General features: G+C 48.4%; 1 protein-coding gene and 2 long non-coding RNA genes across 3 annotated transcripts; all 3 read right to left on the reverse strand.

The window, feature by feature from the left end:
• Positions 1-39631: 39631 nt before the first annotated feature.
• Positions 39632-42701, reverse strand: LOC109736600 (putative serine/threonine-protein kinase-like protein CCR3). Its single transcript, XM_020295814.4, has one exon. It carries the CDS (start codon positions 42471-42473, stop codon positions 39918-39920), a length of 2556 nt encoding a protein of 851 aa, XP_020151403.1. The 5' UTR covers positions 42474-42701; the 3' UTR covers positions 39632-39917.
• Positions 42702-44364: 1663 nt separating this feature from the next.
• Positions 44365-48723, reverse strand: LOC141041555 (uncharacterized). Its single transcript, XR_012201908.1, has 3 exons — positions 47324-48723; positions 45990-46064; positions 44365-44670 (listed from the first exon to the last, which is right to left on the reverse strand). It is a non-coding gene; the product is annotated as an uncharacterized lncRNA (long non-coding RNA).
• Positions 48724-52134: 3411 nt separating this feature from the next.
• Positions 52135-55504, reverse strand: LOC141041554 (uncharacterized). Its single transcript, XR_012201907.1, has 3 exons — positions 55079-55504; positions 53748-53819; positions 52135-52422 (listed from the first exon to the last, which is right to left on the reverse strand). It is a non-coding gene; the product is annotated as an uncharacterized lncRNA (long non-coding RNA).
• Positions 55505-72089: the final 16585 nt, after the last annotated feature.

Consider the following 72089-nt stretch of genomic DNA (forward strand, 5'->3'; position numbering starts at 1 on the left):
AGTGCATCCGTTGCATGGCAATCCCTACTCCTTGCATTAACATCAATCGATGGGCATCTCCATAGCTCATTGATTAGCCTCGTTGATGTGAGACTTTCTCCTTTTTGTCTTCTCCACATAACCCCCATCATTATATTCTATTCCACCCATAGTGCTATATCCATGGCTCATGCTCATGTATTGCGTGAAGGTTGGAAAAGTTTGAGATTACTAAAGTATGAAACAATTGCTTGGCTTGTCATCGGGGTTGTGCATGATGAGAGCATTTTTGTGTGACGAAAATGGAGCATGACTAAACTATATGATTTTGTAGGGATGAACTTTCTTTGGCCATGTTATTTTGAGAAGACATAATTGCTTAGTTAGTATGCTTGAAGTATTATTATTTTTATGTCAATATTGAACTTTTATCTTGAATCTTTCGGATCTGAATATTCATACCACAATTAAGAAGAATTGCATTGAAATTATGCCAAGTAGCATTCCACATCAAAAATTCTGTTTTTATCATTTACCTACTCGAGGACGAGCAGGAATTAAGCTTGGGGATGCTTGATACGTCTCCAACGTATCTATAATTTTTGATTGTTCCATGATATATTATCTTCTGTTTTGGACATTATTGGGCTTTATTATACACTTTTATATTATTTTTGGGACTAACCTATTAACCGGAGGCCCAACCCAGAATTGCCGTTTTTTGCCTATTTCAGAGTTTCGCAGAAAAAGAATATCAAACAGAGTCCAAACGGAATGAAACCTTTGGGAACGTGATTTTCGGAACGAACGTGATCCACAGGACTTGGACCCTACATCAAGACATCAAACAGGAGGCCACGAGGTAGGGGGCGCGCCTACCCCCCCCCCCCAGGCGCGCCCTCCACCCTCGTGGGCCCCCTGTTGCTCCACCGACGTACTCCTTCCTCCTATATATACCTACGTACCCCCAAATTACTAGATATAGAGCCAAAAACCTAATTCCACCGCCGCAACCTTCTGTACCCGTGAGATCCCATCTTGGGGCCTGTTCCGGAGCTCCGCCGGAGGGGGCATCGATCATGGAGGGCTTCTACATCAACACCATAGCCTCTCCGATGATGTGTGAGTAGTTTACCTCAGACCTTCGGGTCCATAGTTATTAGCTAGATGGCTTCTTCTCTCTTTTTGGATCTCAATACAATGTTCTCCCCCTCTCTTGTGGAGATCTATTCGATGTAATCTTCTTTTGCGATGTGTTTGTTGAGACCGATGAATTGTGGGTTTATGATCAAGTTTATCTATGAACAATATTTGAATCTCCTCTGAATTCTTTTATGTATGATTGGTTATCTTTGCAAGTCTCTTCGAATTATCAGTTTGGTTTGGCCTACTAGATTGATCTTTCTTGCAATGGGAGAAGTGCTTAGCTTTGGGTTCAATCTTGTGGTGTCCTTTCCCAGTGACAGTAGGGGCAGCAAGGCACGTATTGTATTGTTGCCATCGAGGATAACAAGATGGGGTTTATATCATATTGCATGAGTTTATCCCTCTACATCATGTCATCTTGCTTAAAGCATTACTCTGTTTTTATGAACTTAATACTCTAGATGCATGCTGGATAGCGGTCGATGTGTGGAGTAATAGTAGTAGATGCACGCAGGAGTCGGTCTACTTGTCTCGGACGTGATCCCTATATACATGATCATACCTAGATATTCTCATAACTATGCTCAATTCGGTCAATTGCTCAACAGTAATTTGTTCACCCACCGTAAATACTTATGCTCTTGAGAGAAGCCACTAGTGAAACCTATGGCCCCCGGGTCTATTTTCCATCATATTAATCTCCCGACAACAAGCTATTTCTGGCGTCGTTTTTATTTTGTTTTCTTTATCATAAAAATACCAAAAATATTATCTTATCATATCTATCAGATCTCACTCTCGTAAGTGACCGTGTAGGGATTGACAACCCCTTATCGCGTTGGTTGCGAGGATTTATTTGTTTGTGTAGGTGCGAGGGACTCGTGCGTGGCCTCCTACTGGATTGATACCTTGGTTCTCAAAAATTGAGGGAAATACTTACGCTACTTTGCTGCATCACCCTTTCCTCTTCAAGGGAAAACCAACGCAGTGCTCAAGAGGTAGCATCAGCTCCCTCTTGCAGGGGGCTAGGTCGAGGTACTCCGGTGTGCAGAAATTGCTCTTTGGCCTCCTTATGGCCTCGAGGAAGCTGCGTCATTACTTCCAAGCCCACGAGATCACTGGCGTCACCCGTCTCCCGCTACAACGGATACTGCACAACCCAGATGCAACCGGAAGGATTGTGGAATAGGCCTTGGAGTTGTCGAGCTTTGGGTTGAAGTTTGAAAGTACCTCAACAATCCAGAGCAGAATCTTGGCAGAGTTCATTGCGGAATGGACCTCAACACATGACGAAGAAATCCAAGAGACCATCCTCCCCGGCAAGGAAGAGGACCGCGACTGGATCATGTACTTTGACGGGGCTTTCTCGCTGCAAGGCGCCGGTGCTGGTGTGCTGCTTGTTGCACCCACCGGAGAGCACCTCAAGTACATGATCCAGATGCACTTTCCCAGGGAGATGTCCACAAACAACACTGTTGAGTACGAGGGACTGCTTGCCGGTCTCAGGATCGCGGCAGACCTCGGGGTGAAGAAGCTCATCGTCAGGGGTGACTCGCGGCTTGTCGTCAGACAAGTCAACAAGGATTACCAGAGCCCATTGATGGAGGCCTACGTAGATGAAGTGAGGAAGCTGGAGGAGCGCTTTGATGGTATCCAAGCGGAGCACGTTCCCCGAGCGGAGAACGACATCGCCGATTACCTGTCGAAGCGTACTGCATTCAAGCTACCTGTGGAACCAGGTACCTTTCTGCTCCGGTTAACTCAGTCATCCGTCGAACCATCAACGGGGCGGAACAAGCGGAGGAAGTCTGGTCCCGGCAAGTACTTTCCCGCCGAGCCCCCTGGGGCTGCCGGCAAGGATGCTGCCGTGAACGCTGAGCTTGCCAAAGAGCAACTGCCTCCGGCAGGGCGTCAAGCCCTGGCTGTGGAGACAGGCGCTCCCATGGCAGAGGAAATGCCTTTGGTCCTTGCTGTCAAGCCCCAGGCTCCGGCGTGGGCACAGCATACTGTCCGATTCCTCCAAACAGGGGAACTTCCCGAGGAGCAGGAAGAAGCGGAAAATGTAGCCCGTCGGTCCGCCCTATACCAGTTCATCGATGACGTCCTGTACAGGAGAAGGCCGAACGGTGTGAAATTGAAGTGCATCCCCCAGGAGGAAGGACTGGAGCTGTTGGCAGAGATACATGGAGGCATATGTGGCTCCCACATAGGGTCGAGGGCCATTGCCGGAAAGGCGTTCTGACAAGGTTTCTTCTGGCCCACCGCCCTCCAGGATGCGACGACACTAGTAACCAGGTGTGAAGCGTGTCAGTTCCATTCAAAGAAGCTTCATCAACCAGCTCAAGCCCTTCAAACGATCCCTCTCTCCTGGCCATTCTCGATCTGGGGGCTCGACATACTGGGCCGTTTCCCCCGTGCTGTCGGGGGCTTTGAGTACTTGTACGTTGCAATCGACAAGTTCACAAAGTGGCCAGAGGTGGAACCAGTGAGGAAGGTGACAGCACAGTCAACCGTCAAGTTCTTCAAGGGACTAGTCTATCGTTTTGGTGTGCCAAACAGAGTCATCACCGACAACGGCACGCAGTTCACAAGCCACACCTTCATGCAGTACATTCAAGACCTCGGCAGCAATGTCTGTTTTGCTTCCGTGGCACACCCCGGAGCAATGGCCAAGCAGAGAGGGCGAATGCTGAAGTGTTGCGAGGCCTGAGAACGAAGACCTTTGACAGGATGCACAAGATCGGAAGGCGCTGGATTGATGAATTGTCGGCGGTTCTTTGGTCGATCAGAACAACGCCAAATCGAGCCACCGGCCAGACACCCTTCGCCCTAGTATATGGGGCGGAGGCAGTTCTCCCCACGGAACTCATATACGGGTCCCCTCGAGTGCTCGCTTATGATGAGCTTGAGCAAGAGCAGTTGCGTCAAGATGACGCGATGCTCCTTGAGTAAGATCGTCTTCGGGCGGCTGTGAGAGCAGCGCGCTACCAGCAAGCCTTGCGCCGCTACCATAGCCGCAAGGTTCATGCCCGAAGCTTTGAGGAAGGCGACCTTGTTCTTCGGCGCGTTCAGTCAGCCAAGAATTCCAACAAGTTGACGCCGAAGTGGGAAGGCCCTTATCGGATAATACGAGTCACCAGGCCTGGCGCAGTACGCCTGGAGACCGAAGACGTTGTTCCAGTGAGCAACTCCTAGAACATCGAGCATCTTCGTAAGTTTTATCCATAAGGCACGGCTTGCCGGGCCTCCCGGCAAGCCACCTTTTGTACAAGCTTTGCCGGCAAGGCATGTAACCCTTTGTACAAAGCCAGGCGTAGACCCTGAGCATAAATAAATGAAGCGCTGGCGCCCTAAGTTATAGCATGCATGCTAGGTCGAGTCTCTTCCTTGGTTAGGGTTGATAGTGCTTAGCGGCGACTAACCCCTAGCCTAGAGGTCGAGTGTGCGTCTCTCTGTTCTTTTCTGTCCTCTTTTGGTTCGCAGGGCACATAAGCACTTCTGCTGAGCTACTTGGAAGAAAGGGAACGGACCGGCGCCCCAACCCCGGCAAACCAGGGTTGCCGGGGGCTGCAAGTACAAGGATCCAACCGCGGCAAGACAAGGTTGCCGGGGGCTGCAGATCCAGATAAGTCTTCCATCCTCTGTCATGCATTTCGGAACGGAATTGGGACATGTGAAACCTCGTTTTATCTCTGCTACCTCTTGAGCACTGCGTTGGTTTTTCCTTGAAGAGGAAAGGGTGATGCAGCAAAGTAGCGTAAGTATTTCCCTCAGTTTTTGAGAACCAAGGTATCAATCCAGTAGGAGGCCACGCACTAGTCCCTCGCACCTACACAAACAAATAAATCCTTGCAACCAACGCGATAAGGGGTTGTCAATCCCTACACGGTCACTTACGAGAGTGAGATCTAATAGATATGATAAGATAATATTTTTGGTATTTTTATGATAAAGATGCAAAGTAAATAGAAGCAAAATAAAAGGCAATGAAAATAACTAAGTGTTGGAAGATTAATATGATGGAAAATAGACCCGGGGGCCATAGGTTTCACTAGTGGCTTCTCTCAAGAGCATAAGTATTACGGTGGGTGAACAAATTACTGTTGTGCAATTGACAGAATTGAGCATAGTTATGAGAATATCTAGGTATGATGATGTATATAGGCATCACGTCCGAGACAGGTAGACCGACTCCTGCCTGCATCTACTACTATTACTCCACGCATCAACCGCTATCCAGCATGCATCTAGAGTATTAAGTTCATAAGAACAGAGTAGCGCTTTAAGCAAGATGACACGATGTAGAGGGATAAACTCATGCAATATGATATAAACCCCATCTTGTTATCCTCGATGGCAACAATACAATATGTGCCTTGCTGCCCCTACTGTCACTGGGAAAGGACACCGCAAGATTGAACCCAAAGCTAAGCACTTCTCCCATTGCAAGAAAGATCAATCTAGTAGGCCAAACAAAACTGATAATTCGAAGAGACTTGCAAAGATAACCAATCATACATAAAAGAATTCAGAGAAGATTCAAATATTGTTCATAGATAAACTTGATCATAAACCCACAATTCATCGGTCTCAACAAACACACCGCAAAAGAAGATTACATCGAATAGATCTCCACGAGAGAGGGGGAGAACATTGTATTGAGATCCAAAAAGAGAGAAGAAGCCATCTAGCTAATAACTATGGACCCGAAGGTCTGAGGTAAACTACTCACACATCATCGGAGAGGCTATGGTGTTGATGTAGAAGCCCTCTGTGATCGATGCCCTTTCCGGTGGAGCTCCAGAACAGGCCCCAAGATGGGATCTCACGGGTACAGAAGGTTGCGGCGGTGGAATTAGGTTTTTGGCTCCGTATCTGGTAGTTTGGGGGTACGTAGGTATATATAGGAGGAAGGAGTACGTCGGCGGAACAACATGGGGCCCACGAGGGTGGCGGGCGCGCCCCCTACCTCGTGCCCTCCTGGTTGATGTCTTGACGTAGGGTCCAGGTCCTCTGGATCACGTTCGTTCCGAAAATCACGTTCCCGAAGGTTTCATTCCGTTTGGACTCCGTTTAATATTCTTTTTCTGCGAAACTCTGAAATAGGCAAAAAACAGCAATTCTGGGCTGGGCCTCCGGTTAATAGGTTAGTCCCAAAAATAATATAAAAGTGTATAATAAAGCCCAATAATGTCCAAAACAGAATATAATATAGCATGGAACAATCAAAAATTATAGATACGTTGGAGACGTATCAATCTCCAGGCTACCGTGCTCCCCTCTTTTTCTGTACCTAAGGATTGTCTCCTGGGTCCGGACTTGGTTGTAGCCGCGGTAGCAAGGAGATAGAGCGAGGAGCCTAAGCCCACTTCATTCCTGCCTCCGCCAAGGGCGCGAGCATGGTCGAAGTGAGGGGGACGGCTGGGCCCGTTGCCGGGCGAAAAACGTTTATCTTAAAAAGTAACAAGGATTCACTCCTTGTCGCGGGGTCCACCCACGAGCGAAAAACCCGGAAAACATCCCTTTTTCATTAAAAAACATCCCGCACAGGTACAGTCCGTACGGAATAAAAAACATGAGCAAGGGGATTACAAGTTCTAAATTTAACGAAGGCCCGAAGGCTTACAAACTAAAAAAGAGATAAGATGCCCGTAATCCCTTTCTTGTCCCTTTCCTCAGGAGGCAGGTCAAGGAGGCGAAAGGGCAAAAGGGGCACCTAGGCGAGCTACGAGCAGCAGAAAGCACCAAGAGAACACCTCGGTGGCTACCCAAGGGTAGGCCGGTGATGACGGTGCTGGGAAAGGAGCTGGAAGACGAGGCGGCAGGACGCCGGACACGCGACGAAGGCGTCGGTGTCCGCGTACTCCGAGTTGACGGCCTTGCCGCTCGCCCTCTTCCTCTTCCGCAGCCTCCCGACGCCAGCTACCCAAGGAGACGGCCCCGAGAAGTTCAAGGAGCTGGCCCCTCCCCCGGTAAAACTCCGTTGAATGAGCGGCCAGGTGCAGATGCTGCTGCTGCCGCACCCGCCCAAGCGCGGGGCGTCCGACGCCTAGTAGGACTCGTCCCCGTCATCTGCCCCGCTGTCCTCCTCGTCACTTTCACTCGAGGAAGAGCTTCCATCGTCGGAGTCTCTGTCGAAGGAGCTCTCCACGCAGCACTTCAGGCGAGTCCCAAACTCTCCGAAGACCTTGACGGAGAGCAGGCCGTCCTCCATTAATTTGAAGTAGAGGACGAGCCCCGCCGTCAGGCTGTGGATGCGAGCGAACGTCTTCCATCCACGGCGAAGGTACATGACCCGAGGAGCCGGGAAGTCGACGTCGACCCGCGTGCCCCCATTCCCGCAGCCCCTCATGTGCAACCTGAGGGTCTGAGCCGGGTCACGCTCCATGTCCCGAGCGAACGGGGTGGAAAGGCGAAGACGGCGACGCGGAGGCCGGCACAGCCTGATGAAGAACTCGCGGGGCTGGTCTTCAACATGGCCCTCCATCGGGAAAGGCATCATTGGCGGGGGCGAGGACGGCGCGCCACCCCGTCCTCCTGTTCCCCGAGCACCACAACCTCTGCCACGGCCTCGCCCCCTCCCCCTTCCCCTCGCGGCCAGCTCCACCACCGTGGGCTCAGGAGGAGGAGGGACGCGCTGTCGAGCGGCAACCCTCGCCGCCACCATAGAGGGACCGGGATTCCCCTTCTCCATGGAGGGTGAAAGGAAGGAGCAGAAGCAGGAGGAGATAGATGACAAAAGAGTGCGGGATGCCATCCCCCCTTCCCTCTCCTTATAAAGGAACAGGACCGGGGCTCGGCCGCCCCGCTTGGCCAATCCAGCCACCGAAGGCGCAGGGAATCGAGACCGACCCGCTGCCCCAACCAGCGACGGCCCGATTTCCCGCCTCCACCGCTCGCCGCCCCAAGTGCATGGAGGACGCGTGGCGGACGTGCAGAACCGAGGGGACGGGTGAGCGACCTCTCCCCACCCCGTGATCGTGGGGTGTGGACGCCTTGAAGACCGCGACCCGGCCCCGCGCAGTAAATGAGCCGCGCCTCCACGCCTCCCTCTTTTTATGGGGAAAGCGCGAGCTGCCTCTTTACCACGATGTGACGCATCCATGCGGAAACCGCCCCACGCATGCCGCCCATGTCACGCGCACCCCTCCACGTCGCGCGTTCAACGCGGGTCGTGGGGAAGCGCGGCGGACGGAAAATTACCGCGGTAAAAACCGCCCCTCCTGCCCGCGCACCGTTTTGGGCCTAGCCCAACAACGTGTCGCGCTTATGTGTGGCCCAGGCCCGGGGGCTCCTGTTGGTGTACAAAAAAAGGGGCGCACCTTTGTACCCCTTTACTTGTGCACGGGCAGTCGGAGCCGCACCCATGGCCGCACCAAGCAGGACAGGGGAGGTGAACCGAGGTAAAACCGAAGCCCAAGACAGCCAAGGCAACGCCCAGGCCAAGAAGCACAATGAGCAGGGAGCCGAAGCACAACGCCTGCCTACATGGTGCCGCATGCATCGCTGGCCAGGGCGTGTGTCGAAGCGAGGAGGAGCGGCGACGGACGGGACGGGCCTCGTTCCCGTCCCCGATAAAGCTAGGGGACACCTCAGCGGCGCATTAAATGCGTATTGTCCCGTAATACGAGCGATAAGCTCACAGTACTGTACGCCTTTCCACCTCCTGTGTGCCACTGTGGCAGCCCCTTTTCGACTATAAAAGGAGGCCCATGGCGTACTGGAGAGGGATTCGACTCTTTTGAACCACGCAGCCACCGTAGCTAGTTCAAGAGCTCAAGAACACTCAATACATCCACCAAAGCAGGACTAGGGTTTTACGCATTCTCGCGGCCCGAACCTGGGTAAACGATCCTTGTGCTGATTGCTAATCCTGCTCTTCTCACAACCCTGCGCCCCGGCAACTGTAGTAGGGATTCTTGTGATTCCATAGGTGTCGTTTCCCACCGACACATATGGAATATGATGCACACTTCATATGAATATGGAGGTCGAAGTGGCTGTACGCAAACACACATTCCCCAAAAAGTAGTCTTCATATTTTCTTACACATGGGTCCCACTTGTCATTGACTATGTTAGTTCTTCCCAAAAATTAGACTTTAGTTCAATTTCTTCCTACTATTGTTGGGCGAAAGATGAGTCAGAATATGATTTCTATATTGATAGACTACATTTACAGTTAAACTAAGAACTAATAAGTAGCTAATAATTTTGGCCACGACCACCGCCACCGCTAGAATGCAGCAACGCGGGCCGCGATGGCTCGGGAATGTGCCCCGGCGGCGGCGGCCTAGGCCACCCATTCTTTCGCGGTGGCTGCGCATGGGCCCAAATCTGCTGCTGCATATGCGCGTCCATCTACGCAGCCTCCTCTAGGGCCATGTTTATCTGGTCCCATAAGGGGTCCGGAGGATCCGCCCGGTTCTTCGCCTCCATGTCATCTTCAAAACTGAAGACGGGGGAGCTCTTGCCACTGCGCCATGGAGCCAGAGAGGTGGATTGGATGCGGACGAGAGGGAATTGTGCAATAATATCGGAGAAGGCATTGGATAAGGGAGAGTGAGGAGGGTGCCAACCTTTTATAGTGCGCCGCGGGTACCATTAAGATGGCAATTGAGGAGGCGCCCGATGACGAGCGGTCAAATGGCACGTCTCTAGTGAGAAATGTTGTGGCGGCTTGCTCCCACACTTCCTAGCTGCTTACACGACTCCTCACGGTCTTCTCACATGCAAGCCAGGAGTTGATGCCGCGTGGCGGCCATCCGACCGACCGTCATGAGAATCCGAGGGAGCGAGCATGGCATTAATGGCTGAGTGCCCATCGTGGGTGGTGTGTGGGAGGTCGGGCTGCTTCAAATCCTACGCACAACGCAAGGAGGAAGAGGCTAAAACTTTCCTCCTACACTGGTGCTCTGGTTAGGAGCGAGCTTCGCACTGGCCCTCCACAACCTCCAAATATAGGGGTTGCAACATAAGTTTTGGCGTCTAGGAGGCATATAACAACTGCTAGAGTGCCATTTCAAGCCAAAATCGACATATTGGCAGTTATTATGGGTATTGGAATCATATGCCGACTTCGGTAAAGCCGCTCTAAGGTGGCGCGGAAACAAGAGCGTTCATCAAAAGAAATGCAAATGTGGGTGCTTCTCCACCGAAAATCACTCATCTTTTTCTTAAAAAGAAGAGATGGCCCTCGATCTCTCCATCGGGTGATGCACAGAGTCATATATTGTTTAGTGACAGTGCCGAACAAATTAACTTACCAAGAAGAAAACATTCATATTATTCTAGAGCAATGCATGCATTTTTTTTTTTGTTTCCGACGTAAAACCAATGAAAGGACCTCCAAAATCCAGACCAAAGACAGCTCAATAAAAGCATAATTAAAAGCGTAGATTAAAGAAAAATAAAAGCATAACAAGAGCATAGAAGAACACACCTTGGTACTTAATTAACAAGGGCTAGACACTAATCGCGTACACATAACATAAGCTCGTAAATGATGCCCACACGTCCTCCACTGCGAAGTTGCTAATCTCAACAACCCAATCCTGTCTGCAATCAGAAAAATGCCTGGATTTCTCGTTGGCCTCCCTTTCTTGACCGCGCAATGCTTTCGGCTGAAAGCTTTTGGCCGCCTCGAGTCGGCTGCACTGGCCTAGCGCTACATGTACACACGCGCTGGCCTACTTACCAAATGTGCTTTGTGAAAAGAACATCGCAAGGAGATCAAAGGCAGATTATTGTGCTGGCTGTACCCAACAATGGTGTCAATATATATGCAGGTCTCGTGTTCTCACACGCACCTCGAGAATAAATAAAAGCCGCTGCCGCCCAGAAGGGCCTGGACAAGGACGCAAGAGCTTGGTGATAGGGAAAACCTAAGCTGAATTAATCAGACCATCGCACTACCGATCACTCCTTTGTTGACTAATCATATATGTACCCCCGCACGGACCCATCGCTCGAAAACAATAGAGAAAGATCGACTAGAAAAGTTTTAGATTTGTACATGTTTGATTAGCTCGTCTCGTTTGAATTGAGGTTTCCTTTTTCTGCGGGGTATTTTTAGTTGTGAGGTCGCTTTACTTTTCTTAATCATGGCGGCTTTCCATGTACACTCGTATGATTGCTCGTTGAATGCATTATTTCTTGACTACATAATTCTCTAAGGGCATCGATAAACATGTCAATGACATCACTAACACGTCTCACCATGTAGGATAACTGTTGAGGTGCAACCAACAGCAGGAAATGAGAATGAACAAAAGTAAATATTTTTGTTGTTTTGAAGTTACATTCACGAGTAACGAAATTTGGTGGCACTGGTCTGAATGGACGGATCCGGTGAAAACATGGGTGAAAATGTGCAACCCCTACAATGACGCCGACATATATGGTTTGTTTCTATGCCTCCACGACGATATTCATAGGTGGATGGATGCAAGGCACCCCTTTGGCATATGGCTCTTCGGCCAGCGGCCTAAGGATCCTGCACTCCTCAATTTCATGGCCTGTCGTCGCAAGTTTTCTGTCAAGCAAGCATTAACCAAGAGCATGTGGGTTGTTCAGATTAGGACCTCCGACGGCCTTATGGCCGTCCACATCTCTGAATTTGCCACCCTATGGGCGAAACCATTAGAGCTAGAAGCTCAATGATAATGAGGTGAACAAGATAACTTGAAAATTAACCTCAGCTGGAGAGTACATGACTTCCTACACGATGCATCACACTATATGAAAAACTTGAAAATGACGACGGTGCAATATTCTTTCGGATGGTTCATTGTGGAAAATAGAGTTTGGACAGCAGATTAGTTACAGAGAAGAGGGTGGCCAAACTCCGACATTGTGCCTGCTAGGTATGAGGGCGTTGAAGATAGAGGCACACCTTGTGTTCCAATGTTGCTTCACGATCCGGATATGAGGTTTGATCAAGGATTGGCTTGGACTGCATTAACTGGACATAGTCGCTTGGGCGGAGGATAACTCGGTTAAGGAATGGTGGGAAAGCAAATCAGAAATGTGAATCATCAAAAAAAAAACTATGGGCATCGTCACGTGGATCATATGGAATGAAAGAAATGTGAAGGTTTTTCAGGGCACGTTCACCATGCCTATATGTATCCTTTCCAAGAAAAAGAATGAGGCGGTCAATTGTGTGATCGCCGGGGCAAAGCATTTTGGATTTTTAGTTTAAAAGAAGAAAATCTAGATTAATTAAGTCTCTCGGTGACTTTCTCCGCTCTTGTTTTGAGTAACAGTACCATTGTCTATGTTGGTTTTTCTGTCGACTCTAAATACAAAAGTAATATGGACGGACCGAAAAACTAACTGCACAATCTTTTATACTCCCTCTAGAGAACAGATGTTTGGCTCTCGGCCTCCATGGAGGCCTTTATTTGAAAACAAATCAAAATTCAAACTTTTTGGTTTCAAAAAAATCTGAAAAAATTTGTAGAACTAAACAAAGATGTTATGTGTATGTGTGTAAAAGTTCAGGATGAAAAACGTTGAAATGCGACCTATACAAAAAAGACAAATTCATGACCTGGGAGGATGAATAGTATCATGTGTTAAAAAGCTCCAGATTTGTCTTTTTTGCACAACCCTGATTTCAATGTATTTTACCCTGAAAATTTACACACATATGTGTTGTGCCTTCATGTATATTTGTGGTTTTTCAGATTTTTTTGAAACCTAGAAAATATGAAATTTGAAAAAATTCGAATTTTTCAAAACCGAGCTAGAGCTCGGCCTCCAAAGACAATATTCGCTCTAGATTGGAATATAAGTCTGCCACAGAAACTTAGGCCATCAATTTAGCTAGTGAAACGCACATAATATGCCACACAAATATATGTTCAAAAACTACATTCAACGACGAACATAATTTTTTATAGCATATTAATAAAATTTTGGGCAATCAAATCGAAGGCTTAAAAATCCCACTTATATTCCCTCGGTGGGAGAAGTTTCTCCATGGTGAGTATTGAATTTCTGCTCCGGCCAATTCATCCAAAAGTATGAACTATGGGAGAGGCCGGACATTACACTCCAACGCCTCCTCTCCCGTCTATGCTCCTTTGGAGTTATGACATGGTCAGCGGGAGTCGGGGCAGACTGTAGTTATTTATTGCGTTTACTACGTTTTGAACCCTGAAACCTTTTAATTATAAGTTGTATGCATCTAACCAGTTCACCTAGCAGTCTGAACTGATGGAGAGAGACACATGTAGGCCGCAGAAAGAAAATAATATTGTGTTGACCAGGTCTTTGAACTTGAGACCTCCTGGCTTATATACCATATTGAATCCATGCTCCAGCCAATTCATTCAAAAGTTCAAACTGTGAGAGAGGGTTGAAGGGAGAATATTTGTAGCACGCAGGAGCGGTGGCACGCAACCCTCTTTTTCTTTTGGCATTCGATTTTCAATCTTTCATATCTTTTGAACTAAAAGTTTAAATTGAGTTTCGTTTGCATATGTGTGTTTCTAGTGATCGATAAGATCTTTCAAATGAGATCCATTTTGAATATGTTTTTGACAAGTTTTTTAAACTTCATTAAGTTTCAACTTCTGCAACTTGGTACGAACAACCAAGAAAATCACAAGTTTCAGAACCTATGACTGACAAGAACGTAAGTTTCAGCAACTAAATTTTAGAACTTGTTGTGCTCTCGTGCAGGATCCAATGACTTTGCAGATCGTGAGTGAGGGGATCCTGGACTAAGGGGTCCTCGGGCGTCCGGCTTATTAGCCATGGGCCGGACTGATGGGCTGTGAAGATACGAAGACCGAAGACTGCACCCGTGTCCGGATGGGACTCTCCTTGGCGTGGAAGGCAAGCTTGGCAACCAAATATGTAGATTCCCTTCTTTGTAACCAATCTTGTGTAACCCTAGATCCTCCCGGTATCTATATAAACCGGAGGACTTAGTCCGGAGAGGATATACACATTACCATAGTCATACAAGCTAGGCCTCTAGGGTTTTAGCCATTACGATCTCGTGGTAGATCAACTCTTGTAATACTCATATTCATCAAGATCAATCAAGTAGGAAGTAGGGTATTACCTCCATAGAGAGGGCGCGAACCTGGGTAAAATATCGTGTCCCCTGTCTCCTGTTACCATCGACCTGAGACGCGCAGTTCGGGACCCCCTACCCGATCCGCCAGTTTTGACACCGACATTGGTGCTTTCATTGAGAGTTCCACTGTGCCATCCCTTAAAGGTTCGATGACCCCTTCAATCATCAGCGACATGTTGTCCAAGGCGAGACCTTCCTCCCTGGATAGATCTTCATGTTCGGCGGCTTCGCACTGCGGGCCAACTCGCTTGGCCATCTAGAGCAGATCGATAGCTACGCCCCTGGCCACCAGGTCAGATGTGGGAGCTTGAACTATGCTGCGGACATCCGTGGAGATTTGATCTTCGCCGGATTCGAGACCGCGGCAACCACTCCTGGTCACCCCGATGAACATGACCTAAATCTGTCATCGGATCGCATCTAGGAGACAGCTCCTGTAACCGCTCTGGCCTTAGATCCGGAGCAGACTACGCCATCCAAGGACGGGAAGCTCAACCCCACCACGGAGGCCACTGATTCCCCGGCGTTGGAGCAGCACATGGACTTAACCTCACACGATATCTGTGTCACCGGAACTCCGGACTCGTCTCTGGTTATAAGTTCCGAACCATGTGAGCCCGCGGACGCCGAACTCGATCGTTTATCGATCTTTGAGTTCAGTGCCGCAGACATCTTCCAACACTCGCCCTTCGGCGATGTGCTAAACTCATTAAAGAACCTGTCCTTGGCGGAGGACTCACAGCCGAATTGTATCCGGTTTGAACTGGAGGCTAATGATGGAGAATCTCGTTTCCCACCCACCGCCCACTTCATAGCCACTGTCGAAGACTTAACCGACATGCTTGATTAAGACTCCGAAGACATCGATAGCATGGACGACGATGCCGATGAGGAGCAGGGCCAAAACCCACCGCTTACCGGACGCTGGACAGCCACTTCTTCGTATGATATATACATGGTGGATACACCTAAAGAAACTAACAACGATGACAAAGAGGATCCAGTTGAGGACAAACCTCCTGAGACACAGCCCAGACACCGGCGCCAGTGGCGCCGCTCTAAGTCACATCGTGCAAAAGACCGCAACACCGGCACCGGAGAAAATAATACTCCGGACGATGCCGAAGACAATGAAGACCCCGTTGGGGCAATCTCCGACAGGATGAACGGGAAGACGGGCACGTTAGCCCTGATGAACAGGCCATACACAAAGACTCGGAGGACAGTAATTATCTTCCGCTCTCCGAGGAAGAGGAGAGCCTCGGCAACGAGGATTTCATCGTGCCTGAGGAACCTCTCGAGCAGGAGCGTTTTAAGCGCCGGCTAATAGCCACCGCAAGGAGCCTGAAAAAGAAGCAGCTGTAGCTTCAAGCTGACCAAGATCTGCTCAATGATAGATGGACCGAAGTCCTGGCCACCGAGGAATATGGCCTTAGTGGCCCAGCCAAAAATTACCCGAAGCGCAAATTGCTACCTCAGTTCATTGACGAGGTGCTGGAGCCCGTACCATCATTTCACAACGCGGCCGTCCAACCGCCACGCGGTCGGGATAAAGCGGCAACTCAAGCCGAACACCAGACCGCCCCACCTCGTCGTAAGGGCAGGAATAAAACAGCTCGGGATTATACATACGACCTTTGGCAGGGCCTGGACAGTAGAGTAGGACATACAAGATCGATCTACGGATCACGAGGACGTGCCTCAACACGCGACGACGGCTACCTATTCGGACGTGACAAACCTAGCCACGCCCGGGCCGAAAACCGCAAACGGACCCCATCGGAGGTACGTCGCAGTGTGGCCCAATATAGAGGCGCCGCACACCCTCTTTGCTTCACAGACGAAGTAATGGAGCACGAGTTCCCAGACGGGTTTAAGCCCATGAATATCGAATCATACGACGGAACAATGGATCCCGCGGTATGGATCAAGGACTTCCTCCTCCACATCCACATGGCCCGCGGCGACGACCTCCATGCCATCAAATACCTGCCATTAAAACTCAAAGGACCAGCTCAATACTGGTTAAACAGTCTGCCGGAAAACTCTATTGGCAGCTGGGAAGACTTGGAAGACGCCTTCCGTGACAACTTCCAAGGAACATATGTCCGGCCACCAGATGCCGATGACTTAAGTCACATTGTCCAGCAGCCTAGAGAGTCAGACAGGAAGCTCTGGACTAGGTTCTTAGTTAAAAAGAACCAAATCGTCGACTGTCCGGACGCGGAAGCCCTAGCGGCCTTCAAACACAGCGTCCGGGACGAGTGGCTTGCCCGCCACCTCGGTCAAGAAAAACCAAAATCCATGTCAGCCCTTACCGCTCTGATGACCCGTTTTGCACGGGAGAAGACAGCTGGCTCGCTCGTAGAAGCAACAACGCCAGCGATCCGGGCACTTCCGAAGTCCGAGACGGCAATGGCAAGCCACGACGCAGCAAACACAAACATCACAATGATAATGAAAGAACGCGCGACACAGCGGTCAACGCCGGATTCAGCGGTCCCAAACCCGGTCAACAGAAAAGCCATTCAAGGCGAACAGAGACGGGCCGTCTAATTTAGACAAGATATTGGATCGACCCTGTCAGATTCATGGCCACCCCAACAAACCAGCTAATCATACCAACAGAAGTGGTTGGGTCTTCAAGCAGGCCGGCAAGCTCAACGCCGAACACAAGGGGAGGAGGCCGCCCGGTGATAGTGACGACGAAGAAACTCACCAACCAAATACCGGGGGTCAGAAGAAATTTCCCCCCGAAGTAAAAACAGTGAACATGGTATACGCGACACACAACTCTATAAGGGAGCAGGAGAAGCACTCCCTCCGGACTGAAGATTACACTGCGACAACTTCAGTCCAAAATGGTCTTATTAAACCGCATACCTTGTTGACCATTAAGCCACCGGTCTTCATTAAAAAGGACCGACCAATTCCGGAGCGGAAATAGCAATTCGGCTTCCGCCGCCCACCTCATATACCTGCGAAATTTGTATTATGCATACATAACTACGCACTTAAGATACCATGGGCATCGGCGGAAACACAATATGGACAAGCCTGCAAGCATTTCTGTAACATTTTTTCTCTAACTTACTCTTTCTTTCTTCATTATCTCTTAAAAACAGGTGACGCAAAGGACAAACATCTAACTGACTCTATCGGAGTTCGGATCCGTACACTCACATAGGGGGCTACTTCCGTCCAGGAACCCCTCGCCGAGGACAGGCGGCGCAGACGTGCGATAGGAGGTCCAAAATAACTTTTTGTAGACCACACTCTTTATTTCGAGCCTGTAATATGCCTTTTTCCTCCGCCTTCGACCCCGGGCATGTCAAATAGCCGGGTGTGTGGTCTTTTTATCTATAAAGTAACCATTGGCATATCACTCAGGTCCCAGAAAACATAATCCGCGTTCATCATTCGTTTCTTTTTCAAATATGAATTTGGCTCCTATGGTTGTTTTGTTGGGGAACGTAGCAATAATTCAAAATTTTCCTACGTGTCACCAAGATCAATCTAGGAGATGCTAGCAACGAGAAAGAGGGAGTGCATCTTCATACCCTTGAAGATCGCTAAGCGGAAGCGTTACAAGAACGCGGTTGATGGAGTCGTACTCGCGGCAATTCAAATCGCGGAAGATCCGATCTAGCGCCGAACGGACGGCGCCTCCGCGTTCAACACACGTACAGCCCGGGGACGTCTCCTCCTTCTTGATCCAGCAAGGGGAGAGGAGAAGTTGAGGGAGAACTCCAGCAGCACGACGGCGTGGTGGCGATGGAGCTCGTGGTTCTCTGGCAGAGCTTCGCTAAGCACTACGGAGGAGGAGGAGGAGGAGAGGGCTGCGCCAGGCAAGGGGTGCGGCTGCCCTCCCACCACCTCACTATATATAGGGGGAAGGGGAGAGGGGGCCGGCCCCTCTAGATGGATCTAGAGGAGGAGGCGGCGGCCAGGGGAAACCCTAGATGGGTTTGGGCGCCCCCACCCCCTAGGAAACTTGCCCCCCAAGCCGGGAGGGGCGGCTGCCCTAGGGGTGGCGCCCCCACCTCTCCTGGTTACGTGAGAGGGGTTGGGAGGGGCGCACAGCCCCTTAGTGGGCTGGTTTGCCCCTTCCCCTTGGCCCATAAGGCCACCCAACGCTTGCCGGGGCCTCCGAAACCCCTTTCGGACATGCTGGCCATAGCATGGTACCCCCGGAACAATTCCGGACTCCAATACCCTTCGTCCAATATACCGATCTTCACCTCCGGACCATTCCGGAGCTCCTCGTCATGTCCGGGATCTCATCCGGGACTCCGAACAACCTTCGGTAACCACATACTATTTCCCATAACAACTCTAGCGTCACCGAACCTTAAGTGTGTAGACCCTACGGGTTCGGGAACCAAGCAGACATGACCGAGACGTTCTCCGGCCAATAACCAACAGCGGGATCTGGATACCCATGTTGGCTCCCACATGTTCCACGATGATCTCATCGGATGAACCACGATGTCAGGGATTTAATCAATCCTGTATACAATTCCCTTTGTCCATCGGTATGTTACTTGCCTGAGATTCGATCGTCGGTATCCCAATACCTCGTTCAATCTCGTTACCGGCAAGTCTCTTTACCCGTTCCGTAACGCATGATCCCGTGGCTAACTCCTTAGTCACATTGAGCTCATTATGATGATGCATTACCGAGTGGGCCCAGAGATACCTCTCCGTCATACGGAGTGACAAATCCCAGTCTCGATTCGTGCCAACCCAACAAACACTTTCAGAGATACCTGTAATGCACCTTTATAGCCACCCAGATACGTTGTGATGTTTGGTACACCCAAAGCATTCCTACGGTATCCGGGAGTTGCACAATCTCATGGTCTAAGGAAATGATACTTGACATTAGAAAAGCTCTTAGCAAACGAACTACACGATCTTGTGCTATGCTTAGGATTGGGTCTTGTCCATCACATCATTCTCCTAATGATGTGATCCCGTTATCAATGACATCCAATGTCCATGGTCAGGAAACCATAACCATCTATTGATCAACGAGCTAGTCAACTAGAGGCTTACTAGGGACATGTTGTGGTCTATGTATTCACACATGTATTACGGTTTCCAGTTAATACAATTATAGCATGAACAATAGACAATTATCATGAACAAGGAAATACAATAATAACCATTTTATTATTGCCTCTAGGGCATATTTCCAACAGTCTCCCACTTGCACTGGAGTCAATAATCTAGTTCACATCACTATGTGATTGTAATGAATCCAACACCCATGGGGTTTGTTCATATATCGCTTGTGAGAGAGATTATTAGTCAACGGGTCTGAACCTTTCAGATCCGTGTGTGCTTTACAAATCTCTATGTCATCTTGTAGATGCAGCTACCACGCGCTACTTGGAGCTATTCCAAATAACTTCTCTACTATACGAATCCAGTTTACTACTCAGAGTCTCCAGATTAGTGTCAAAGTTTGCATCGACGTAACCCTTTACGACGAACTCTTTTACCACCTCCATAATCGAGAAAATTCCTTAGTCCACTAGTTACTAAGGATAAGTTCGACCGCTGTCATGTGATCCATTCCTGGATCACTCTTGTACCCCTTGACTGACTCATGGCAAGGCACACTTCAGGTGCGGTACACAGCATAGCATACTGTAGAGCCTACGTCTAAAGGATAGGGGACGACATTCGTCCTTTCTCTCTCTTCTGCCGTGGTCATGTTTTGAGTCTTACTCAACACTCACACCTTGTAACACAGCCAAGAACTCCTTCTTTGCTGATATATTTTGAACTCCTTCAAAATCTTGTCACGGTATGTATTCATTTGAAAGTACTATTAAGCATTTTTTATCTATCCTTATAGATCTTGATGCTCAATGTTCAAGTAGCTTAATCCAGGTTTTCCATCGAAAAACACTTTTCAAATAACCCTGTATGCTTTCCAGAAATTCTACATCATTTCTGATCAACAATATGTTAACAACATATACTCATCAAAAATTCTATAGTGCTCCCACTCACTTCTTTGGAAATACAAGTTTCTCATAAACTTTGTATAAACCCAAAATATTTGATAATCTCATCAAAGCGTACATTCCAACTCCGAGATGCTTACTCCAGTCCTTAGAAGGATTGCTGGAGCTTTGCATACTTGCTAGCATCTTTCAGGATTGACAAAACCTTCTGGTTGTATCACATACAACCTTTCCTCAAGAAAATCGTCGAGGAAACAATGTTTTGACATCCTATCTGCAAGATTTCATAAATAATGCAGTAACTGCTAATATAATTCCAACAGACTCTTAGCATCGCTACGGGTGAGAAAATCTCATCGTAGTCAACTCCTTGAAGTTGTCGAAAAACATCTTAACGACAAGTCGAGCTTTCTTAATGGTGACACTTACTATCATTGTCCGTCTTCCTTTTAAAATCCATCTGCACCCAACAGCCTTACGACCATCAAGTAGTTCTTCCAAAGTCTATACTTTGCTTTTATACATGGATCCTCTCTCGGATTTTATGGCCTCGAGCCATTCATCGGAATCTGGGCCCACCATCATTTCTCCGTAGCTCGTAGGTTCATTGTTGTCTAGCAACATGACTTCCAAGACAGGATTACGTACCACTCTGAAGTAGTACGCATCCTTGTCGTCCTACGAGGTTTGGTAGTGACTTGATCCGAAGTTTCATGATCACTATCATAAGCTTCCACTTCAATTGGTGTAGGTGCCACAGGAACAACTTCTTGTGCCCTGCTACACACTAGTTGAAGTGACGGTTCAATAACCTCATCAAGTCTCCACCATCCCCCCACTCAATTCTTTCGAGAGAAACTTTTCCTCGAGAAAGGACCCGTTTCTAGAAACAATCTCTTTTGCTTCCAGATCTGAAATAGGAGGTATACCCAACTGTTTTGGGTATTCTATGAAGATGCATTTATCCGTTTTGGGTTCGAGCTTATCAGCCTGAAACTTTTCCACATAAGCGTCGCAGCCCCAAACTTTTAAGAAACGACAGCTTAGGTTTCTCTAAACCATAGTTCATACGGCGTCGTCTCAACGGAATTGTGTGGTGCCCTATTTAAAGTGAATGTGGTTGTCTCTAATGCCTAGCCCATAAACGATAGTGGTAATTCGATAAGAGACATCATGGTATGCACCATATCCAATAGGGTGCAGTTATGATGTTCGGACACACCATCACACTATGGTGTTCCAGGCGGTATTAATTGTGAAACAATTTCCACAATGTCTTAATTGTGTGCCAAACTCGTAACTCAGATATTCATCTCTATGATCATATCACAGACATTTTGTCACGACGATCTTCAACTTCACTCTGAAATTACTTGAACCTTTTAATAATTCAGACTTGTATTTCATCAAGTAAATATACTTAGCATTTACTCAAATCATCTATGAAGTAAGAACATAATGATATCCACTGCGTGCCTCAGCACTCATTGGATTGCACACATCAAAATGTATTACTTCCAACAAGTCGCTTTCTTGTTCCATCTTACTGAAAACAAGGCCTTTCAGTCATCTTGCCCATGTGGTATGATTTGCATGTCTCAAGTGATTCAAAATCAAGTGAGTCCAAACGATCCATCTGTATGAACTTTCTTCATTCATATATACTAATAGACATGGTTCGCATGTCTCAATCTTTTCAAAAACGAGTGAGTCCAAAGATCCATCAACATGGAGCTTCTTCATGCGTTTTATACCAATATGACTCAAGTGGCAGTGCCACAAGTATGTGGTACTATCATTACTATCTTATATCTTTTGGCATGAACATGTGTATCACTACGATCGAGATTCAATAAACCATTCATTTTAGGTGCAAGACCATTGAAGGTATTATTCAAATAGACAGAGTAACCATTATTCTCCTTAAATGAATAACCGTATTGCGATAAACATAATCCAATCATGTCTATGCTCAACGCAAACACCAAAAAACAATTATTTAGGTTTAACACCAATATCGACGGTAGAGGGAGCATGCGATGCTTGATCACATCAACCTTGGAAACACTTCCAACACATATCGTCATCTCACCTTTAGCTAGTCTCCGTTTATTCCGTAGCCTTTTATTTCGAGTTACCAACACTTAGCAACCGAACCGGTATCTAATACCCTGGTGCTACTAGGAGTACTAGTAAGTACACATTAATATAATGTATATCCAATATACTTCTGTCGACCTTGCCTGCCTTCTCATCTACCAAGTATCTAGGGTAGTTCTACTTCAGTGACCGTTCCCCTCATTACAGAAGCACTTAGTCTCGGGTTTTGGTTCAACCTTGGGTTTCTTCACTAGAGCAGCAACTGATTTGCCATTTCATGAAGTATCCCTTCTTTCCCTTGCCCTTCTTGAAACTAGTGGTTTTACTAACCATCAACAATTGATGCTCCTACTTGATTTCTACTTTCGCGGTGTCAAACATCGCGAGTTGCTCAAGGATCATCATGTCTGTCCCTGATATGTTATAGTTCATCACGAAGCTCTAATAGCTTGGTGGCAGTGACTATGGAGAACCATCACTATCTCATCTGGAAGATTAACTCCCACTCGATTCAAGCGATTGTAGTACTCAGACAATCTGAGCACATGCTCAACGATTGAGCTTTACACCCTTAGTTTGCAGGCTTAAGAAACTTGTCAGAGGTCTCATACCTCTTTACGTGGGCACTAGTCTGAAATCCCAATTTCAGTCTTTGGAACATCTCATATGTTCTGCGACGATTCAAAAATGTCTTTGGCGCCTCAATTCTAAACCGTTAGCATTACGCACTGAACTATCACGTAGTCATCAAAACGTGTATGTCAGATGTTCGCAACATCCACAGACGACGCTTGAGGTTCAGCACACCGAGCGGTGCATTAAGGACATAAGCCTTATGCGCAGCAATGAGGATAATCCTCAGTTTACGGACCCAGTCCGCGTAATTTCTACTATCAACTTTCAACTAAATTTTCTCTAGGAACATATCTTAAACAGTAGAACCAAAGCGCAAGCTATGACATAATTTGCAAAGACCTTTTGTCTATGTTCATGATAATTAAGTTCATCTGATTATTTAATGAACTCCCACTTAGATAGACATCCCTCTAGTCATCTAAGTGATACATGATCCGAGTCAACTAGGCCATGTCCGATCATCACGTGAGACGGACTAGTCATCATCGGTGAACATCTTCATGTTGATCGTATCTACTATACGACTCATGTTCGACCTTTCGGTCTCTTGTGTTCCGAGGCCATGTCTGTACATGCTAGGCTCGTCAAGTCAACCTAAGTGTTTCGCATGTGTAAATCTGGCTTACACCCGTTGTATGCGAACGTTAGAATCTATCACACCCGATCATCACGTGGTGCTTCGAAACAACGAACCTTCGCAATGGTGCACAGTTAGGGGGAACACATCTCTTGAAATTTTAGTGAGGGATCATCTTGTTTATGCTAACGTCGTTCTAAGAAAATAAGATGTAAACATGACCAACATCACATGCAAATCATAAAGTGACATGATATGGCCAGTATCATCTTGCGCCTTTTGATCTCCATCTTCGAGGCGCGGCATGATCACCTTCGTCACCGGCATGACACCATGATCTCCATCATCGTGTCTTCATGAAGTTGTCTCGCCCACTATTACTTCTACTACTATGGCTAACGGTTAGCAATAAAGTAAAGTAATTACATGGCTTTTTCATTGACACGCAGGTCATACAATAAATTAAGACAACTCCTATGGCTCCTGTCGGTTGTCATAATCATCGACATACAAGTCGTGATTCCTATTACAAGAACATGATCAATCTCATACATCACATATATATAATTCATCACATCCTTTTGGCCATATCACATCACATAGCATACCCTGCAAAAACAAGTTAGACGTCCTCTAATTGTTGTTGCATGTTTTACGTGGCTGCTATGGGTTTCTAGCAAGAACGTTTCTTACCTACGCAAAAGCCACAATGGTGATATGCCAATTGCTATTTACCCTTCATAAGGACCCTCTTCATCGAATCCGATCCGACTAAAGTGGGAGAGACAGACACACGCTAGCCACCTTATGCATCAAGTGCATATCTGTCGGTGGAACCTGTCTCACGTAAGAGTACGTGTAAGGTCGGTCCGGGCCGCTTCATCCCACAATGCCGCCGAATCAAGATAAGACTAGTAATGGTAAGCAAATTGAACAAATCATCGCCCACAACTACTTTGTGTTCTACTCGTGCATAGAATCTACGCATAGACCTAGCTCATGATGCCACTGTTGGGGAACGTAGCAATAATTCAAAATTTTCCTACGTGTCACCAAGATCAATCTAGGAGATGCTAGCAACGAGAAAGAGGGAGTGCATCTTCATACCCTTGAAGATCGCTAAGCGGAAGCGTTACAAGAACGCGGTTGATGGAGTCGTACTCGCGGCGATTCAAATCGCGGAAGATCCGATCTAGCGCCGAACGGACGGCGCCTCCGCGTTCAACACACGTACAGCCCGGGGACGTCTCCTCCTTCTTGATCCAGCAAGGGGAGAGGAGAAGTTGAGGGAGAACTCCAGCAGCACGACGGCGTGGTGGCGATGGAGCTCGTGATTCTCCGGCAGAGCTTCGCTAAGCACTACGGAGGAGGAGGAGTTGGAGGAGGAGAGGGTTTGCGCCAGGCAAGGGGTGCGGCTGCCCTCCCACCCCCTCACTATATATAGGGGGAAGGGGAGAGGGGGCCGGCCCCTCTAGATGGATCTAGAGGAGGAGGCGGCGGCCAGGGGAAACCCTAGATGGGTTTGGGCGCCCCCACCCCCTAGGAAACTTGCCCCCCAAGCCGGGAGGGGCGGCTGCCCTAGGGGTGGCGCCCCCACCTCTCCTGGTTACGTGAGAGGGGTTGGGAGGGGCGCACAGCCCCTTAGTGGGCTGGTTTGCCCCTTCCCCTTGGCCCATAAGGCCCCCCAATGCTTGCCAGGGCCTCCGATACCCCTTCCGGACATGCTGGCCATAGCATGGTACCCCCGGAACAATTGCGGACTCCAATACCCTTCGTCCAATATACCGATCTTCACCTCCGGACCATTCCGGAGCTCCTCGTCATGTCCGGGATCTCATCCGGGACTCCGAACAACCTTCGGTAACCACATACTATTTCCCATAACAACTCTAGCGTCACCGAACCTTAAGTGTGTAGACCCTACGGGTTCGGAACCAGGCAGACATGACTGAGACGTTCTCCGGCCAATAACCAACAGCGGGATCTGGATACCCATGTTGGCTCCCAGATGTTCCACGATGATCTCATCGGATGAACCACGATGTCGGGGATTCAATCAATCCCGTATACAATTCCCTTTGTCCATCGGTATGTTACTTGCCCGAGATTCGATCGTCGGTATCCCAATACCTCGTTCAATCTCATTACCGGCAAGTCTCTTTACTCATTCCGTAACGCATGATCCCGTGGCTAACTCCTTAGTCACATTGAGCTTATTATGATGATGCATTACCGAGTGGGCCCAGAGATACCTCTCCGTCATACGGAGTGACAAATCCCAGTCTCGATTCGTGCCAACCCAACAGACACTTTCGGAGATACCTGTAATGCACCTTTATAGCCACCCAGTTACGTTGTGACGTTTGGTACACCCAAAGCATTCCTACGGTATCCGGGAGTTGCACAATCTCATGGTCTAAGGAAATGATACTTGACATTAGAAAAGCTCTTAGCAAACGAACTACACGATCTTGTGCTATGCTTAGGATTGGGTCTTGTCCATCACATCATTCTCCTAATGATGTGATCCCGTTATCAATGACATCCAATGTCCATGGTCAGGAAACCATAACCATCTATTGATCAACGAGCTAGTCAACTAGAGGCTTACTAGGGACATGTTGTGGTCTATGTAATCACACATGTATTACGGTTTCCAGTTAATACAATTATAGCATGAACAATAGACAATTATCATGAACAAGGAAATACAATAATAACCATTTTATTATTGCCTCTAGGGCATATTTCCAACATGTTTCACACACATACCCCGGCATAACCTGCCAGGGGCTCGGTATGGGAACAAATGAGTTGCCGACAAAGTCCGAATAGCTTTATAGCGTACTTCGGCGTCGCCAGTTTGGCCTTATATGCGTCAGCTCCGAATCATGTCTTGGGTTAATGGTTGGGTTGCCCGGCTCCTGTGCTTGCTACCTTACGTTCCACTCTATCGGCTAGGGTAGTAAAGGGAGAACTACTGCGATTGTGCTTCCGGTTCATCTGGTCAAGCACCTCAGTAGAGAAAGCTGAAAACCGACTGTCATGATGCTGCGAGAGCTGGTCAACCACTCGATGACTTATCGGGATCTTTCGCGATTCCCTCCGTATTATATGAAGGACCTTTTTCTTCAGGTCATATATGTAACTCACCATATTGGAATAAGTCGTACACATACCAGGGGCTATATCGTAGTCCCCCCTATAAAACTCCTATGGCTAAGTGAAAGTGTTAATGCCCTATAGTCCGATTGCCTCGTTCACCGCATTGACACCTCCTTCACGGACCAAGACGTTGGGTCAAGAGTGCTTAGATGCTTTTCCGAACACCCCTGTATTTCCTACGAGGGGGCTGAAGCCGACGACTGGAAAACTTTCAGATCATATACAAACGGCCGCACAGGAGGAACAAAAGCCTTTTAGGCAAAACTAAAATATATACTGATTATAAAAATTGTCTTTTACAATTCGGATACACTTCACTCGAATATTATGTCTTTCGAACATGGACCCTCTATCAAGCGGGTAGCCTCTAAGACGTCCTCAAAATAATGCTCTGGTGCGTGATGGTCCTTGCCCTCGGGTGGACCCTTCGCCGCAACATCGATGGCCTTCATCTTCCCCCAGTATGTCTTGACACGGGCAAAGGCCATCCGTGCACCTTCAATGCACGCCGACCGCTTAACAATGTCGATACGTGGCACCGCATCAGCAAGCCGCTGCACCAAGCCGAAGTAGCTATTCGGAATAGGCTCAGTCGGCCACAGCTGGATTATGACGTTCTTCATGGCAGCGCCGGATATCCTATGAAGCTCGGCCCATTGGGACATCTGTTCATTCAGCAGCAGAGGGCGTTTTGATGCACCAAACTGTGACCAGAAAAGCTTCTCAGTTGCATATCCCTCTTGCGCTCGGTAAAACTACGCCGCATCGGAAGAACTCTTCAGCAAGTCCAAAAACACGTCTGGAGAGCTCCACACTTGGTTAAGCTGAGCATAATTCGGATCGCCGAACTTAGTCTGTAATAAAAAGGGCTTACCAGCCGCAATCTCCCCAGCTTGCTGGATCTCCTCACGGGCCGCTCTAGATTCGGACCACGCTTCTTTCGCCTCTCGCAAGGCCTTGTCAAGATTAGCCGTCTTGGCTTTATTCTCCTTCTTGAGGAATTCACAGCGGCCAGCAGCATTTTTTAGTTCGAGTGCCATCGTGGATATTTTCTCCTCGTCTTGGTGCCGAGCAGCCTGTTCGGCCTTTAACTCGGCCGATGCCTTTTTGGTAGCCGCATTACTAAATCAGGCCTGCTCCTTGGCCTAGACTAGCTCCGCCCGAAGAATCTCAACGGCAGCGGCACCATCTGCAGCCATGCATATACCAGTATGCAATTTTCAGCATCATGCTTATATTATAAACACGTATGTGTAATGACTGCTCCGAATACATACCTTGTGACTCGTCAAGACGCCTATTGATTAACGCAATATCATCCCCTGCCACATCAAGCTTCCGCTGCAGCTCGGCAACTTCTGTAATCCGGGCATTCGTCAGGGGCGACGCAGCCTGTGTTCCAATTAGCCAGATTATTCCCTGAGCATATCTTTTTTATCCTCTGATCGCCTCCCATGGGAAGCCAACCCGAGTCTCAGGGGCTACTACCTATACACAGGTGCATGTTGCAAATAAAATATAGTTGAAAATATTACATCACAAACCTCGAAGCCTCTTAGTAGGCTCATGAAGGCTTCATTCAATCCGCTCTTCGCAGACAGAATCCTCTCAACCATCGTATCCATCAAGGTACGTTGTTCCTCCGAGACAGATGCCTTTCGCAGCATATCCCTCAACATATCCGGCGCCGCTGGGTCTCCGGAAGCCGCTGTAGGAGCACGACCATCCTTTGAAGGAACTTGTTCACTTGTCTCCAGAATCACCGCTGGCTGAAAACCGGATAGTCCGGGGCCTTCATTGTTGGCCCCCGAATCCCGGATGATCGGAGGCTCACCTTCGGATACTGCCTCCTTCGTCCCCCGCGCCGCTTGTCGATCAAGAAAAACCCTCCAAGACGACACTTCGGAGTCGTCCACCTTATTGGGCGAGGAGGCCGGGGGAGGCGTCTCGCTTTCCATCATCTCTGGGAGAAGATCTCCCGAAGAAGAGGATCGCTCAGGAACACTCTGCGCCGAACTGTTAAGACATACAAGAATATTACGTGTTGCTTCGATAACAGGAAAGGAACGGGATGTGATTAAAGCACCCCGGATTTACTTACGATTTGGTCGAAGGCTGGTCCTCACGACGGAGCTGTTCAACGGCGTCGCCTTCCAATCCCGAGCCGCCCAACGAAGGCATCTTGCCCCTCTTGGGAGACGGTTCTTCCCAACCTTCGGAGGCGGCCCTTTTCTTCCTATATGAAGAAGGGATGCTTGCTTCTCCTTCGCCTGTGTCTTCGGGCGAAGAAATGTCGATTTCCCCGGACTCGGTGTCTAATGTGCCTCCAGAACGAAGGCCATCCCGGGTCTTCCGACTCTCCACCTTGCCCTCCTCCACCGGCGCCTGATACAATGTCGGTGCCAGCATCCTTGTTAGCACGGGGTCCATTGAGTCTTCAGGAAGAGGGGCCAGACACCTAATCCGTTCCGCTTTCTTTATCCAGCCCTGGAAAGAGATGGTTTGCTCAGTGTCTTGCCACAGGATACCTGATTATGAGGTGTTCGGCGGACGGGTACTTACCGTGGTGTCCGGATGGTTACAGTCAAGGTCGATGTCTTCGGTAGTATCCGGCCACTGCTTTCGCTTTCTGAAAAATAATTTCCACATCCCTTTGTGCGTAGTGCCGAAGAAGTCTTGAAGTGTCCGCGGCCCTTCGGGATTAAACTCCCACAGGCGGAGAGGTCGCCTCTGGCACGGCAAGGTCCGACGAACTAGCATTACTTGAATAACGTTGATGAGATCAATGTCCCTCTCGAGGAGGCTCCTGATGCGGCTCTGAAAAGTCTGTACCTCATCAATTGATCCCCAGTCCAACCCCCTATTAATCCATGATGAGAGCTGGATTGGAGGGCTGGGTCGAAACGCAGGCGCAGCCGCCCACTTGGAGCCACGGGGCTCCGTGATGTAGAACCACTCCCGTTGCCATAAGTCAGAGGACTCGGTGAAGGATCCTTTTAGCCAAAGAGCGCTATTAAGCTTGCTCACGGTGGCGCCACCACACTCCGCCTGCTTCCCCCCAATCGTCCACGGCTTTACGTGGAAGGTCTTGAGCCACAAGCCGAAGTGTGGAGGGACTCGAAGGAAGGCCTCGCACGTGATGATAAACGCCGAGATAAGCAGAACAGAGTTCGGGGCCAGATCATGAAAATCCAGCCCATAGTCGAACATGAGCCCTCGAACAAAGGGATTAAGGGCAAAGCTTAACCCTCGGAGGAAGTGGGAGATGAACACGACCCTCTCGCTGGATCGGGGGGTAGGGATAACCTGCCCTTCGGCAGGGAGCCGATGGAGGATTTCTGCAGTCAGATATCTCGCCGCCCTAAGCTTCGCAATGTCCTCCTCTGTAACAGAAGAAGCCACCCACCTACCGGGAAGGCTAGATCCGGACATGACTAAGGCTTGTGGTGGTCGAAACTTGGGTTTTAGAACACGAGATAGCAAGGGCTGAGGAAGAAGCAAACGTGGATGAGAAAAAGGACGGGTGTGCACTTCTTTATAAAGGCCGTGAGTATCTAAACGTCTACTCCTGGGCCTTAAAACTTGCCTGTTTCCAAGGAGTTGTACCACAGAGACGGTTGGGTTACCCGCGTCTGTGTTGATGAGAATCCCTTAATAAGGGGGACACGATCTCGACTTGGATAAGACGTGCCAATAAAGCCGCGCCTCGAAACCCGGGGCTGCAGGCTAAAAACGGTTCGAAATTACGACTGGGCAAACGAAATATCATGTTACAAAAAGTTGTCAGCGGATTGGACTCGTGGAATATTATATTCTCTCTGCGATTGTGTGTGGTGTGTATGTTACAGGTCAGGACACGTTCAAAACGTCCGAAGACTATCTTGGAGTTCGGAAGGAGGAACCCGCCTTACAATGCCGAAAACAGATCTACGCGCCGGATACCTTGTCATTGAAGCCAGGTTCAGGGGCTACTGAGGGAGTCCTGGACTAAGGGGTCCTCGGGCGTCCGGCCTGTTAGCCATGGGTCGGACTGATGGGCTGTGAAGATACGAAGACCGAAGACTGCACCCGTGTCCGGATGGGACTCTCCTTGGCGTGGTAGGCAAACTTGGCAACCAAATATGTAGATTCTCTTCTTTGTAACCGACCTGGTGTAACCCTAGATCCTCCCGGTGTCTATATAAACCGGAGGACTTAGTCCGGAGAGGATATACACACTACCATAGTCATACAGGCTAGGCCTCTAGGGTTTTAGCCATTACGATCTCGTGGTAGATCAACTCTTGTAATACTCATATTCATCAAGATCAATCAAGCAGGAAGTAGGGTATTACCTCCATAGAGAGGGCCCGAACCTGGGTAAAACATCGTGTCCCCTGTCTCCTGTTACCATCGACCTTAGACGCACAGTTCGGGACCCCCTAGCCGAGATCCGCCGGTTTTGACACCGACAGTGAGGCCATCAGGCGACTGGCACGGCTGGGCAGGTGCGTGCCCCACGAGTTTCCGGAGGGTTGAACATTATATTTCAACACTCCCCTTCATGTGTAGGTTCTCTTAGTCCTTAGGCGTGGCAACGGTGTAGGTCAATTTTTTTTTTTTAATACAGTGTCGACAGGTTCTTGAACTCGAGACTTCTTAACGACGATATCATATTGAATTCATGATCTAGCCCATGTACAGAGTCACAAGGGGACATACATATGTACACCCATACCAGTAAACCTGGCTCCGCAACTGCTCCGACCAATTCATCCAAAAGTTTAAACTGTAGGAGAAGGCTGGACAATATACTTCAACAGACCTCAGATGCATGCATAAAAAATTCAAACTTAAATCTGTTTCTTGACGTGCATCAACACCGATGTGAGTGACATCACTAACTCGCCTCACCTTGCGGGATAACTGAAAGGAAAACAAAGATGTTGAGAGGAGAGCGAACAGAAGTGACTACTTTTGAAGAATTGCATTCCAGGAGCAGCAAAAATTGTAGATTAATCAAGTCCCTCATTGACTTTGTCTGCTCTTGTCTTTAGTAACAGTAGCTCATTGTCTATGTTAAGTTCTCCGTGACTCTGAATACAAAAGCACTATGGAGTATGGAGGGACTGAAAAATCAGTTGGCACAATCTTCTATAGTTTTCCTACTTGCTCCATTGACAAAGATAGGTAGTATTTGTCCAACACTTCACATGCTTGAACGGTCTCCATCTCCATGGCCGGATGGTTAAGCATGGGGAGCATGGCACGACTGGAGAAGCTGCCCTTGGGAGCGCGACACGGCGAGGGATTCGTTTCACCAACTATATGGCTGGATGCGCCCATTCCTTTTTCCCAATATAGACAAAATGTATTGTTGAGACGTCTCAAGCCATGTTGCTAGCATCGAGCCTAGCTAGGTCACTCGTTTTCCAGTTCTTTTCTAGGGTAGGTCAATCAACTTGTGTGACACTGTTCAATAGGCCACTTCGAAAGGGCACAATAATGCATATGGGAATTCGATCTATCAGTGTGTAGGCTCTCGTGACTGAGCCACCGTGTCGTGAAAAGGCCTACCATGCACCTGTTGTATCATCAGCTGAAGTTGGGGGTACCCCACCGAAAACAAATAATGAGTCCCGAGGTCACATCTCTTTCCGAAAAAATAATTAGTACTTCCTCCGTTCACAATTGTAAGATGATTTGAATATTTTAATATGAACTACATACAGACTGAAATGAGTAAACACACACATTAAAACCTGTCTATACACATCCTATTCAAAAAAGTTAGAACATCTTATATTTGTAAATGGAGGGAGTACTTACCTAACAATATTTAAAAACATTCTCGCATGTAAATAGCTCAATATTGTTTTTCGGATTTCGAGCTTCATCAAAATTTCATCTGATTTGCGGTGTAACAAAGCAGAGACATTTTTCACAACCTAAATATGCTATTATGGCTTCCAAAATAATGTCGTGGAATACAAAACAACAAAAAAGTTCACAAAAAAATGATGATACAAGACTCAGTCTACTGTCTATACACCAGTTGTTGTTTTTTCCTTCTAGATGTCCTCGACATTTTAAACTCAAAATATGAATTTGCTAGAAAAAGGGATCGTATTATCCCTAGAGCTGCAAATCCTCATTTGGCCTTCGGCGTCTATCCAGAACCCGTACCGCATTTTTTGTCGCCGTAGACAAGACACGAGTTTTGACCGGTGAGACATAGGTTGTTTAAAAAAAATGATATATGTGCAATGGTTTCGTTGGTAGAAAAAAATCGTGTGTGTTATCAATACAAGAAAGAAGTCATATGTATCATAAGTTTATCTTGGTCTCTCAACTATTTACCAATTTTAATTTTGACCATTAACTTTCAATAGCATGTTGATTTGGTCCCTCACACTACTCAAAACATTTTGCCTGATGATGGTGGTTTTGCAGGTATGGCAACCCAGTCAAGACAAAATAGAACATGAATAAAATAATTTTGAAGAACCTAGAAGGCTCAAAAGTATAATAAGGTATTAAATAGAATTACTTAATTATAAAATGGAAAATAGAAGATAAAAAGTAGATTATTCTAGCCATCAAAAGTTTCTTTTCCATTTTCCTAAATTCTTCAATTTCAAATAATTATAGATTTTCCATTAATGCACCTTCATGTTATTTGTTTTCAGAAGTCCCTGACTTTCAATAACGTTTCGCTACTTCATTTTGAACATCTTATAATATTTCATTTTTTGGTTTGCTGGACTGCATAAAAATGGTAGCCATGTCCAATACCTCATCTGCCCATCCACATCTATCCCAAACCCATACTGCATTTGTCGACATAGACAAGACATGAGTTTTTTTAAGCTGGTGAGAAATAGGCTATTTAAAAAAGTAATAAAATGATATATTTGCAATGGCTTTGTTGGCAGGGAAAAAAGTGTGTGTTCTCAATAGAAGAAATAGTACATGTGTGATAAAGTTTATTTTGGTCTCTAAACTTTTTTCATATGCCAATTTTAATTTTTACCATTAACTTTCAAATAGCAGATGGATTTAGTCCCCATACTCTAAAAGTATTTTGACGGATGATGTAGTGGCGGTTTTGAGGATATGGCAACCCAGTCAAGACAAAAAGAACAATCAAATCATTGAAGTAAGAAAATGGAGGAATAAAACAGTTTTGAAGAACCTAGATGGCTAAAAAGTACTCCCTCCTTCCCAAAATCTTAGGCGCTTAACCTTTTTTTATAAAATCCCACAATATTAGGTGCATAAGCCTCCCAACCCGTGTTTTTCTCACGTACAGGTAGTTTCCGCTAACTATCGCTAGCACTAGATCGGTCCTATTCTCTCACGCCCGTTTGCTATTTTCCTGGATCGTTCAATCACTTCTGTTAGAGGAGATCGTTTAGTCGTACGCTAATTTTCATCCAAAAGTTTTTTTGTTGCGTTCCAATCAGTGAGCTTTATTCAACGAACGAACTCCTGGCATCATCAGCTAACAAGCCGGTGAGCAGGAAGAAGGTCTTGAGCCAGTCCAACTTTCGGTAACCGTCAGAGTGCATGCATGTTTTGCACAAAGACGGGCCGGTACATTGGCTGCTCAGGTTACATGTTGAATATCAAAGGAAGAAAAAGAGGAAGCTAGCTCTTTAATTTCTACTAATACTGGTGCCACCACAGAGAAGCTATAGTGGCGAGTTTTCCAGAGATTGACGATCTCCAGGCAATCTGTTTCCATGATCACATGTGAGAAGCCACGTAGATTTGCAAAGATTACCCCATCTCGCAGTGCCAAAGTCTCACCAATGAACAGATCGGAGACCCCGAAGTGAGGTTTACTCCAAGCACCAAGTAACGCACTGCTGGAGCATGCAACTCCGCCCGCACCAACCTTGTCAGAATCCATGCCCAAAGCCGCATCCATGTTGATCTTAACAACTCCTACATCAGGCGGTACCCAGCCATGTCCAGGAAGAATGGAAGCATGAGACTCGGGTATATCAAGCAATGTCATATCCTCCCTGATGCGCTTGACAGAAGTGAATGGGTCGAGCTGCTCGTCATCATGAGTAACCCTGTTTCTTGAGTGCCAGATAGACCACATGACCGAGATCATCACATCCCTCACATTGTCAGAGAATTGCCCGTCACATAGAATATCACGAGACCATGTATTTGGGTGCAAGCGAGGTCTTCGGATGCCAAACAGCGCATGCGCTTGTTCCCAAAACAACTTGGCATGAGATCAATGCACTAGTGCGTGCATCAGATCCTCATCCGTCGCAAGACATATATTGCATCTACTGATGACTGTGATATGACGACACCGAAGGGGTGCACTCATCTGGTAGTATACCACGGACAACCCGCCACCAGAATACATGCACCTTCGTCAAAACCTTGAGCTTCCATAGTAGCTTCCACATCTGTTCATCGGTCTGTGAGGTATTGGTCACCGTCCCTTCCTCTAGAGCAGCACGCTCTTTTCGAGTCACGAGAGCATGGTACGGAGATTTAACAGAGTAGATACCACTTCTTTCATGGGCCCAAGCAAGAAAATCATCACCACCACCATAGCGCAAAGGGATGTTCAGGATAGCTTCGGCTTCAGGTGAGATAAAAAAGTTTCGGACCAACTCTTGCCGCCATGTCCAGTTTTTTGAGTCAATGAGTTAATCAACAGTGCCAAGTGTTATACCCCCAGGTATGACCGAAGGGGACAAAGTCGATATACCCGGGATCCAACGATCCTCCCATATAGATATGGTAGCTCCATCACCCACTCTTTTGATCAAACCTACTGTGAGTGCTTCCCTACCGCCACAATGGCTCGCCAAATCGCAGAAGCAGATTGTGGAACGGAAGCTTCCATAAACTCACAATCGGGAAAGTAGCACCCCTTCATGACCCTTGCACATAGAGAATTGAGATTTGTACTAAATCTCCATCCATTTTTGCCTAGTAGCGCCAAATTGAACAATTCCAGATCACGAAAACCCATGCCACCTCGGGCTTTTGGAGATGCAAGTTTGTCCCATGCCACCCAATGCAATGAGCTGCGATCAAGGGAACCACTCCACCAAAACTTTGTCATACTAGATGTAAGGCTTTTGCACACCTTTTTTGTTAGTATGAAGCAACTCATACTGAACGTTGGAATGGCTTGAACGATTGACTTAATAAGTGCCTCTCTTCCGGCGCAAGCCAGAAGTCTTGCAGCCCAACCGTTCATATAACTCCGTGATCTCTCACCAATATGATCAAAAGTGTCACTAGTAATCCTTCCAACCGCAGTTGGTAATCCCAAGTATTTACCACTGAACGCCTCAACCATAATACCCAGGACTATCTTCAAAGCTTGTCGTCTAGCGGTGGGAGTATTGGGCGAAAAGAATACAACACTCTTGTCTTTGTTCACAGACTGACCGGAGCATAGGGCGTATATATGCAGAATCTCATCCAGTCTGTGTGCATTTTCCTCTGTTGCACTAATGAAGATAAGACAATCATCGGCAAATAACAAGTGACTCACCCACGGTGCTCGAAAGGACACTCTTATGCCTCTGTCAACATTAGGACCAAAATAGTAGTTGAGTAGAGAAGTAAGTGGCCTTCCGCACATAAGAGAAAAAGGAAATGTGAAACAGGGTCCCCTTGTTGCAATCCACATGACGGTGTAAAATATGGTTGTAGTTCACCATTCACTCTCACCGAGAACCTGACCGAAGTTACACATCGCATGATCAAGTTCACAAAATTACTGCTAAAACCAAGCTTGAGCATGATTGCCTCCAAGTAAAGCCATTCAACACGGTCATAGGCCTTCATCATGTCCAACTTGATAGCACATGTATAATTCCTTCCTTTCATCTGCCTTCTCATAGTATGGACACTTTCGAAGGCGACCACCACATTATCAGTAATCAAGCGGCCGGGAACAAATGCACTCTGTTCCTCTCCCACAACTGCATCCATAACCTCTTTCAAACGGTTAGTAATCATCTTAGCCCCAATCTTGTAGGGCGCTGGACACAAAGAGATGGGTCGGTATTGAGTTATAGACTGTGGATTTTTCAAGTTAGGGATAAGAGTAATCGATGTATCATTAAAGCCCACCGGTAAGTCACCACCATTCAAAAAACCAAGGATAGCCAACACCAAGTCACAAGGTTCTAGTGCCTTTGAAAGAAACCTGCAGTAAACCCATCGACGCCCGGAGCTTTGGAAGGTGACATCTGGAATAGTGCAGTACGAACCTCCTCTGGCTAGAAGGGTTTATTCAGGAATACATTCATGTTCCCATTAACACGCTCCGGAACAAACTGAAGCAGCTCGCTCATATCATTAAAACCTTGAGAAGTATATAAATTCTGATAGAACGTCTACACCTCCGCCTTATCTTCAGCTTCAGACTGACAGAAAGACCCATCTGAACGTCGAAGATTGGCAATCTGATTCAACCGCTTCCGTTGCGCTGCTTGTGCATGATAATACGTTGTGTTCCGATCGCCTTTCCGAAGCCAAGGTACGCGAGAGCGCTACCTGATCCATATTTCCTCTTTCCGTAATGCTTCACGCAGTTTCAGCACAGTGGCCTTCTCCTCATCGGATGGTCCTCTGCCGATTGACTGCTGTCTCAAAAGCTCCAGCTTTTTCTGCAGCTTCTTTACTTTCTTGGCTAGACAACCAAACTCACGAGCACCCCAATTCCCCAGCTTGCTCTGAAGCTGAGTTAAAGTGGCTTGAATACTTGCAAGTCCCTGTCCAGTACAGTTTCTACGCCACGCCTCCGCGACAAACTTATCATATTCCACATGGAACTGCCAAACATCCTCATACCGAAAGGGTTTCGGTCCCCTTTTATATTGCACATCTTGAGTCTGAACCGAGACCAAACAGTGGTCTGATTCCACCACGCTGATGTGAAGAACTCGTACATGGTCGAACATTTGTAAGAACGCTTTATTCGCCAGTCCTCTGTCAAGAAGGGCTTTGACATTCATATTGCCCGCCTTCCTGTTATCCCATGTATAAGGTAACCCCGTATAACCAAGATCTTGCAAGGAGCAGTCCTCCAAAGTTTCCCTAAACGCACGCATCTGCCATTCCAGTCTTGCAGCCCGACTGAAATGCTCCGTGCCATATAAGGTCTCATTAAAATCTCCTAGGCACAACCATGCTTTAGGCGCTTAGAAAATGGGAAGGAGGGAGTATAATACAATATTAAATATAGCTGCTTAATTTATGACATAAAAAATAGAAGATTAAAAAAGTATTCTGACCAAAAGGAGAATTATGAAAAGTAATTAATTTTGTTCAAAGGCATTTCAAACGTTTATTTCCCATTTTCCAAAATTCTTCAATTTCAAACAATTGTAGTATTTTCCATTGATGCACCTTCATGTTATTTCTTTTCAAAAGTCCCTGATTTTCAAATAACATTTCAGTTTTTTATTGAGTCTTTTGCTACTTCATTTTGAACATTTTATGCAATTCCACTTTTTAGTTCGCTGGACTGCCATTAAAATCGGAGCCATATCTGAGACCTCATATGGCCTTCCACATCTATCCAAAATCCTTACCGCATTTGTCGCCATAGACAAGACATGGATTTTTTAGGCCAGTGAGAGATAGGTTTTACTCACAGAAATGATATATGTGTGATGGTTTCTTTGGTAGGAAAATATTGTGTGTGATGTCAATAAAAGGAAAAAAGTCATATGTGTGATCAGTTTTATTTGGTCTGTCAACAATTTACCAATTTTATTTCTTGTATCATACTTTTTATTTGGTCTCTCAAGTAATTGCCAATTTTAATTATTATCATTAACTTTAAATAGCAAGTGGACTTGGTCCCTCACACTACTCAAAACATTTTGCCTGATGATGTGGTGGTTGTTTTGAAAGTATGGCAACCCAATCATGACAAAAAGAAACAACCAAATCATCAAAAGAAGAAAATGCAGGAATAAAATGATTTTGAAGAACCTAAAATTTATAATACATATACAGTAATAAATAAAATTCTTTACTTCATAAAACGAAAAAAGAGAACATAAAAATATAAGTTTTGACAAAAAGTATAGAATTCCAAAAAATATCTAAAATTGTTGAACAACATTTCAAAAATTCATTTTCATTTTCCTAGATTATTCAATTTCAAAAATAATATTATAGAACTTTTATTAATCTACCTTCATATTGTTCGTTTTCAAAAGTTGCTGATTTTCATAGAATTTCAGTTTTTTTTTCATTAATTGATTTTTTTGCTAATCTGTTTTGGACAGTGTACTTTTGAGTTTGCCGGACGGCCATTAAAACCGCAGCCACATCATAAATCAAACCCCTTCGTGTGGGAACTAAAAATCTGTCATTTTTGCGATGGTGAGGGGCTAATAAAGACCTACAGTAGTTTGTATAGAGATCGGCGTTGAAATTGATAACGGCATCCGCTTCGTCCTGACCAATCCTTTTGTCATGATGGTTGTCGAAACTGCACACCATGAAGGAAGGAAAGAGCACGAGACTACCGTTGGCCAAAATGACGTGAAGTGCCCGGAGAAAACGACCGTGCCGTACGTAGTCGTCACGGTAGACCCAAAATCACACCAAACTTGCTCGCTGGCAGGAAGCAGCCCGGAACCACTTCTGGGCGAACCCCCGATTGACCGACGAGCGATGCGTCTGCGTCTGCGTATGGGTTGGAATAAAGAAATTTGACCGCTCCATACTCCTGAGACCGGAGACCAAAAGCGAAGAAGAGAAAACGGGGCGGGAGACGGCGCTTTGATCTGTTCAAACTCCAAAGATGCTCGACGATGATGATCAAGATTGATTCTTCCTTCCGGAATGCCCGAAAGCTGCTTGGAACGCAATGATTCTGCTGGAATCCCACCAGAGTGGTTTTGGAACGCAGATGATGGTGTTCACATTATCGTGTTGGGACTGATGCCTCAAAAGCAGATGATGGTTGAGAACCTGGAAATTTTTCTCATGCATGTTCCAAACCAGGGGAGAGAAGAGATCAGTTCAATACGATCATGTACATCCACCAAGAACAAAATGTGTGAGATGAGCGAGATAATCACAGCACAGATCACACACACAGAGAGAGACCTCTCCGGTTCCAAAATCTACCCTCAAATCAAAAATCAATGAACTAACAAACGGATTACGATCCAAGGACCTCGCCTCCTCCTTCCCGGGCTAATCACAATTTGAAACTCCTGGATTCGAATTTTCACGAAGGGATTTAGCTACTCCGCGAGCCGTCCCGACAGCTCCATGGACGTCATGGAGAGGCTGGCGCTGGACGAGCTGTTGCCGAAGCCGCCGCCCGTGGTGGTGCCGCCGGCGCCGCGGCTGCCGCCCGCGCTGCCCTCGCAGAGCGCGAACGCCGTCTCTAGGTTGGCCACGATGTCGGCCATCGCCGGCCGGTCCTTGCCCTCGAGCCGCACGCAGTGCACGGCCGTGTACGCCACCAGCTCGACGGCCTCGGCCTCGTGCGGCGAGGGCTCCGGCGCGCGCCCGTCCAGCACCTTGCCGAGCTCCCCGGCCACGATGCTCGGCTGCGCGTAGTCCACCACGCTCACGGGGCTCCCGCCCTCGGCCTCCTTGAAGATGGCGCGCTTCCCCGTTAGCGTCTCCAGCATCACCACGCCGAAGCCGTACACGTCGCTCTTCACGGTGAGGTGGTGCAGGCCGTAGTACTCCGGGTCCATGTACCCCACCGTGCCGGCGGCCTTCATGGACAGGTGCTGCTGCGGCGCCTGCGCGCCGCCCGCCTCCTCCGTCTCCGGCGGGCCCATCAGCGACAGCCCGAAGTCCGACACGCGCGCCACCCACCCGCCGTCCAGCAGGATGTTGGACGACTTGATGTCGCGGTGGATGATGGGCGGCACGGCGTACGAGTGCAGGTACTCGATGCCCCGCGACGCGTCCAGCAGGATCTTGATGCGCAGCTTCCACGACGACACCACCGGCGACGCCGCGTCGGCGTCGGCGCCGCCGCCCTTGGGGTGGAGGTGGTCGTAGAGCGCGCCGTTCTTCATGTACTCGTACACCAGCAGCCGCTCGTCGTTCTCCTCGCAGTAGCCCACCAGGCCGACCAGGTGCTTGTGGTGGAGGCGGGAGAGGAAGGCCAGCTCCGACCGGAACGCGCTCTCCTTCTCCTGGAACTTGCGCGCCATTGGCCCTGACGCCTCGCCGCGCTTGATGGCAACCTCGCGCCCGTCGGGGAGCTTGCCCCGGTAAACAGTGCCGAAGCTTCCCGCGCCGATCTTGGCCTCCGGTGCGAAGCCGTTCGTCGCCGTCGCCAGCTGCGCGAACGTGTACTCCTCGGTGTGCTCCTTGAAGTTGAAGGACGACGGCCCGCTGCGCTGCCGCGTCATGGCGCGGGAGAGCTGCCGCCGGAAGAGGCCACGCGCCCGTGACCCGTTCGGCGAGCCGTAGGGGCTCGCCACGGCGCCGACTCCGACGCCGACGGCACCGACGTTATCCGCCGCCGCAGCGGGCGCGTTGCTGGCGATATTGGGCTGGACGGAGTTGTGGATCCTCTTGTGGCTGCAGAAGCCGAAGACGAAGCAGTAGATGATAGAGCAGATGCCAGCGAAGACGCCGACCGCGCCGACGACGGCGAAGGCGATCCAGACTTTGGACACTGGCTTTGTAGCCGTGGTTGGTGACTGAGGAGGCGACGCCGGTGCCGGCGGCGGCGTCGAGTTGTCGCACAGCCTATTGCAGATAACGCCGCCGCCCGCGCCCGCGCTCGCGCAGAGCTCTCCGGACCGAGGGTAAACGCCGCATTCGCACGAGGACTCGTTGCGGACGCAGGAGCCGGGGAGAATCGCGGGCAACGGCACCATCACCGCCTCGTTGTCCACCACCGACGAGGTCGACGACCAGCACTGCACGGTGAAGTTGGCGGTGACGAGGCCGCACGTGAGGTTGCCACCGGCGACGAGGAACTCGAACGCCGTCCCGAAGGCCGGGTAGTACATGGTGGGGGTCGGTCCCGCGAGGTTCCAGCACACGGCGGTGCGGTTAGGCCGCCGGAGCCCGCAGGCGTGGGAGTCGCCGACGGCGAGCCCGTGCGGGTAGATGTCGTTCTGCGGGAGCTTGTCAACAAAGCCAGAGCAGAGCACGGCGCCGGTGGCCGACACCACGCCGCACGCGCGGGAGCCCCCCGCGGCGAGGGACGACACGGAGACGTTGGCGAAGGCCGCCTGCACGTCGCTACCCCGCAGGCCCCAGCATCGGACCGCGGAGGAGGAGTTGCCGGTCTGGAGCGCGCAGGTGAAGCCGTCGCCGGAGACGAGGGAGCCGAACGCGCCGAGGGCCAGCTCCGGGAACTGGCCAGACCCCCTCCTCCACCATCGGATCCCGCGCGCCTGCCCGTCGTACGCCGCGACGTGGTCGGCCCCGACGGCGAGGTCCGAGAGCGGGGCAGGGCCCCTGTACACCCGCCTGAGCTGCCCCGGCGCGGCCGGCGCCCAGCAGAAGAGCGCCCCCGGTGCGCCGCCGCCGCCTGGGACCGCGCCGACGCCGCAGAGGAACCCCGCGCCGCCCGAGACCTGCGAGAAGACGAGCTGCGGCGCGACGGGGGAGGCGGAGGCGTTGTAGGCCGACGAGCCGGCTGTGGCCGCGACGCAGTAGACGGTGCCGTTGTCGGCGGCGACGCCGCAGACGGCGGAGCCCCCCGCGACGGCGAGCGTGGAGGCCGCGACCTCCGCGTGCGCGAGCAGCAGCAGCAGGAGGAGGAAGGGGAGGAGGAGCGCCGCGGCGAGCTGGGGTATGGACTGCGCGCGGGTCATTGGAGGGAGAGCGTGACGGCGGCGGCCGTCATCTGCGAGGCGCTGGGCGGCGGCGCGCACGAGGGGGCGGAGGCGGTGACGGTGGCGGGAGTAGGAGCGGAGCAGAGGATCAGAGGATCAGAGGACGGGGCGGGGGCGCGGACGGACGGATTAAATTAGAGCCCGTGGAAAAGGTAAAAGGGCGGGCGGGACGCGGCGGGGTTGGGGAGGAGTGGACGGGGGTGACCGCGTCGGGGTTTCCGTTCCGTTTGGATGTCTTTCTTCTTTCTGCTCGCGTTTCCACTGCTGCGATGGTGGCTCGCGGCGGCGGCGGCTTCCTGGTGGCCCGGCGTACACGTGTTTTTGGACCGGAGGCGGGGGACGCGGCGCGGTCTGACTCTGCGACCACGGTCGGCCGGGCGTGGCGGACAGCCGGAGCACGCGCCTCTGCGGCTGGCTGCTGGCTGCTGGTGCCTGGACTAACCCGTGAAGTAAGAAAAAACGACAGCGTCTCAGATGGGATTCCGTTTCCAATTACCGGCGCCCAAGAGGAATATCGGTACGGACCAACACGGGATTATAGATTTACAGTGGAGTGGTTCTGTGCCAGCACTAAACAGCACATTTCTTAAGCGAAATGCTAACACAACAATGGTGTGAGTACAAATCAACATCTCTGATCTCTCCCGATGTTGAGAACGGTCGGAGCTTCAAGTGAGCGCTGCTGGCGAGCTTTTGACGGCACCGAGACGGTTTCACCGGTCCCGACTTGCTCTTCTTTCTATCTATCAGCAACCTCACTTCCTCGTACCCTGTTGACGATTCAAGACTCGGAAGAGAACGGTCAACTTTAAAGGCGTGTTGTAGGGACTGTACCGTGTCCGGGTGAAAAGTGAAAGCGTGTCTCTGGCCGGACACGGTACATGCACGTGGAACAAAAATGTACTGCCAGTACCGCAGTACCCTGTATTTATAGCACACACAAACGTGCCTTGCAATTGTGAACGGACGGAACAATGTTATGGATCCTGTATGTATATTTAACACAATGAAAGTGGCATACAGTTATGAACGGACGGAACAGTGTTACGCCGATACTGTTTACAAATATGGTGCCTATTAGATCCTGTATGCACTACCAGTACTGCAGTAGCCTGTATGGATCCTGTGTTTTAAAGCAAAATGTGGCGTGCAATTATGAACGGACCGCAAAACGTTACGCTGATACTGCTTAGAAGCTCGTACAAATATGCGTACCTATTCATTTGTACTCCCTATGTAAACAAATAAAAGAGCGTTTGAGACAGTGATTTTCAAAAATCACAAACGGACCAACAAGTGTCCTCTGTGCCGCGGCTCTGCTTCTCGATGGTGGCGTGGATTTGGCCGCAGGCTCAACGACAATGCCATTTGTGAGCGTCGTTTCTTTCTTGCGGGTGTCGCATAGGAATCCACTTCTATCCTGATGTGATTCTCGCTCCTCAGCAGCGGTGTTTGATTGGGGGGTGGGGGGGGGGGGGGGGGGGGGTCACCGGCGGCAATGGGCGACACCGCAGTTGGTACCCTCATGTTGATCGTGTGGTCTCTACCGTCGGTTCTTCGATTTACCCCCAAAGCTCAGCCCAATTCTATGATATTTTGTGACCGTCGATGGTGATGTGGTGACTATCGTGCTCTTGGTACAGTCTGTGGTACAGTCTGGGTTAATTGCACCCTTCGGCGATGCATATGGCTAAGCTCACCTCACAAAGTGACTAGGGTTGCTGTCCCTATAGCGGAGCTCTTGGTCAACAGTCGTGTTGTTCGGTGGGATGTTGGTTGTGACGCCCCCGATTCAATCGTACACTAATCATGCACACAAACGTGTACGATCAAGATCAGGGGCTCACGGGAAGATATCACAACACAACTCTAAAACATAAATAAGTCATACAAGCATCATAATACAAGTCAGGGGCCTCGAGGGCTCGAATACTAGTGCTCGATCATAGACGAGTCAGCGGAAGCAACAATATCTGAGTACAAATATAAGTTAAACAAGTTTGCCTTAAGAAGGCTAGCACAAATTGGGATATAGATCGAAAGAGGCGCAGGCCTCCTGCCTGGGATCCTCCTAACTACTCCTGGTCGTCGTCAGCGGGCTGCACGTAGTAGTAGGCACCTCCGGTGTAGTAGGAGTCGTCGTCGACGGTGGCGTCTGGCTCCTGGGCTCCAGCATCTGGTTGCGACAACCAGGTAGAAAGGAAAGGGGGAAAAGAGGGAGAAAAGCAACCGTGAGTACTCATCTAAAGTACTCGCAAGCAAGGAGCCACACTACATATGCATGGGTATATGTGTAAAAGGCCATATCGGTGGACTGAACTGCAGAATGCCAGAATAAGAGGGGGATAGCTAATCCTGTCGAAGACTACGCTTCTGGCCACCTCCATCTTGCAGCATGTAGGAGAGAGTAGATGGTAAGTTCACCAAGTAGCATCGTATAGCATAATCCTACCCGGCGATCCCCTCCTCGTCGCACTGTTAGAGAGCGATCGCCGGGTTATATCTGGCACTTGGAAGGGTGTGTTTTATTAAGTATCCGGTTCTAGTTGTCATAAGGTCAAGGTACAACTCCGGGTCGTCCTTTTACCGAGGGACACGGCTATTCGAATAGATAAACTTCCCTGCAGGGGTGCACCACATAACCCAACACGCTCGATCTCATTTGGCCGGACACAATTTTCTGGGTCATGCCCGGCCGCGGAAGATCAACACATCGCAGCCCTACCTAGGCACAACAGAGAGGTCAGCACGCCGGTCTAAATCCTATACGTGCAGGGGTCTGGGCCCATCGCCCATTGCACACCTGCACGTTGCGTACGCGGCCGGAGAGCAGACCTAGCAACCTCCATTTCAAAGGAAGTCACGTTACGCGGTCCAACCCGGCGCACGCCGCTCAGTCGCTAACGTCACGAAGGCTTCGGCTGATACCACGACGATGAGTGCCCATAACTGTTCCCGCGTAGTTGGTTAGTGCGTATAGACCAAATGGCCAGACTCAGATCAAATACCAAGATCTCGTTAAGCGTGTTAATTGATGTAACCACGGACACCGACCAGGGCCAGGCCCACCTCTCACCTAGGCGGTCTCAACCTGCCCTGTCGCTCCGCCACAAAGATCCACCCAGAGGGCCGTCGGGACAAAGGTCCTTTCAGCCCCCAATCCGTGAATCACTCGCGGGTGCTCCACGAGCCGACCCGACTTTAGTCACCACATGTATAATGTATAAAGTATATATTATAAACCCGTGATCACCTCCCAAGTGATCACAGCCCGATAGTATAGCACAGCAGACGGACAAGAATGTAGGGCCACTGATGGAAAACTAGCATCCTATACTAAGCATGTAGGATTGCAGGTAAAGGTAACAACAGTAGTGGCAAAGACAAGCTATGCAGCAGAATAGGATTAACGGAAAGCAGTAACATGCTACACTACTCTAATGCAAGCAGTATAGAGAAGAATAGGCGATATCTGGTGATCAAGGGGGGGCTTGCCTGGTTGCTCTGGCAAGAAGGAGGGGTCGTCAACACCGTAGTCGTACTCGGTGGCATCAGCGCCGGTCTCGGGGTCTACCGGAGAAGAAGAGGGGGGAAGAAACAGTAAATACAGAGCAAACAAAGCATCACAAAACATAACGAGGCAATACACGGTGCTAGGTATGCTCTAACGCGGTACTAGGCGATGCCAGCGAAGGGGGGAAACATCCGGGAAAGTATCCCCGAAGTTTCGCGTTTTCGGACAGATGAACCGGAGGAGAAAAGTTGCGTGTTCGCTATGCTAGGGATGTGTGGCGGACGAACAGACCGCGTGTTCGGATTCGTCACGTCGTTCTGAGCAACTTTCATGTACAAAGTATTTTCATCCGAGTTACGTATGATTTTATATTAATTTTCAAAGTTTTAATCAATTTCTAGAATTCCTGAAATTATTACTAATTTCAAATTTACTTGAATACATGCTAAGTGCACACATGAATTCCTACCCAGAGTGTATGACAAGTGGGGCCAGAAAGTCAGCATAGTCAAAGTTGACTGGGTCAAAAAGTGGGCAGTGTTAAGGGCCCACATGTCAGGATTTTAACAATTTCTAAATGGATTTACTTAATCTAATTAGAGGGGTCCCACATGTCATTTGCTATAGACTAAGTTAACACTAATATAATCCTAAACTAACTTTTAATTAGGCTCTTAACTAATTGGGCTGGCCCACTATGTGGCTGTGCATCACGCACAAGCACACACAGGTGCACGACCATGGCTAGCAAAAAGGCAACGGCTTCAGCTAAGTATTAGCAGTGGCAGTAACAAGAGCAGCTCCAGCGGCAGGACGAGCAGCAACAGGGGAAGGAGCGCAGCAGCAGTAGAGCAAGCAGCGGCATGTAGAGGAGCGTAGCAGCCGCGGCAAGGCAGCACGCAGTAGCAGCGGCAGCTAGCAGGAGCAGGGGCGCGGGCCGGGCAGACGCGAGCGCGTGGCCTGGGACGGACAGTGGCGCGGGGGAGCACGGCTACGGGCGCAGCGAGCACGCGCGGGAGCTCGGCCGGACGCAGGGTACGGCGCGGGCGGGGTGGCCAAGGGTGACAGGAGCAGAGTTTCAGACGCGGTGACGGCGAGCGCGGCATCGGCACTCCAGTGGCCATTTGGCCCGGGGGTTTGGTCCTACAGGACGAGCGCGACGCTCCGCGCCCGAAGGTGCAAGAAGAACGAGCACCTACGTCTGGTGACGGCGGCGGCAGCGAAGCCGAGCGGAGGTCGGAGCATGGCTACGGTGGTTGTTCGCTACGAGGCACATGCGGTAGCAGGGAGATGGGGAAAAGATGGTGGTGCTCACAGTGATGACGGGGGCAAGCTCGGGGAGGTGCAGGGGTGGTTGAAGAGGAGCTGACGGCGACGAATCCGGCGATGATGCGGCGGTGGCTGAAGGCGGAGAAGAACTCAATCCCGACGGTGCGGCGGAGTTGAGGTCGAGATGGTTCGCGTAGAGGACGTAGACGACGGAGGTGGAGCTCCCGAGCAACTCTAGGGGGCGGGGGAACGACGGTGGCCACGGGATTTGACGACGGCGCACACCGGCTCCTCACAGGCGAGCTCCAGATCGAGGGGAAAAGAGGCGAGGTGGAGGAGGGGGATAGTGGCTAGGGTTTTACCGGGGGTCACGGGTCGGCCTTGTAGGAGCGGGGGAGCCGGCCGATGGCCGCCACGCAGGGCTCGGCTCGCCATGGCCAGGGGATATGCGCCACGACCCCCATGCCTCCCTGTAGCAGAGGAAGGGGACGAGGGGGTGGGCTGGGCTGGGCCTCTTTCTCTTTTTTTCGGCTTGTTGGGCAAGTGGTCCGTTAGTTTTACTGTAGCTCAACTACCGGGGTGTTACAAATCTCCTCCACTACAAGAAATCTCGTCCCGAGATTTTAAGTGGTGGAGTAAAGGGGAAAGTCTTGGTTACGAAATTCTATCGGTTCTTCTTGGTCTTGGTTGCTCTTCCTGAAGTAGTTGATCCTCTTTGTTGATGTCTTTATTTCTCTGCTTTAGGTCATCATGATGAAGTCGGCATCCTTTCTTCGGAAACCCATAGTACTTACAAAAGAATAAAGGGTGGTTATCCCGGAAGAACGGACCTCTGCAAAGTTGACTACCTGGTAGCTAACATCGGGGGAGGTGGCGGAAAGCAACTCTTGAACTGAAACTTAAGAAAATTTCGAGAGCAAAGTAAGAAGGTAACATGAGAAGTTTAAGCGGGTAGGCAATCGTTCGATGCCTGAGCAAAGTGTGAGAGGGGTCTAGAGCAACGAGAATAAGTATTGCGTCTGATACCAAAGTAGATTACTAGGAAGATGACCCATGAATTACATACGAAATCAAGCCCGAGGGATAACTTTGGCAACATGGGTGTATAGGTGAGTCAGGTTTCAATCATGTGGAACTGTGGGTTATGGGCCCACCATGTGGTTAAAAGTAGGAAGGGCGTTGACATCTTGCACGGTCATGATAGCAAGACATGTCAGAGTGTAGCCTATCAGTTATGTCGACAACAATGTCGGTACCAAGGGCGAGGGATGAAGAGAACCATTTTCCTGCTCGTTGAACGAGGCGGAGCATTAGGCAAAGTTCTCGTCCATCGGTGGCTACCGGAATGTCATCAACAATAGTAACAGGGTCTTGCTGACAGAGTTGTACACCGAAGTGTTTGCACAAGCAGGGAATTATTACTGCTTATATCATATATATATATATATATCACAATAAGGGTTTAAACAAACCAATGGAAAGGGAAAAGTGTCCATCAGATTAAATCAGAACAATGGAAAGAAAATGTGTTTAAACACATATTTCAGGGGTATATCCTTCCCAAGAACAATCAGAGCATGATATCCATGACAGGATATATCATAGAAAACCATTTAGGTAAGGGGAGAGGAAGTTCATGACATTACCCAAACAACGGTGTTAGGATAATTGATAAAGAAAATTATAGCATTGTGCTTCAAATGTTCTTATTGAAAATCGGAGTAGCACAGACATGCTTCAAGATAGCATCAACATGGTCTTCAAGCAAAGGTCAAACTTTGGATACAAAGGATCCATCGGAAACAACTTATAGAATAAGTCTTACAATTTCCTCATGTGAAAATGGTTAATCTTACCAAAAGAGATACTGTAATAATAGGTCTTCCAGCCAGGTGTGCTAGGCAATCACCTTACCGGGAGATATAAAAACCAATGTTAAAACTCTTGGAAATATGTTCCAACCATCATATCTGACCGGGATTCAGATCTGATTGGTGTCAGGATAACTCAGACTCAGGATGCCTGAGATGAGAGGTGCAACACAAATTGACGGGATGGCATTGTAAGATTCTCGGGAAATGAACTATGGAAGCGAGTTGCGAAACAAGAGTTCATCAGTAAACCAAGGAGAGGATGAGGGGGTGGCTGATGGACTCAGCGACAATTCCTCGAGATTTCCAAAAAGATGGATTTCCACAATCATGTGAACAAGGAGATAACATTTGTCAGATCAAATGATATAATGATGTATGCCTGAGGAAAACATACGCAAGTAAACATTGGTTGAAAGGTACACCCGAAATATGGGCTAGGTTGCACGACCAACGTCGAAATGGCGATTGAGCAACCAACACTCTAAATTGGAATTATTGTCCAATAACTCTGAAGCAATAGGGTTGCTAGAGATATTAAATTCGCACAACAAAGTTCACTCAACACGGGGACCAAGAAAAGAATGGTGATGGCGAGAAGCATCACTGTATCACGAATTCTTAAAAGGTGGTGAAATTCTCACAACATTAATTACATAAGAGATGGTAATGTTCCAAGGTAAAGAAGAACAATTGCTGGATAGCAAGGAACTCAAGGTATAACACCAAACATGAACAAGTTTGTGTTGGTGGGAAGGCAATAAAGTGGTCGATGATAATACAATTCACCGAGGGCAAGGATGGTATTTCACATCATGAATTTGACTGATATCCTGGAAGAGCTCAGAATGTTGATGATGATCATGACACAATGGTCGGGAGACTTCATGAAGATGTAATCAATCGGTGATGACATCAAGTCAAAGAAATGATGAAGCGAATGGCTATTGGAACCATGGGTACGACACAAACTCGAAATCAAGTTTGTTGTTCAAGGAGAAATGATATGACGAGGAAAATCGACGTAAGATTAGCTCACCGTTGAAATTTGTGCTCCGGGAAGGACCAGGTAGCACAGTTAAAATCAGCACGGTAATGATATAGCCAATCAGGCTAGGAATGACTTGAAGGATTATTAAACTCATAAGCAACAAAAATTACTTAGGGTTATCGAACCGGAATGCGGAATCGGTTCACATATCGGTGTTCTCGGTTGACGACAACCCAGAACCCAAGAAAATTGGAATCGGTGAGAAATAACAGTTGATGAAGAACCCATAAGAAGTTATGCAGTTCCATGATATTTTCGAGATACCAGAGTGTAATACTCGATGGTAGATCAAAGTAAAGGTTGGACAGGTGCAAAGATCTGCAGAAGACAAGTACTTCAACTTGTCCGAGAAATGGTATTTAAAGGAGAACATGGCCGGAACCACGATTGCAAAGGGGTCAATTCTCAGATACCATATGATATTATATCAAGGAAACAATTATTATTACAAGAAGCTTTTATGATAGGATCTACATCGTGTCCATGGGCATGAACACAAAGTTCAAGGTCGACTCCCACTTCTCTAATGCATAACCTTTCATTCACTTGTCGCCTTCAACGAAGTTGTGTTGAAATTTTATCTGACATAACAACAGTAGAGTATGACCCGTAGTAGTTTCCGGGTTCACACAGATTAGAAAAGGCATAGGTTCAACCCATTAGGGTCTCTTAGGAACATATACCACAAACATCAGGAGTAAATAACACAAGCTCGAAAGCAGAGCATGGTTGGTCAATCAGAGGATAGGATTTACCAATGGAGAAAGAACTTCCAAAGTGATTGGATATGAAGGACGCTATCGGATAAAATCAGACAAAGGATCCGGTGGTCCTCAAGGGATCTGATGTGAGCATCGGTACTCAATCGGAGGAAGATACAATGCAAGGAGATAAAATTATAGAAACAACCGACTAATTCAATCAAATGCAAAGGAATTATGTTTTCCAAATCAAGAGATCAGAAGCAAACGGCCTGATCAAAGATGGATAAGTTGAATAGGCTTAGGTATACAATCGATGGCAATTTGATTCGGCGAGAACCATCTCATGTTTAAAATTGGCAACTAAGCCAGAAGGGTGAATTCCACGATTCGGTTGAGGATTGCTAGCAACCGCAACATATTGAATCAACAGACTCAAAATGATAATGACAAAGGATGTCAATAAGATTACTAGACTTATGGGATTAATCATAATGCAAGTAGAGCAAAAGGCCCCTGGGGATTTTCGGAAGATCGAATGATATTTTGAAGACTTTTGTGAAACACATGATCAACTGGGGATGAGCGGATACTCGACAAGTGCGAGGATTTATTCGTAGGGGTATTCATGTGGTAAAGAACTGCAAGGCAGTAAGCTCAAAGGATTCTCGGGACAACAGAGAGTATTTCGGGACATCTTGTAATAACAAGATAACGGGGAATGATTGTATGAATGGCAAGTGTATGCAGTTTTCATAGGGGTTGATGGTGGAAGGAAATCGCAAATGCGATGTCACAAAGACTCGAGAGAACATCGTACAATAACTTTGGAATCTTCTAGTACAGCAGGCGATCATCTGAAGTGAGGGGCTCTCCGGGAGAAAGTATTTTCGAGAACCTAAAGTTAGTTTTGTTTTTAGCAAAATCTTTTAACCTGAATAGAAGAGAGCTCAGAGTCCCAGAGTAAAGATCAAGGAGTAAAAGATCCTAATACCACCCAATGACGACGTGGGCCCATGGGCCGCACAGCCATGTTAGTAAAAGTTTTGTAATATCTAGACTCGACTTCGGCCAAGGAGTGTGGAAGGGGGATTCCTACAGGCAGTCGGCTCTGATACCAACTTGTGACGCCCCCGATTCAATCGTACACTAATCATGCACGCAAACGTGTACGATCAAGATCAGGGACTCACGGGAAGATATCACAACACAACTCTAAAACATAAATAAGTCATACAAGCATCATAATACAAGCCAGGGGCCTCGAGGGCTCGAATACTAGTGCTCGATCATAGACGAGTCAGCGGAAGCAACAATATCTGAGTACAGACATAAGTTAAACAAGTTTGCCTTAAGAAGGCTAGCACAAACTGGGATACAGATCGAAAGAGGCGCAGGCCTCCTGCCTGGGATCCTCCTAACTACTCCTGGTCGTCCTCAGCAGGCTGCACGTAGTTGTAGGCACCTCCGGTGTAGTAGGAGTCGTCGTCGATGATGGCGTCTGGCTCCTGGGCTCCAGCATCTGGTTGCGACAATCAGGTAGAAAGGAAAGGGGGAAAAGAGGGAGAAAAGCAACCGTGAGTACTCATCCAAAGTACTCGCAAGCAAGGAGTCACACTACATATGCATGGGTATATGTGTAAAAGGCCATATTGGTGGACTGAACTGCAGAATGCCAGAATAAGAGGGGGATAGCTAATCCTGTCGAAGACTACGCTTCTGGCCACCTCCATCTTGCAGCATGTAGGAGAGAGTAGATGGTAAGTTCACCAAGTAGCATCGTATAGCATAATCCTACCCGACGATCCCCTCCTCGTCGCCCTGTTAGAGAGCGATCACCGGGTTATATCTGGCACTTGGAAGGGTGTGTTTTATTAAGTATCCGGTTCTAGTTGTCATAAGGTCAAGGTACAACTCCGGGTCGTCCTTTTACCGAGGGACACGGCTATTCGAATAGATAAACTTCCCTGCAGGGGTGCACCACATAACCCAACACGCTCGATCCCATTTGGCCGGACACACTTTTCTGGGTCATGCCCAGCCGCGGAAGATCAACACGTCGCGGCCCTACCTAGGCACAACAGAGAGGTCAGCACGCCGGTCTAAATCCTATGCGCGCAGGGGTCTGGGCCCATCGCCCATTGCACACCTGCACGTTGCGTACGCGGCCGGAGAGCAGACCTAGCAACCTCCATTTCAAAGGAAGTCACGTTACGCGGTCCAACCCGGCGCACGCCGCTCAGTCGCTGACGTCACGAAGGCTTCGGCTGATACCACGACGTCGAGTGCCCATGACTGTTCCCGCGTAGTTGGTTAGTGCGTATAGACCAAATGGCTAGACTCAGATCAAATACCAAGATCTCGTTAAGCGTGTTAATTGATGTAACCACGGACACCGACCAGGGCCAGGCCCACCTCTCACCTAGGCGGTCTCAACCTGCCCTGTCGCTCCGCCACAAAGATCCACCCAGAGGGCCGTCGGGACAATGGTCCTTTCAGCCCCCAATCCGTGAATCACTCGCGGGTGCTCCACGAGCCGACCCGACTTTAGTCACCACATGTATAATGTATAAAGTATATAGTATAAACCCGTGATCACCTCCCAAGTGATCACAGCCCGATAGTATAGCACAGCAGACGGACAAGAATGTAGGGCCACTAATGGAAAACTAGCATCCTATACTAAGCATGTAGGATTGCAGGTAAAGGTAACAACAGTAGTGGCAAAGACAGGCTATGCAGCAGAATAGGATTAACGGAAAGCAGTAACATGCTACACTACTCTAATGCAAGCAGTATAGAGAAGAATAGGCGATATCTGATGATCAAGGGGGGGGGGGGGCTTGCCTGGTTGCTCTGGCAAGGAGGGGTCGTCAACACCGTAGTCGTACTCAGTGGCATCAGCGCCAGTCTCGGGGTCTACCGGAGAAGAAGAGGGGGGAAGAAACAGTAAATATGGAGCAAACAAAGCATCACAAAACATAACGAGGCAATACACGGTGCTAGGTATGCCCTAACGCGGTACTAGGCGATGCCGGCGAAGGGGGAAAACATCCGGGAAAGTATCCCCGAAGTTTCGCGTTTTCGGACAGATGAACCGAAGGGGAAAAATTGCGTGTTCGCTATGCTAGGGATGTGTGGCGGACGAACAGACCGCGTGTATGGATTCGTCACGTCGTTCTGAGCAACTTTCATGTACAAAGTATTTTCATCCGAGTTAAGAATGATTTTATATTAATTTTCAAAGGTTTAATCAATTTCTAGAATTCCTGAAATTATTACTAGTTTCGAATTTACTTGAATACATGCTAAGTGCACACATGAATTCCTACCCAGAGTGTATGACAAGTGGGGCCAGAAAGTCAGCATAGTCAAAGTTGACTGGGTCAAAAAGTGAGCAGTGTTAGGGGCCCACATGTCAGGATTTTAACAATTTCTAAATGGATTTACTTAATCTAATTAGAGGGGTCCCACATGTCATTTTCTATAGACTAAGTTAACACTAATATAATCCTAAACTAACTTTTAATTAGGCTCTTAACTAATTGGGCTAGCCCGCTATGTGGCTGTGCATCACGCACAAGCACACACAGGTGCACGACCATGGCTAGCAAAAAGGCAACGGCTTCAGCTAAGTATTAGCAGCGGCAGTAACAAGAGCAGCTCCAGCGGCAGGACGAGCAGCAACAGGGGAAGGAGCGCAGCAGCAGTAGAGCAAGCAACGGCATGTAGAGGAGCGTAGCAGCCGCGGCAAGGCAGCACGCAGTAGCAGCGGCAGCTAGCAGGAGCAGGGGCGCGGGCCGGGCAGACGCGAGCGCGCGGCCTGGGACGGACAGTGGCGCGGGGGAGCACGGCTACGGGCGCAGCGAGCACGCGCGGGAGCTCGGCCGGACGCAGGGTACGGCGCGGGCTGAGTGGCCAAGGGTGACAGGAGGAGAGTTTCAGACGCGGTGACGGCGAGCGCGACATCGGCACTCAGGTGGCCATTTGGCCCGGGGGTTTGGTCCTACAGGACGAGCGCGACGCTCTGCGCCCGAAGGTGCAAGAAGCACGAGCACCTACGTCCGGTGACGGTGGCGGCAGCGAAGCCGAGCGGAGGTCGGAGCATGGCTACGGTGGTTGTTCGCTACGAGGCACATGCGGTAGCAGGGAGATGGGGAAAAGATGGTGGTGCTCACAGTGATGACGGGGGCAAGCTCGCGGAGGTGCAGGGGTGGTCGAAGAGGAGCTGACGGCGACGAATCCGGCGATGTTGTGGCGGTGGCTGAAGGCGGAGAAGAACTCGATCCCGACGGTGCGGCGGAGTTGAGGTCGAGATGGTTCGCGTAGAGGACGTAGACGACGGAGGTGGAGCTCCCGAGCAACTCTAGGGGGCGGGGGAACGACAGTGGCCACGGGATTTTACGACGGCGCACACCGGCTCCTCACAGGTGAGCTCCAGATCGAGGGGAAACGAGGCGAGGTGGAGGAGGGGGATAGTGGCTAGGGTTTTACCGGGGGTCACGGGGTCGGCCTTGTAGGAGCAGGGGAGCCGGCCGATGGCCGCCACGCAGGGCTCGGCTCGCCATGGCCAGGGGATATGCGCCACGACCCCCATGCCTCCCTGTAGCAGAGGAAGGGGACGAGGGGGTGGGCTGGGCCCCTTTCTCTTTTTTTCCGGCTTGTTGGTCCAAGTGGTCCGTTAGTTTTAGGTCTATTGTTTTCTTTTTATTTCTCCTTTTTCTTTTTCTGTTTATTCATTTCGTACTGTTTTATATTAAATTGAGCTAACAAATGATTTAGTTAAATATGCAAGTTAGCACAATAATATTAGGTAAGGTATTGAGTTAGCACCAGTAGTTGCAAATTATTTTGAGAAGCATTCATATTTACTTTAAATTAGAAAGCCCCATATAACTGCTGCTGGAGTAGTTTTAAAGTGCTTAGGGGCATTCTAATATTTTTTAAAATGTTGATTCCCACATGAAAATTAGTTACTGAATATTTGGAACCCATCGAACATTTTTATTTGACAGTTTGAATAAATAAGAATTTATCTTGTTATTCGAAATTTGAATTTGACTCTGATTTTCATCAAGTGGCAAATTGGCTTAACTTAACATGATGACATAGCCCATTAGGGTGAGGTTACTGTAGCTCAACTACCGGGGTGTTACATTGGTGTTGCAAAACCCTTTGATGGTATTGGCAAAACACCTCGGATTGATGAAACGAGATACACTCGTGAGAGATGTCTGTACAATACTGTCTTGCATCAGTACAGTCTTCCGACAATGCCAACAGACACTCGTTGACTTGCATAGGCTCATGATATTTAACCTGCTAATGGATCACTAGTGAGTCAGACATGCGATGTTGCAATTTGTAAAAGTGCGTTTGTGATGCCTTTCGATAACGTCAGCTTTTACTACTTTGGTCCTACAGAGTTTCATCAAGTGCACAAGTTATCTTCTTTATCTTTTCAGTTTGTCCTATTCATTTTTATTGTAGTTTGGTGATGTTCAAATCACTTCATTCTCATGACTGATAACCTTTGGCAAGGGAGGTTAGGACCATGGTCTTGCAACACCTTTGAGCAATATTTCCAATGGCGTTATTCGTCAAAAATGCTTATATTTTGTGTAGAAAAATATAATCAACTATGTTTTCTGCAAAGCCCCTAAACATTAATTTCTGCATGACAATTACATGAATCATATTGTAGCATTTTGTTTATTACCTGAAATTTTTTTTTTGACGGTGCTACGGCGGGCTTACGCCGGTCTGAACCATTTTTATTATAGATAAGAGTAGGATACAACACAACAGGTGCAACAGATTGCACACAACACACACCAGAGAGTTACAGGGAACAACAGAGACACAAGAAGAAGAACCAGAAGTGAGTGAGACACAGCCAACATCAAGAACTGAGCACCTAGGCAGACCGAGAAGAGCAGGAGCTAGCTTTGTTGGATCAGTCGAAAGGAGATCCGCCACCGAGAAGACGTAGAGAAGAAGTCACCAGCTGCTTTGCGATCACTCAGCACCTTGAAGAGCTAGGAGAGTCACAACCACCATCGAAGGGCCTCCCACTGCCTAGGCACGTCACGACAAAGAGCGTCATAGACCGTGCCGAAGGGCACTGATCCGCCGAGACAGCCCTGCACCTCCTCTAGGCCACACCATGGCCACCATCACAAATAGAGGGATCCAAAGCACAACAAGGCAACAAAACCTCATGCGCCGTCGAAGGGCACCGAAACCCGAGACCTCACCGCCGCCACGAGCCCCCAAGAGAAAGGTCCACCCTCAGAACGACCAAGGCGCCGGTCGCTACCATATTACCTGAATTTTTATTTCTACACAATTAAAATAAATTACAACTTCTACAAGAAAAATAATACCTGAAATGTTTCTAAGTTCTAAACATAAAAAAAACTAGACCAGTAGGAAGAGAAGTCCCTATTGGTTATTTTAATGAAGATGATAATGTGAGACAGCAACGTCCAAACCGAGGCTCGAACCCGCGTCGGCCATGAGACACAGCCGCTCGCTGGCCACTGGGCTAGGAAATATAAATTCACCGAGTCCAGTTGTTATGAATATTTTCGCGTTTCATATAGGTTAATGCAGGTCAAATGCTTATTTTTTCTCAGCTAAATTGTCTCAGTCTCTAAAAGAAAAGTCCTTTAGAACATGGGCGCGGTCTACCATGTCATGCTTTGGTATAAAGATCATTACATTATAAAAGTATATGCTTCTCTATATCATCGTTAGTCAAACCCGAAATGTTTGACTCGTCATACATACTCCTACTTTTAAATGACCCGTAGAGTCGTAGAAACGGTATGATCAGACAGAGCCCAAAAATCTGCATGTTGCCGCGGCTGCTGTTAAATAAACTAAGACATCCTAATTTTCAATTCAATTGCTTGTATAGTAATCTTATTACTGTTAGTCTAGTATTTTTCTGTGTGGGACTAGAAGCTCCATTTTCTCAAGTTTTTCACGGACTATTTTGAAGTCTGAAAGATATACCTGATTGAACACACGCAAACGGTCGATCCATTAGAGTTGCTCTGTCTAAAAAATACCTGTGTCCGTTTCTTGTCTGTTGCCGTGCAGAAAAGTTTCAGACGGCAGTGACAGTGCTACCGCTGCTACGTGCACACCCAAGGGACCTTGTGCTCTTCTCTGTAAGCTTCTGTCGGAGAACAGTAGGCTTCTCTGTCTGGGTCGACGGTCAAGGCTGACAAAGACCGGACTCGTTCAGAGTCCAACCACCGCTCTTTGGTGTAAGATAAGACTGTTGGTAACCAGGATTAGATTGGATGATAGCAATATACCTGGATTGATGGGTGTAAATCGTGATTGAATTTGGAAAGAATCCACCATGTATATTCATGCATGCACCGATGAAATGTGCGTGTATGACGAGTATACCATGTTGAGAAAGCATACTATATATATGAATGGCTGCTTGAATTGAATAGCATGGCAACAAAAAAAAAACAATGGACGTTCTCTTTTAGTTGGTGGCACTTTGTCGGTTGTTCGTGCAGATGATCATACAAGGGAAATAGACGTTGCTTTCCTTTGCTTCCACGGTTTCCCACTGTTCACTTCACAGCACACTATCAGTACTGTGCCACACTCGTTCTTCACGCTCATATCGATCGCGCAGCTGTAAAGGCAGCAGAACGGACTGTAACATCTCTGGTGGGAACATGCGCAAATTAGTCAGAGTTAACAAGTCAGCCTAAGCAACTGATAGTATATTTAGTGATACTGCCTGAGTTGATACTCATGATTAACATAGTTTTCTTCTTCTTTCTGAACGAAGTTAACCCAGTACCAGTATTAATGGTTATGTTATCGTTCAACTATTCTTCGAAGTTTGAGAGCTTTACAAAGAACGACTCTGAATGGTACTAGTATATACTTCCTTCGTTCCCGAATATTTATGTCTTTTTAGAGATTACAAATAGACTACTATATACGGATGTATGTAGATATAGTTTAGAGTGTAGATTCACTCATTTTACTTCGTATGTGGTCATTTGTTAAAAACTCTATAAAGACAAATATTTAGAAACGGAGGGAGTATGTTTCATTGATCACGAAGAAGACTATAAGACTGAAATGAAGTGCAGCGAATGCTGGATTGTCACTTTGCCCTAGCTCGTTGGGACTCCGTTACAACCGGTAAGAACAGAGGTATCTCGGCACTAGATGAAATCTCGTATCTCGCCAAAGTGCTTCCTACCAAGATTGTCATGAAAATTATCATTATGAGTTGTTGGCGCATCTGGATGCAGAGATCGCGCCGGCGGCCCTAGGCCTCCTCCCCTCGTCTCCTCCCTCTTGCCGTTGCCTGAGGTCTCACCGGCGAAGCCTGGCCTATGATGGCGGCGGCAGGGCCTTCTCCCTTGCGCCGTGGTGGCGAGATCTCCGGGCGGCGGCGGCGCATGGTACGACGGAGATCCGGCAGCAAGGAGCGGCGGGATCCCTACGGCGTGCGTGACGGCAGCGTTGATATGTCTCCAACGTATCTACTTTTCCTAATGCTTTTCCTCTTGTTTTGGACTCTAATTTACATGATTTGAATAAAACTAACCCCGGACTGACGTTGTTTTCAGCAGAACTACCATGGTGTTGTTTTTGTGTAGAAATAAAAGTTCTCGGAATGGAACGAAACTTTGTGGGGAATTTTTATACAATAAATAAGAATTTCTTAAGCCAAGACCCATCGGAGGGGGGCTCCTGGGTGGGCACAACCCACCAGGGCGCCCCCCTCCTGGCGCGCCCAGGTGGGTTGTCCCCACCTGGTGGCCCCGCAGACCCTGATACCGACGCTATAAAATCCTATTTTTCCAGAAAAAAAACAAGGAAAAAGAATTATCGCGATCCACGAGACGGAGCCGCCATCACCTCCTATTCTTCATCGGGAGGCCAGATCTGGAGTCCGTTTGGGGCTCTGGAGAGGGGAATCTTCGTTTTTCGTCATCACCAATCCTTCTCCATCGCCAATTCCATGATGCTCCCCACCGGGAATGAGTAATTCCTTCGTAGGCTCGCTGATCGGTGAGGAGTTGGATGAGATTCATCATATAATCGAGTTAGTTTTGTTAGGAATTGATCCCTAGTATCCACTATGTTCTAAGATTGATGTTGCTATGACTTTGCCATGCTTAACGCTTTGTCACTTTGGGCCCGGCTGCCATGAACTCAGATCTGAACCGTTTATGTTATCACAATTATATCCATGTTCTAGATCCGATCTTGCAAGTTATAGTGACCTACTACGTGTTATGTTCCGGCAATCCCGGAGTGACAATAGTCGGGACCACTCCCAGTGATGACCGTAGTTTGAGGAGTTCATGTATTCACTATGTGTTAATGCTTTGTTCCGGTTCTCTATTAAAAGGAGACCTTAATATCCCTTAGTTTCCAATATGGACCCCGCTGCCACGGGAGGGTAGGACAAAAGATGTCATGCAAGTTCTTTCCATAAGCACGTATGACTATTTACGAAATACATGCCTACATTATATTGACGAACTGGAGCTAGTGCCGTATCGACCTAGGTTATAACTGTCTCATGATGAATATCATCCAACAAGTCACCGATCCAATGCCTACGAATTTATCTTATATTATTCTTGCTAAGTTACTACTGCTATCATAACTGTTACACTTGCTACAAAATACTGCTATCACTGTTACTGTTACCGTTGCTGTTGTTACTACTATCAAAACTATCATATTACTTTGCTACTGATTACTTGCTACAGATAATTAATCTCCAGGTGTGGTTGAATTGACAACTCAGCTGCTAATACCTTCAAATATTCTTTGGCTCCCCTTATGTCGAATCTATAAATTTGGGTTGAATACTCTACCCTCGAAAACTGTTGCGATCCCCTATACTTGTGGGTTATCAAGACTTTTTTCTGGCACCTTTGCCGGGGAGCATAGCAATATTTGTTGATTCACCTGGGATTATTATCAATTTATCACTATGAAGAATCTGAAGGATGCTAAGACTAAGATTTACCCCTCTAAGACGAGGGGAGGTAAAGAACTGACATCCAGTTCCGCTTTAGATTCACCGTCTGTTATAAGTAAACTTGCAACACCACATGCTATCAATTCTAATATGTCGCAAGTTATTGATGATGCTACTTCTTCTATGGATAATGCTTATGATGATGCTAGTACCTTGCTTGATGATGATGATGTTCCACTTGGTGAATTTCTTGATGAACAAATTACTAGAGTAATGCAACATGATGTTGTTGAATCTGATGATGAGCTTGAAACTGAGACTCATGAAACACCTGCTAGAACTAGCCTTCCTAGATATGATGTGACGCCCGGATAATTAAGCTACAATAATCCCCTATTAATGATGTCAGGTCATCGCGATTACTGTTGTTAAACTCACGTTGGTTCGAAACTGGTTCAAAATTCAAATTTAAAATAAAGTCAAAATTTCAAGTTTTCCAATGTCGAAACAAAAAAGTACAAGCGGTGAAAAATAATTCATAAGTAATATTGGAGGTGAGCCAACATTTTTATAAAGTGGTTAAATGCCTTAACCTAATTAAAACAATGACCAATACATCATTTAAATCCTTTTCTAATTTATGAAAATCCCAAACTAATTCCAAACACTCCCTAAACTTTTGCGGCGGTGAGGTATATGGTATACTGCTTTTTTTGAGACCAGCCACACATTGTACCAAGATGGGTTATTGTTAAAAGAAAATATAAAAACATAAAAATAAAACAAAACAAAGAAATAAGGGAATAGAAAACCCCCTGGCTCCCCCGGGCCTCGGCCCACTCCCACCCAGCCAGCCCACCTAACTCCGTCGGTCGCCTCTTTCCCTGTACAGCTGACCGGGCCGCTCCCGTTCGTCCCCGTCGAACCGGGCGCACCTTCCCACGCCGCCACGCCGACGGGGGAGGGATTAGGATGCCGCTCCCCACCTCCTCGGTCCCCACTCCCCCCACTCACCTTGCCCTCTGCCTCCCTCTCCTCCTCCCTCTCACGCAGATCCCCTTTTCCTCCACCGCACCGAGCACCTCCATCGCCATGCCGCCGCCGTAGGCGTAAGCGCCGTGGCCACCGTCCGCCCCACGCTGCGACATGCTACGCCACCAGGCCCTCTCGCTCCGCCGGCGTCGACTACGCCTCATCGATGAGCCCCAAGACGCCGGGGACCGCCTACGCCTCCGCCCCGGATCATCTTCTTCCTCGGCTCGCCGTCGTCTTCTTCAACGCCGGCGCCCACTGCGGCTACTAAGCCCCCCATCGGGCCATCGTGCGCCTCCCCGGTGAGCACCGCACGTCTTCCCCCTCCTCCCTGCTCCTTTCGTCCCCGTAGCCCCGCTATCCACCATGGCCGTAGGTCGTCTTCGCTGCTTCGCTCGTCGCTGTCGTTTCGGTCGACGTTGAGCTCGACCGAGTCCTCGGTCGTGCTCCTCGACGCCGTAGGAACTCGTAGCTTGCACGCACGCTCCCTAGCCACCCCCCGGTGCTCACTGGCAGTGGCCCTCCTTTGTCTCGCGGCCGCGCGCCCGCCGTCGCTCCCGACGGTGCCGCACTCGCCTGCTCTGCTCTGCAGCTGCTTGCCGCCTCCACCTGCTGCTGCGCCTAGTTGCTGCGACTATTTGCTGTTGTTGCCGCTGCTGATTTTTGCTCGTTGAGCCCCGCCGCTCGTTGCCGGACCTGCCTCCGGCCACCGCCCCCTCGCTGCAACCCCGCACGACCCCACAGCCGCCTAGCCGCGCGACGGCCGCGACCCACTCCTTCCGCGGGCGCGCGCCTCGCCGCGCCCGACCGCACCGGCCGCCCCTCTGTCGCTCGCCCTGCCGCTTCCCTCGCAGCCGCGTCGCCCGCTACCGCCGCCCGGCTGCAGCCCCCTCCCCCCAACGCGCTCGCCGCCTGCGCTCAGGTCGTGACCCACTCTCCCCTCCGCTCGCTGGCTCGCCACCTCGCCACGTCCGGCGCCCTCCCCTGGCCGCGCTGTGGCCACGCCCCCCCTGGCGCCCTCTGTCGCTCCGGTGCGGGTGCGCGGGCGCCCACACCCGATAGCGCTCGCCCCGGCTGGCCTCTGTGCCACTGCACGTGGGGCCCGGCCCCAAAACATTAAAAAAAGAAAACAAAAAAGATTTTTTTAAATATATTAATAAAACTAATTAATTAATTAATTAAAAGCTTAATTAACTTAATTAATTAATCTTAATTAAGCTAATGAACTATATTAGTTAGTTAAATCTGTAGTTAGTTAGAACAGTCAATGACAGGTGGGCCCCACCCCATGTTGACCAGTCAAATGTTGACTGGTCAACTGGGACCCGCTGGACCCGCATGTCACCCACTGGTACACCTCTGTGTACACAGATCTGGGTGCACATAGCATTTTAGCTATTTAATTTCGATTTAATAACAAATCCAGAATATTGCTAAAACTTTGATAAATTAATAGAAAATAATCTGTAACTCGGATGAAAAAGTTTTATACATGAAAGTTGCTCAGAACGACGAGACGAATCTAAACACGCGGTCCGTTCATCCACCACACATCACTAGCATAGCAAACACGCAACCTTTCCCCTCCGATTCGTTAGTCCGAAAATGCCTAACTTCGGGAAAACTTTTCCGGATGTTATCCCCCTTCGCCGGTATCGTGTAGTACCGCGTTAGGTCACATCTAGCACCGCGTTTCGTCATGTCATGCATAGTATTGCACTTGTTTGCTCTGTATTTATTGTTTCTTCCCCCTCTTCTCTCCGGTAGACCCCGAGACCGATGCTGATGCAACTGTGAGATCGACTACGTCAACGACGACCCCTTCTTCCCTTTCAGCGGAGCGTCCAGGCAAGCCCCCCCCTTTGATCATCCCAATATCGCCCATTCCATTCTCTCATGCTTGCATTAGATTTTGCTACTGTATTTGATTGCTCCTATTCTGACGCATAGCCTGCTTTTGTACCTGCTATCGTTACCTACCTGCTTATCCTAAACTGCTTAGTATAGGTTGGATAGTGATCCATCAGTGACCCCCACCTTGTCCTTGTCGCCCCTGCTTCATCATCGACGACTCGATCAACGTGATCGACGACCAGAGCCCGACACCTCACATCACATCACGCCCCTTTTGTTGCTCGACTCTGCAGAGCTACTATCGAGTGCCGAGGGTGATCCCTCATAACGCACTCCTGATGATAATTCTGTAGTGTAGCTATTCGGTGTGGTCATCGAGGGTGGTTCCTCTTTCACCATTCCCGATACGGCTCTATCATGCAACACCTCAAGTGTGAACCTCGAGGGTGGTCCCTCTTACGTTCACCTTGATGATTACACTGAGTGGAATCCACTGGGGGTGATTCCTCGGGTTTTCCCCTTGTTGTCTGGACACACAGTTACCTTGACTGTACTTGAGACATTGGTGAAAGTCGGGCGGGCCCGGAGAGCACCCGAGGAGTTGTTACGGTGGCGGCTGGCTGTTTAGCGGTATCACCCGGGAGGGGGTGATAGCTCCGGACTTGTCCCGACAGCCGTCACTACTTTAGTTGTTAATGCACTAACATGTTTGGGTATTTGTTCTGAATTGGCCTTTGGCCTTTACGCACTAACCACCATGTGAGAATAGTTATGGGCCTCGACGTCGCAGCATCAGCCGAAGCTTTGTCAGACGTCCAGTTCAGTATTGTGGGCCTGTCGGGCCAGTGCCATCCAGTATGAGGTGGTGCTCGTCCCGGCTCGTCGCACAACAACCCGGAGTGCAACGGGCGATGGGCCCAGACCCCGGAGTGCTTAGGATGTAGACCGGCGGGGACCTCTCTGCTAAGCCTAGGTAGGGCTACGACGTGTTGATCTTCCGAGGCCAGGCATTGACCCCAGAAAGGTGTGTCCGACCAGAGTGATCGAGCGTGTTGGGTAACATGGTGCACCCCTGCAGGGAAGTTATATATTCGAATACCGTGTCCACGGTAATGGACGCTCAGACTTGTATCCTAATCTTATACAACTAGAAATGGATACTTGATATGTGATGGATATGTGGCTCCGGGATTGCTTTCTCGCAGGGAGTCGAGGAAGGATCTCTGGGCATTAATGCTACAACATGCTTGTTAATTAAACTGCTATTCTTTACTCTTCTACATGCTGCAAGATGCTTGGAGCTCCTTGAAGATGCTAGTCTTCGATAGGCTAGACCTTCCCCTCTATTCTGGCATTCTGTAGTTTAGTCCACAGATACAGCCCTTCCATTTGATACCAATGCATACTTAGTATAGATCTGATGCTTGCGAGTACTTTGGATGAGTACTCACGGTTGCTTTGCTCCCCCTTTTCCCCCTTCCCTCTTCTTTCTGGTTGTTGCAACCAGATGGTGGACCCCAGGAGTCAGATGCCACCCCCGCCGGCTACGACTACTACCCCGAGTGTGCCTACTACTACGTGGAGGCCGACGACGACCAGGAGTAGTTAGGAGGTCCCAGGCAGGAGGCCTTGCCTCTTCGATCGTTGTTGTTTTTGTGCTTGCCTTCTTAAGGCATCCTTGTTTAACTTATGTCTGTACTCAGATATTGTTGCTTCCGCTGAGGCTTGTGTCTCGAGCTTTTGTATTCGAGCCCTCGAGGCCCCTGGCTTGTAATATGAAGCTTGTATTATTTTGATTTGTGTGTAGAGTTGTGTTGTGATATCTTCCCGTGAGTCCCTGATCTTGATCGTACACATTTGCGTGTTTGATTAGTGTACGGTCGAATCGGGGGCGTCACATATGAATTGCCAAAGGTACCGGAAGGTTATGTTATGAATGCGGAGACAACTAGAGATATTCTTGCTTCTAAGGATAGAGATGATCTAGAGAAATTATTATGCAAGTATAAAGAAAAATCTCTGAATGCTAGAATGAAATATGATCCTAAGTTTGCTACTTCACCAATATTTATTGATGATAAGGTTTATGAATTCTCTGTCGACCTAGAGTTAATTACTTTGGTTGAATCTGATCCTTTCCATGGTTATGAAACTAAAACTATTGTGGCACATCTTACTAAGTTGAATGACATAGCCACCCTTTTTACTCATGATGAGAAAACTCGTTATTACTTTATTCTCAAATTATTTCCTTTCTCATTAAAGGCTGATGCTGAAGCTTGGTACAATAATCTTGCTCCTGGTTGTGTGCGTAGTCCCCAGGATATGATTTATTACTTCTCTGGAAAATATTTTCCTACTCATAAGAAACAAGCTGCCTTACAGGAAATATTTAACTTTGTTCAAATTAAAGAAGAGAGTCTCCCACAAGCTTGGGGGAGGCTTTGCCAATTACTTAATGCTTTGCCTGATCATCCTCGTAAGAAAAATGAAATACTTGATATCTTCTATAATGGACTAACCAATGCTTCTAGGGACTTCCTAGATAGTTGTGCTGGTTGTGTTTTCAGGGAACGAACTGTTGGACAAGCTGAAGAATTATTGAATAACATATTGAAAAATTATGATGATTGGACCCTTCCTGAACCACCACCTAAACCCACTCCAAAGAAGAGGGGTATATTATATCTCGGTCCTGAAGATATGCAAGAGGCAAAGAAATCTATGAAGGAAAAAGGTATTAAAGCCGAGGATGTTAAAAATTTACCTCCTATTGAAGAAATACATGGGCTTAATACACCACCACTGCCTAAGGTGGTAGAGGTAAATTCTTTAATGAAGTTCAATGATAATGACAATCCTCACAATATGCATCCTAGCCAATGCCTTTATGTGTTTGAAAATTATATTAGAAAGCAAGATCACTTCAATGCAAATGTTATGAAACAATTGAAATACAATTCTGATATGATTGCTCGCTTGAGTGACTTGTTATTTAGAATATCAAATGATGTTAGAGGTGTAGGAAAGCATGCTTCTATGGTACAAACCCAGTTAGAACAAGTTGCTAAATCTCAAAGAGAATTACTTGATGAAATGAATAACAACATACATGACTTTGCTATTAGAGTTGCAACTAGAGGAGGTAAAATGACTCAGGAACCACTTTATCCCGAGGGAAACCCAAAAAGAATTGAACAAGACTCATAAAGAAATAACACCAGTGCACCTAGTCCTTCTAGAAAGAAAAAGAAAAAGAAAAATGATAGGACTTTGCATGCTTCTAGTGAACCTGAAGTAGAAAAACCTCCTGATAATGATAATGAAACTTCTATCTCAGATGCTGAAACTCGGTCTGGTAATGAACACTCACCCTCTGATAATGAAAAAGATAATACTGATGTTCATGAAGATACTCAACCAAACAATGAAAAAGAACCAAATAATTATGTTGAGATAGAACCACCTGTTGATATTGATAACCCACAACCTAAGAATAAATGATATGATAAAAGAGACTTTGTGGCTAGAAAACACGGTAAAGAAAGAGAACCATGGGTTCAAAAACTATGCCTTTTCCAGCTAAGTCAACTAAAAAGAAAGATGATGAAGAATTCGAACGCTTTGCTGAGATGTTGAGGCCAGTCTTTTTGCGTACTCGCTTGACTGATATTTTGAAAATGCCTCCTTATGCAAAGTATATGAAAGACATCATCACTAATAAGAGAAAAATACCGGAAGCTGAAATCTCCACTATGCTTGCTAATTATACTTTTAAGGATGGAGTACCTAAAAAACTTGGAGATCCGGGAATACCAACTATAGCCTGCTCTATAAAAAAGAATTATGTGAAAACTGCTTTGTGTGATTTAGGAGCTGGTGTTAGTGTTATGCCTTTCTCTTTATATAAAAGACTTGACTTGAATAAACTCACGCCTACTGAAATATCTTTGCAAATGGCCAACAAATCAACTGCCATACCTATCAGTATCTGTGAGGATGTGCCCGTTGTTGTTGCTAATGTTACTATTTTGACTGGCTTTGTTATACTTGAGATGCCCGAGGACGACAACATGTCGATTATCCTTGGTAGACCCTTCTTGAATACTGCAGGGGCTGTTATTGATTGCAATAAAAGCAAGGTCACTTTTCATATTAATGGTAATGAGCATACGGTGCACTTTCCGAAGAAACATGTAACGCCCGGTTAATCAAGCTCCAGTAATCCCCTACTAATGATGCCAAGTCATCACTATTACTGTTGCTAATCTCACTTTGATTCAAAACCGATTCAAATTCAAACTCGAAATTTAAAGTCAAAAATTCCAATTTGCCGAACATGAAAACTAAAATGTTCAAAGTGTGGCAAATAATCCTGTGATATTTGTCATGTTGGAACCAACCTCTTTTGGATTTCGAAAGTGCCCTAGGAAATTATTTAGTGATCCAGCAGCATTTAAAATTGGCCTCTTAAATTTCTAAAAATAGTTGGACAACTACTTTCGGCCTTAAACTTTTTGTGACTCTTAGAATTAATGTGCTTGTTTTAGTTGACAAGTCTCTTTTATATCAAAACTCTTTTAGTTTTACAATTTATAAGAAGACAAAAGAAAGGGGTTTAAGAAAAAGAAAAAGGCAAGGAGAGAAAGGAAAAGCCCTGACCTCCCCTCTCACTTGGCCTCGGCCCAGCTGGACCGCCAGGCCGGCCCACCCCTCCTACATCTACCCCCACTCCACCGAACCGTAGAGCCCAACCCCACTCTCCCACGGTCCCCTCACGCTCCTTCCCTCGACCCGATCTAGATCAGGGCAGCCGGCGCCCCCGTCCCCCGACGCGCTCCCTGTCCCCGTCGCCAACGCCGCCACTCGACGCCCACCCCCAGCGCCGCCCCGCCTTCCTCCACCTCTTCCCCTCTCTGTGCTGGATCCGGGCGATCCCCATCGCCCCTGACCCCGCCTCCGCTGACCAGCGCCTCCCATCGCCGCCCCACGGCGACGGCCTTCCCCGACGCGCCTGACCCGCCGGCCATGGAGGCCCCGTGCGCCCGCAGCTTCACCTCAAGCAGGCCACCTCCTCACGCCGTCCCCGTCTCCGCTCAACCTCAAGCGTGGCCACGCCTGAAGACCGCTGCCTCCACCCCGCCGAGCTCGCGCCGCCCTCCCCGAACGCCACCCCAAACACCCTCGTCGTGAGCTCCCCCTTCGACCCCCCCGTTTTCCCATTCGGTTTCCCCCCGCCGTGGCCACCTAGTCGTGCCACCGCGCTCTCTGTGGCCGCCCCGATGAGCGTGCGCTCTTCCTTCGTAGTTGTCGTCGCTCTATCATGTACCTGCTAGAGCTGCCGGCACCAGTAGATGCGCGCCGATGCGCTGGTTTGAATGATAGGCTCTGCTATTTGTTTGGTCGCCGAAGACGCAATCCGGCGTGGCGCTACCGCCCCTGTAGCTCGTCGCCGGCGTGCTCAATATTTAAGTTGGCCACTGTCTCAATGACGTGTGGGCCTGAGACACTAACAGTTGGATTAGATGCTAATCTATCCACTAGCAGACACTGACGTCCTGGCCCCGCTAGCTAATTATTCTAATAATTAAAATATGTTAAAAGAAAAACTGATTCAATGACATGTGGGTCCCATTGGACCCTTTGACCAGTCAACTGCTGACTGGGCAGTTGACTGGGCCCTCTGTCAGCCCCACACAGCCGCGGGCTGGGTGTACTTTTGGGTACACTTAGCATTTCTAATCTATTTTCGAAATATTATTAATTTCAGAAAATTGTTTAAATCTTTGAAAATTCATTTAAAATAAACCGTATATCAGATGAAAATGTTCTCTACATGAAAGTTGCTCAGAACGACGAGCCGAATCCGAATACGCCCTCTGTTCGTCTATCACACGTCCCTAGCATAGCAAAGTTGAACTTTTCCCCTCTGGTTCATCTGTCTGACAGACGTCCGGAACCGGGAAAACTTTCCCGGATGTTATCCTCCTTCGCCAGTATCGCCTAGCGCTATGTTAGAACACCTCTAGCACCGCTTATTGTCTTGTTATGCTTATGTTTGCGTGTATTTACTGTTTCTTCCCCCTCTTCTTCTCCGGTAGACTCGAGACTGCTGCTGATGCCCCTGTGACCGACTACGTCGACAACGACCCCTCCTTGCCAGAGCAACCAGGCATGCCCCCCGTTTGATCATCCCGATATCGCCCATTCCATTCTCTCATGCTTGCATTAGATTTTGCTACTGTTATTGTTTGCTCCTATTCTGATGCATAGCCTGCATTTGTATCTGCTGTTGTACCTTACCTACTTATCCTAAAGTGCTTAGTATAGGTTGGTTTGATCCATCAGTGACCCCCACCTTGTCCTTGTTGCCCTTGCTTCATCATTGAAGACCCGATCAACGGGATCGAAGACCAGGCCCCGGCACCGCACATCACTTTCCCCTTAGTTGCTCGACACTACTGGGTTACTATCGAGTGCCGAGGGTGAGACCTCTACAGCACTTCTGATGTTAACCCTGTAGTGTAGCTATTCGGTCGTGGTCATCGAGGGTGATTCCGCCATAACCACTTCCGATACGACTCTGTCGCGCAACCCCTCAAGTGTGAACCTCGGGGGTGGTTCCTCTTACGTCCACCTTGATGATTACATCGAGTGGAATCCACCGGGGGTGATTCCTCGGGTTTTCCCCTTGATGTTTGGACACACAGTTACTATGGTTACTATGACTTTACACTGAACCATGTTACTAAAGACGGGTCGGCCCTGAGGGGTACCCGCGCGACCTGAGGGGTACCCGCGTGAGCTTAATTGCGAGTGATGTGGAGACGGGTTGACCTGGAGGGTGCCCGCGAGATAATTACGAGGCGTGGCCGGGCATTCCTAGCCCTTGCCGCAAGTCCTCGAGACGGGGCAACGGGGTCACATCATTCGTGAGTCTCTGCTTGTTACCGCGCATTCCTAAATCACTACGATTTGGATGTTTGATCCGAGGGGCCTCTGGCCTGATAGCACTAACCATCACGTGGGCATAGTATGGGCGTTCTGCGTCGTATGCATTAGCCGAAGCTTAATAGACGTAAGCGACTGAGCGCCGCGCGCCGGGTTGGACTGGTAAGCTCCTGCCTTTTTAGGGAGGTAGCTAGGTCTGCTCACCGGCCGCGTACGCAACGCGCAGGAGTTCCCGGGGTGATGGCCCATGACCCCTGGGGGCATAGGTTTAGTCCGGCGTGCTGACCTCTCTATTAAGCCTAGGTCGGGTTGCGGCGCATTGTCTGGCCGAGGCCGGGCATGACCCAGGAAAGTGTGTCCGGCGGAGTTAATCGAGAGTGGTGGGTAAGTTGGTGCACCCCTGCAGGGAAGAAAACATCTATCGGTAGCCTGTCCTATGGTAACGGACACTTGGAGTTGTATCCCGATCGATACAACTAGAACTGGATACTTGAGATGATACTTGGATATGAGATGATAATTGGATAGTATGGCTCTAGGATTGCTTTCTCGCAGGGAGTCGAGAAAGGATCTCTGGCCGAGGTTGATAACACTACTACTACTTTACTTTATGCTACTCGATTCCCTCTTGTTGCTGCAAGATGGTGGTTTCCAGAAGATGCTAGTCTTCGATAGTACTAGGCCTTCTCTCTATTCTGGCATTTCTGCAGCCCAGTCCACATATACAACCTTCCTTTGATAATGTTGCATATGTAGTGTAGATCCTTGCTTGCGAGTACTTTGGATGAGTACTCATGGTTGCTTTGCTCCCCTCTTTTCCCCCTTTTTCATTCTTCTCGGATGTCGCAACCAGATGGTGGAGCCCAGGATCCAGACGCCACGTTCGACGACAACTGCTACAACACTGAGGGTGCCTACCACTACGTGGAGGCCGCCGACGACCAGGAGTAGTTAGGAGGCTCCCAGGCAGGAGGCCTTGCCTTTTAGATCGTTGTTGCTTTTGTGCTAGCCTTCTTAAGGCAAACTTGTCTAATTCATGTCTGTACTCAGATATTGTTGCTTCCGCTGACTCTTGTGTATTCGAGCTTATGTATTCGAGCCCTCGAGGCCCCTGGCTTGTAATATAAAGCTTGTATTTTTTTAATTTGTGTCTAGAGTTGTGTTGTGATATCTTCCCGTGAGTCCTTGATCTTGATCGTACACATTTGCGTGTATGATTAGTGTACGATTGAATCGAGGGCGTCACAAGTTGGTATCAGAGCCGACTGCCTGTAGGTAGCCCCCTTCCAACTCCTTGGCCGAAGTTGAGTCTAGTCACTGAAAAACTTTTACTAACATTGGTTGTGTGTCTTACGGGCCCA

Source organism: Aegilops tauschii, chromosome 1 (assembly GCF_002575655.3).
Source record: "Aegilops tauschii subsp. strangulata cultivar AL8/78 chromosome 1, Aet v6.0, whole genome shotgun sequence".
Taxonomy (NCBI): Eukaryota; Viridiplantae; Streptophyta; class Magnoliopsida; order Poales; family Poaceae; genus Aegilops; species Aegilops tauschii.

Coding starts and splice junctions, on each gene's coding strand:
- LOC109736600 (XM_020295814.4), bottom strand. CDS start 42,473: ATGACCCGCGCGCAGTCCATACCCCAGCTCGCCGCGGCGCTCCTCCTC.